General features: G+C 56.9%; 1 protein-coding gene and 3 long non-coding RNA genes across 4 annotated transcripts; 2 read left to right on the top strand and 2 right to left on the bottom strand.

Annotated features, from left to right (window-relative positions):
- Positions 1–7,640: 7,640 nt before the first annotated feature.
- Positions 7,641–14,867, bottom strand: LOC306648619. Its single transcript, XR_013760398.1, has 3 exons — positions 14,633–14,867; positions 8,983–12,794; positions 7,641–7,972 (listed from the first exon to the last, which is right to left on the bottom strand). It is a non-coding gene; the product is annotated as an uncharacterized lncRNA (long non-coding RNA).
- Positions 14,868–15,022: 155 nt separating this feature from the next.
- On the top strand, positions 15,023–23,499 carry LOC306653935. Its single transcript, XR_013761841.1, has 2 exons — positions 15,023–15,081; positions 21,251–23,499. It is a non-coding gene; the product is annotated as an uncharacterized lncRNA (long non-coding RNA).
- Positions 23,500–39,415: 15,916 nt separating this feature from the next.
- Positions 39,416–41,886, bottom strand: LOC306654417. The gene is made up of 3 exons (XR_013761959.1): positions 41,775–41,886; positions 40,068–40,132; positions 39,416–39,593 (listed from the first exon to the last, which is right to left on the bottom strand). It is a non-coding gene; the product is annotated as an uncharacterized lncRNA (long non-coding RNA).
- Positions 41,498–68,243, top strand: PTGIS (prostaglandin I2 synthase). The gene is made up of 10 exons (XM_079127960.1): positions 41,498–41,874; positions 50,825–50,948; positions 52,173–52,351; positions 53,094–53,237; positions 55,945–56,096; positions 59,871–60,052; positions 62,880–63,048; positions 63,943–64,124; positions 65,345–65,496; positions 67,475–68,243. The coding sequence occupies exons 1-10, from the start codon at positions 41,801–41,803 to the stop codon at positions 67,617–67,619; spliced, it is 1,503 nt and encodes a 500-aa protein (XP_078984086.1). The 5' UTR covers positions 41,498–41,800; the 3' UTR covers positions 67,620–68,243.
- Positions 68,244–68,997: the final 754 nt, after the last annotated feature.

Here is a 68,997-nt window from a genome sequence, read left to right as displayed (position 1 = left end):
GTCCAGTGTCACCGATTGTGGGCTCTCTCCCTGGTGACCTCAGAAAGTTACAGGGGCCTCTGAGCCCCAGGTCCCACGGGCCCAGAAGACCTCTATGGGGAGGTGGGCGCCGCCCAGGTGGAGAGGACCCCGCAGGAGGCAGCTCTGGTGGCCAAGATCCTCAGTTGCTGATGGTCCTGCCCTGTCCCCAGGGAGGCCACCAGGCCCCACCAGGCCCACCTTCCCTCTCGAGCCCACGAAGGCCTGGCGGTCCAGGGTGACTGATCCTGAACACAGCACGTTAAAAGAGCTTTAAAGTCCAGGTGCTTCCTGACCAGTCCAAGGCCCGGAACAAGATGGGCCTGGGTCTGAGCCTGGCTCTGCTGCTTCTTGGCTTGGGGACCTTGAGCAAGGACTTGATCCCTCTGGACCTTTGTGTCCTCATCTGTGAAATAGACCCCCTCTCTCCCCCCCTCCCCCCCTCTCTCTCCCCCTCCCCCCCTCCCCCTCCTCCCCCCTCTCCCTCCCTCCCCCTCTCTCCCTCCTCCTCCTCCTCCTCCCCTCCCTCCCCCTCCCCCTCCCCTCCTCAGTTGTTAGGATGAAGTGAGGTAACAACCGCAGCTCCCTGTGGGGACACCTGATGCCAGGTGTCCTAGACGCTGGCCTGCTCTGTCTTGTGAGCAGAGGTCCCCTGGAGGAGCCTCAGTCTTCCAATTCTGTGGGTGGGGCGGGGCCCTGGGGTTCTGCTGGGACAGTCTTGGCCTCTAACACACCCACGGGGCCTGCCCTTTTACCCTCCAGGCTGAACCCAGCGTCAGCAACCAGCCCAGCCCTCCAGCACACAGGTGGGGCCAGACAGCAGGTGCACTGCAGGCCAGAAAGGGCTGGGCGCTTGCCTGAGGCCACACAGCAAAGGGAGGACCGCGCTGGCAGCAGCTTGTCCCTCAGGTTCCTGTGGGCAGTCAGCGGGTGGCAGTGACCCACACTGCCTGGGGAGCCAAGGGGCAGGTGCACTTGGCAAGTGCTGGGCGTTGCCAGGGGACAGGCCCTGGGGTGGCTTCCGCCACTGGAGGTCAGCTCTGGGCCCAACCTGGTGACTCAGCAGAGCCTGCTGGCCGGGCCTGGTCATGACCCCTGCTTCCCGGAGAGGAGGGGTCCTTCCTCCGCCCGAACCCAGCATTCCCAGAGGTCAGGGAGCAGGGCCTGGCCCAGGCTCTGCAGGGTGCCCTGCCGTCAGCCTGAGGAGTGGCCCTCGCTTTCTCAGCCTCATGCAGGCCCAGAGCCAGCTTGTGCTAAGCTGGGTCACAGCCCCTCCTGGCTCCTGGCTCTGTAGAGTCCTGTCAGGCCTGCGCCGTCCCTGGCCTGTCCCCTGAGGCTGCCCCCCCTGAGGCTGCCCTCCGGAGCTCTGGAAGCTTCTGTGATCACAGTGCCCGACCCCGGGCTTCGTGCTTCTCGGCCATGGCCCTGCGTCCAGCTGTCATTGTCCCCACTTCCTGAGGGGGAAACTGAGGCACGGGAAAGGGCAGCCGCACCTGCCCCAGGCAGAAAGCAGGAGGCCGTGGTCTGCCTGACCCCGAAACCTCAGCCGCGCTCCCCTCCGGGCTTCATGCTTAGCACCATGTAGCCAACACTGCAGATGGCCACCCAGAAGGCCACCAGAGCTGACCACGGGGAAGTCCGTCTATTTTCCTGTTGCTTTAGCAGGAGGGGTATGCGTGGCCCAGGTCACTCAGCCAGCAGGAGGTGGGGCTGGACACAGAAGCAGGGTCACACGGCCCGTAGGGCGCACCAGGCTCTGCCCTGGCACGGAAGGTTCCGCAGTGGGCGACCCAGACCACTCTCTGCCCCCTGGAGGTCACTCTAGGTACGGGGAAAACAAGGCTCAGAGACGCAGCGACTGGGGAGGCCCACAGAGCGGGGACGCCCTCCTCTCTGTGCCTGCACTTCACTCTTGGTGTTCTGCTCCCTTGAATGGCCACGGGGCAGTCATCTGGCGCCAGTGATCCCTGCTGGTGGCTCCTTGGGTGTGAGCCCCACTTGCCCACCCCTGGGAGCCCCAGCCAAGGGGCTGAGCAGGCACAGGACAGTAGCTCTGGAGCTGAGGTCCCCTCCCGACCGACTTGGCAATGTCTGCAACCTGAACAACTGTGTGTGTGCGTGCAGTGCCGCATGGGACCCGGCTCTCTCCGTGTTCAGACGGGGTCTCTGAGTTGCCCAGGCTGGTCTTGGAGGTGGATCTCCCGACCCCGGCCTCAGAGCAGCTGGGATCACGGTCCTGGGCCCGGCTCTGGCAGTGTCCGTGTTCTGACGGTTCTGCCTGTCACCTGGGGCAGGAGGGGTGCCTCAGACATGGAGCAGCCAAGGCCAAGGATGGAGGCCCTGCCTCCAGGACGGTGGGTCTCAGCCCAGCCAGTGGCAGAGGCCTGGGAGCCGGGCTGGGGGCTGGTCCTCAACGCTGTGGCCTGGCGCCACCTGGTGGCTGCACAGATATTGCCGCCGCGGGATCAGGCACTGTCCCTCCCGCGACCCTGGGCTGTTAACCCCCCGTCATCGCGATAACACGTGGTCGCCACTGGTCCCTGTGCAGTCGACCCTGGGGGTTTGATCTGGAGACTCCAGACCCCACGTCCACGCCACAGGTGTCTCAGAGCAGGCGCGTCTGAAGCCCAGCTCAGATCTCCCCAGAGCCCCTCCAGGGAGCTGCCTAGTCCCTCTGTCGCCCATGGCCCATCCACCTTCAGGACAGAGCCGGACTGTGACTCGGTTTCCCCCAGCCGCCACCACCTGGGCCGCCACCTTCACCTTCTCCCTGGGGCCCCAGCGTCCACACTTGTCCCCGACGGTCTGGCCCGCAGGGTACCAGAGGGATCCTGTGAGAGCCCAAGTCAGGCAAGGGCCTCCCGGGCTCAGAACCTTCCTTGTCCCCAAGACGCAGGAGGCTGGCTCCATCTAAAGCGGGAACGCGCCCAGCCGCGTTACCCTCCCTCTTCGTTGTTTCTATAGCCGCAAGAAGCACCGGCGCTGTGGACTTCATGTCCCTGTCCATCTCCAGGTGGCCCGCTCCTGGGTCTGTCTGGTCACAGCTGTGTCCTCAGCGGTCGCCCAGCGTGGTCCAGTATTCAGAGGCGTCGGGCAGAGGGGTCTGCACAGGAGCAGCGCTGGTGCCAGCAGGCGAGTCCCAGAGGCGGGTCGTGGCTCAGTGGACGAGCGCGTGCCTGTCAGGGTGAGGCACTGGGTTCCGTCCTCAGCACCACATAAAAACAAACAAATATGATAAAGATTAAATCTAAAAATATCCCTGCCTCAAGCTACGGCTTTGTGGGTTCTAGTCCCACCTCCACTTCCTATAAACTGTGCAACCTTGGACAGGGTAGTTAACCTCTCTGGGCCTCAGCTTCCTAACAGGAGTAAAAATAGTACCCATCTTGTGTTTTGACAGCATCAAATGCACCAGTCCACACAAACTTCCAGCTAAATCTGGGCTTGGGCATACAGTGGGAGCTCAGTAAATGAACGCAGTTGAACAAGTATTATGGCCATGGTTCTGGCGGCTGTGGAGGCAAGCAGTAGGCGCTCAAAAGAGAGCGTCTTCAGTCACATTCCCTCCTCCCACCCTCTAAGCCCCGAAGGGATGGGCTCATGTCCCAGCCATTGCACCCAGTAGGTGCTCACTAAGTGCTGGTGTTGAGGAAAGGACACTGGCCATGCATCCTGGGAGGCAGCCTCTGTTACCCCATCTTATGTGAAGAAATCAGAGGGGCACAGGTGGCACAGGGCCTGGGAGCTGGCGAGGTGCCCTTCTGGCCGCCTCTGGGGGAGCAGAGGGAAGGGCTGTCATTGCGGGGAGCGACCAGCAGGGGGAGCGCAGAGTCCGACACTCGCCGGTGGCTCCTGGACCAGGGCTGCAGGAGAACCGGAGAACCAGCGGGGAGCTGGGAGAAGGCCCAGCCTCGGGGGCCAGGGTCTGACGGTTGGAGGCAGGAGGAACCGGAGGTGCAAGTCCCAGGGTGCTGCAGGAAGCCCGCTGCAGACTCTGGCTCCAGAGGCGTGGAGGACGGGGGCAGGGGACCAGCAGAGGCAGCAGGTGCCACTCCTGTCACCACCAGCAGCAGGCACAGAACACACAGGGTGCTGCTGTGCCCAGGGGGTGGCCTTCCACCTCCTGCAGCACCTCAAGGGCTATCCATGATCCCCCGGGACTTTGATTGGCACAGGGGAGACCAGCCCTGCCAGAGTGACCGTGGGCTTCGGACTTGCACCTGCTCTGGGCGGGTCCACATTTTGCTGCTTTTCAAGAAAGCCCGACAGCTGTGCACAGTGTCACACACCTATGGTCCCAGAGGCTGGGGAGGCTGAAGCAGGAGGACTGCAAGTTCAAGGCCAGCCTGTGCAACTCAGAGAGACCCTGACTCCAAATAGAAATAATAAGGGCCAAGGACGTAACTCAAGGGTAGAGCACTTCCTTGCATGCATGAGGCCCTGGGTTCTGTTCTCAGCACAGAAAGGAAGGAGGGAAGGGAGGGACATTTGCGTGGGTTCTGACTGGATGAGAGAGGTCATGGGGTCCTTCACGTGCTGGCGCGGGGTTTCCCCAGCACCTACTGAATCCTCAGAGGACCACCGGAGGAGGAGCAGCATTTGCCTTTCTTTTACAGAGAACAAAGGCTCAGAGAGCCAGTGACTCACCCAGGATCACACGGGCCACATGCACCAGGGCCGGAGTCCCAGCCCAGCCCCTTTGATCTGTAGTCCACACCTCCAAACTCCGGTCAGCTCTGAGACTGTGCCGTCTCTGTTCTGCTTCCCCTAATACATATTTTAAGTAGACTCCCCACCCATCTTTTTAAAAAGGCGGCTAGATTATTTCTGTACAAAGGACACTTTACATCATTAGCAAATGTGGAAAACTTGTATAAAAGCAAAGGTAACAGGAGCCGAAGGACATCACCACGTTCTGCCAGCCGCTGGCTCTGGCCCATCTGACGTTGGAGATCGGCTAGGGCTTTGTTAGGAGAGACAGGACAGCTGGCCAGTCAAGACCTGAGCTGCAAGGGCCCTTTTTCCTTGAGATGCTCAGAGCAGCTGCAGAGAGCCCGGCAGGAGGCTGCCCTCCAGGAAGGGACGCCTGTGTGACCAGGGCCCCTGCTCTCCTTGGGCACCCTCCACCCCAGGCCACACCCTTCTCCCCAGCTCCCCTGGGCCTTCCCAGCCCTGAATCCAGACCCTTGTCCATGCACAGGGTGGGATGGGGGTCCTCCCTCTGCCCCTCCTGCTAGAGGCCCTGGAGGCAGAGTATACAGCTGGTGCTCAGCCAGGCCTCTAGAGCCCAGCATCCGATCCTTGGTTTTATTTATTTTCATTTTGTTTGCAATAGCACAATGTTCCCTGAGCCACCAACTCTTTCCTGGGCAGGGTTTAGAAAACATTTCCAGATGGGAAATCATTTTAGGAAAGAAAATGACTGAAATTACAGGCCATTCTCTCACCAGCTTCCCCAGGACGAGCTGGCTGCCCCTCGGAACCTTCCTGAAGCGGGAGGGTGGGTCTGAGTGCATTCAGGCCACAGGGCCTCCTGACAGTCTGGACGGCCGCCTCTGGGTCTGCAGGCCCGGGTCCCACTCCTGGCCTGCCTCGGTCCATTCCCACCACCCCTGAGCTGGGGACTGTCCACCATGAAGCATCTGGGTCCAGCGTCCTCTAGCCAGAAGTCCTGCAGGTAGAAGGACAGCATAACCCGGAGCCGGGACCCTGCAGGCCACCACCCAGGTTTGGCAACAGATCATCCGTAAGAGAGCGGGAGGAGGAGTGGAATGGACTCAAGTCACCGAGCTTTCAAAAAGGGACGAGGACACACACAGCCGCCATGAGACGGTCAACACCAGTGGGGGACAACAGAGGATGCAGTTGCTCTTGAGGGAGGGAGCGGGTGGGTGGTTCTGGCAGGGCCGCCATGGGGGTGGGCAGGGCTGTGTTTCTTGGCCTGGGAGTGGGCGTGCGGTGTGTGGCCTTCTCGTAAGTCGTCACTCTTTATAGTGGTGCTGTGTCTGCGATTGATTTTTTTAGAAACAAGGTTTTTAGGGTGGGGTGGTGCCCACCTGTAATCCCAGAGGCTGGAGAGGCCGAGACAGGAGGATTTCAAGTTCGAGGCCAGCCTCAACAACTTGGCGAGGCCCTAAGCAGGTCAACGAGAACCTGTCTCTAAATAAAATACAAAAAAAAAAAAAAAAAGTTTTTTTAAAGACCAGGAAATCCCCCATAGAGAGGAAGAAGGGGAGGCTGGGTGCGGGGTTCTTCCCTGGGCGGGAGTGAGCACTGCAGTCAACCGTGGCTGCTCCTTTTCCATCCAACAAATATTTGCAGCCCACAGAGGGTGGACGAGGCAGCACCCCTCCTGAGCGGGACACCCTCCAGCGGTCAGGACACCTTGGACTGGGGATCAACTCCAAGAGCAGAGCAGCCTTGGAAATGGAGAGCTCAGGAGGGAAGGGAGATGCCCAGGCTGGCAAGGAATCTGGCGGGGTGCTGCGGAGACGTTTGGATACTTTGTTTCTTCCTCAGAGACATTTGGATACTTTGTTTCTTCCTCCCCTTCCTTCCTTCCTTCAGCAGCTCTCCTCAGGACCACCCGGCTGGGCTCCACCACGCCTGGCGCCAGGGTTGTGCCCCCTGCTCTGGGGGAGGAGCCAAGAGGGCACAGCAGGGCTGAGCGGTAACAGGTCTGCTGTGTACTCACCGCACCCACAGGGAGCCCGGATCTGCTGCATTCCAGGGCCTACACAGGCCCCTCCTGCCAGGAGAGAAATGGAGGAATCCAGAGACCCTCGGGGTCCCCTGTGCTCAGAGAAGGGGAATGTGGGCCCCTGGCTGACAGGCAGAGAGTACTGACTGGGACAGATGCGGCTGCACCAGAGGGACTTTCAGAAGCAGGTTGATTTAGCTGCAGTGCTTCAGAGCGGCTGCTGTCTAAGCCATCTCTGGACCCCGAGTCTGGAAACTCTGAACGTCACACTTAGTGAGGGGGCTACGTGTCCTTGGGTGGTCACTCTGTCCCCTATTCTTAGGCTGGACAGGGTTTTCACCTGTTTTGTCTGCAAACCTGGCACTTCCAAGAAAGAGGAAGCTCCAGCCCACGCTGAGCTCTCGGCAAAGCTCCTGAGATCCTGGGGACACTGTCAAAACCTTTCTGACAAGAAGAGAAGCTGAATTGGGGCAAGGGGCTCTGGGCGGGGGACGTCAGGAGGGAGCACAGCCCAGCGGGGAGGGCTTGGGGAAAGGTGGAGTGGAGTGGAGGGCAGGGAGCAGGCTGCAGAGGCCCAGGGCGCTGGGGATGTGGGGAGCGGCGAGGAGGAGGAGGCTGAGGTTTGGACCAGGCCTGGGGCTTTCGGCCTGTCCAGGACACAGAGGTTTCTCAAAGGCCAGTGAGGGAGCCATTGGAGGCTTCATCGAGGGTGGGCTCCCAGCCTTGAGGGTAAGAAGGCCTGGCAGTGAGGGTCGGGCAAGGGCAAGGGGCTCTCCTAACAGTGGGGCCTGGCAGCCTTCGCCCGCCCCATCTCTGCTGCCTTAGCACTGGCTGCAGGGCAGTGGGGCCTGGACTTCAGCCCTCTTCCTGGCTTGGTACAGAAGGGACTGTGGGGAGGGGAAGAAGGCAGCAGCAGGGGGCCAGAGGAGGCGGGTGGGGACCCTGGGGTGTCAGGACCTCCTTTTCACTCAATGGCACACCTGCCCTCTGTCTCACACTGCTGTGTGGCCTTGGGCAAGTTACTTAATCTCTCTGTGCCTTCTTCCTTTCCTCGCCTGTGAAGTCGGGATGGCGACGCCTATCTAGAGGGTGTTTGTGAGATCCAGTGAGCTCATGTGTAAAGCACGTGGTTTCTGGTGAGAGCTGCAGTGTGGGCCACTGTTATTATAATTTTAATTATTATTATTATCACCTCCCTCCAAACGTCACAGCAGTGAACATAGTTTCCAGAACAACACAAGACCTGGGGTTTAACTTTTGAAACTATTCCATCCATTGCTCTTACTCTGACCTCAAGGGTCCCAGCACCTAATACCTGAGGCCCTTGCACCTGCTCCTGGTGCCCAGGACCCCAATCTGCCTGTCTGGGCCCCGCTCCTGCCCACATCAACCCGGTGCGGACCTGGACGGGCCTCCTGGAGAGGCTTCCTCCTGCTGCCCCCTGGTCTTTGTCCTGTCAGTTCACCTGGGACACACTGCCCTGAAACAGGCTGCTTTTGTCTCGGTGGCCACCGCCCTGCCGGCTCCACCCTCACAGGACAGCCCCCTGCTCCTTGCGGCTTAGGAAGAAAAAGGCTTTGTGTTTGATTTCAAGCCAAACGACAGTTCCAACAGGGCAGGGGCCGGCGGGCAGCTGGGAGGCCTCTGAAGTCTGGGAGCTGCGAGTGGCGTGGGTCGGGAGAGCTGAGGGACCGTGGCTTTCGATCGGAGTTCATCCCTTGGGTTTTGTGATAAGTAAGCGTTGCTTTCCCAGCTAAAAAATGTCCATAAAACATAGATGAGACTCGTGTGCAGGAGGACGTGGGCGCGGGCGAGGCCTGGGTGGGGTCCTCGGCGGCTCAGCCATGAATAACGACGAAGTGAAAGACGGAAGCGGCAAGACACGGGGGCCGTGGGGCTGCGTCTGTCTCCAGCCTGCCAGGTCTCAGTTCACCCTCCCAAGGCAGGCGTGGTGGTTCGTGTGGGTTCTGCACCCAGAGTCCCCTCGGCGCAGGCCCACGCCACGCCACCCTCCGTCACACAGAGGCAGGGCGCACCCGGCGGCTCACGCTCGCTTTTTCCCACCGAGCTTGTCTGCTCTTTGGGTGCCGGGGACTGAACCCAGGGCGCTCCGCCACCCAGCTAAAACCAGCCCTTTGTATTTTTTATTTTGAGACAGGGTCTCGCGACATGGCCCAGGCCGGTCTGGCACTTGTGGCCTTCCTGCTCAGCCTCCTGAGTCAGGGGTTGCAGGCGGGGCCTCCACCTGGTGCCCTACTGAACACGTCTGTGACCTTCCTGATTCATCCCCTGCACAGCCCGGGCGGCCGTCCCCGCGGTGCATGTCGGGCCCTCGCTGGCTTCCTTGGTTCCCGTAGGCATGGACCTCGAGGGTGTTTCCTGCTTTTTTTTATTTTTTGCAATTATAGAACAAGACTGTGGTGACTCTATGTAATATCTTTGTGCATCTGTATATCTGTTGGAGAAATTGCTGGAAGTCAGATATCATGGCAGGTTTGTGCATCCACGCTGTGCTCCGGATGGCTGGCCTGCGCCATAGAGGTTGCCTACCAAGGGCTGGCGTGCCGGCTTCCCCACCACTTGGGCGACACTGTGTATCAAGAGCTTTGGGGTTTTTGTTACTCTAGTAGAGGAAAGCAGGCGTGTCGGTGGTAAAACTGCAGTCAGTAAGAACTGCTTTTTTTAAACCAAGAGTGAAGCAGGGTCCTTGTGTTTGTTGAGTTAACACAGTGCCATTGACGCGTCTGGAAGCTCTGACTTTCTGTTTGCTGTATTTTGCTGTAGTTTCTCCCTTGTCCTCGACACCTGGGCCCATGGCACTTGCCCCTGGCGGCATGCACGCCCTTCTGAAGCAGTGTCATCCCATGTGTGGGACGCTCCCTCAGGGTCCCTCCTCGTGAGGGGCCTTCTGTGCAGAGTCTCTGCTGCTACTCTGCGTGCCTTCACCCTCCCCGCCTGTGACACACTCATTTCTCCTTCCTGTGCTCATGTTCTTTGGGGTGGAACATTTTTCAGGCATGAGGAAACCTGGGCCCAGGCCTGTCTGCTCCTGAAGACACGCAGGACTGGGCGGGAGTGGGGCTCAGCTGCCTGGTGTCCAACCCTCCCCTCGGGCAGACAGGTCAGCTGTGACCGTGGCTGGCACGGCCAGAGCAGCTGTCCATGTTCTGCCTGGCTGGGCCGTGGGACGCTCAGGAAGGGAGGGTGCTTGGAGCCTGCTCGGGGCCGGGATGACCCCTCAAAGCTCACAGCCACAGGCCCTCTCTCCTGCTGGAGGCCAGGGCCTGCTGGAGGCCCGGGGGGCGGGCTCCTTCAAGGAACGCTGGGAGCTGAGTCGGGGGATTGGGGCCCCCAGGCCAACCCTTCTTTGTGGGCTCAGCATGATGATGTGGGGCAGGGGCAGGAGGCGGAGCAGGCCAGGGGCTGAGGCACAGGTCGCCCCCGGGCATGTGGGGTCTCTCTGAGCCACTGTGTCCACATCAGGAAGACGAGAGGATCGCTGGCACCTGAGTCCCCTTTCCTGCCTCCCTTCCTCCAGCCACCACACTCTTCTCACCAACCATGCAACCGTCTGGCACATCCACCAAGCCGCCCACCAAGCCCGCCACCGGGCATGAAGCAGCCAGCCACAGGCCCTGCCGGAGCTGAAGTGGAGGTGTGTGTGAGAGAGGATCGTGCCCCTGCCCCAGAGGCCCTAGCCCCAGCGCCTGGGACCGTGACAGGTCACAGGGACAGGGCACATACGGCTGCTGGTGAAGTGTTTGCTAAGCAACTGTCAAGTGTGGAGATGGGCCCGGGCCCTCCAGTGTCCCAGTGTCACCACACAGGTCCTCACAGTACAGGAGGAAGCAGACACTCGGTACCTACCGTCAGGGTAGCTGGCACCAACATCCCCAGAGACCCAGCTCTGAGTTCAAGCCACGGCTGATGACAGACGGGCCTGCCAGGCCGCCCCTCTGCCGGGCACAGCAGCGGCAGGGAAACTTCCTAATACAGTCACGAGCGGCGGACTAGTTAAAAGCAACCCTCTGGCCCTGTGACCACTAGGTGATGTCTTCGCTGTGGTTTTGGTACTTACAGGCTCTTTGGGGTGGGCCTATGGGAAGGTCATGCTGGGTGGGCAGGTACTGATTTTCAAAATGGAGTGACTTTGGCCTTCAGACCTGAGTCCGGCCTTCTGTCTTATAATGATAAGGGACGTGGTTCCTTGTGGCTGCTTCCAGCTGAACTGGGAGAGGCAGAGAAGGCTTTAGGCCGGAACTTCAGGGGGGGCTGGACTGGCTCATGAAGCGCTGGCTCACAGTCTGATTAGTAACCGCCTTTACTCAATCTTGTAAAAAAAATTTCAGGCAATTGACCAGACAAGGCCCTAACTAGAGCAGTGTGTAAGGAGAGGGCCCATCGACGGGAGCAGCAAGGGGAGAGTCTGGCCCAGAAGGTTCCCGGGGGCGTTTCCCCATGTCCTCCTGGAGTGCGGCTATCTTTCCTTGGACTAGTGCAGACTTGCTGGCGCCGAGACAGTGTCCTCTCCTCAGAAGACAGGTGGCTCCCTTCTCTGCGTCAGTAGCCCGTGGCTCTCCTACTTTGGGGAACTGCATTGCTGAGGAGGCGCCTTGGATTCGAAGAGACTGGGGAATCTGCCACGCACTCCAAGTCCTCATTCAGGCCTTGGGAGAGTTCACCGTAGAGACGGTGGCCGTGCCTATCCCTGCTGCCCGCTCTGCCAATACGCCCGACCAAGGAGCACTGGGGCAATGGTCGCTTTTTTGTCTGGGACATTGAAGTGGAGTCCAGAGGGGAGGACGGAGCCAATTCGACCTCCCCCTCAGAAGTTGTGAGGAGGACAGGGAGGCAGAAGGTGGGACGAGGGGTGTCAGGCAGTGAAGAATGGAGCTTGCCCAGAGGAAGAAGGTGCCGGGTTGGCTCTGGAGCGGCAGGGTGACGCTGCAGGCTGTGTGGCATGGGGAACCGTTAGGTAGCACCGCGGGTTAGGGACAGGGTGGGGGGTGCAGCAAAGCAGTGTGTGGAGTGGAGAGGTCCCGAGGAGGTACGGGAGGAAGGGGCGAGGAGAGGTTGGACTGGCCGTCCGTGGAGGGATGGGCTTTGCCACCAAGGAGCCGTGGGCAGGAGCCACGCAGGCCACAAGTACAGGGTGGCTTCAAATTGCGGAGGAGTGGCAAGGTTGTGCCGGGAGACGTGAGCAGAGGGTCTGGGTGTGGGCGTGCCAGTGTCTGTGACGGTTTAGCTGCGGTGTGGATGGGCTTGTCACCCGGCTGGACGCAGGCCTTAGCAAGTTTGATTATTCCTGCTGGATCTCCACCCCGCCCACCTCTCCGGACCCCAGCCTTAACGGTGGAGGCCCAAAGCGGGTTCCGAGGGTCAGGGGTGGTATACTGCACAGGGGTGCACTACTCTTACAGTTGGGAGGGGGACGGAGTTTGGGCAAGTGACTCCCTGGGGTGGCTGTGTGAACGTGTTGGAAGCACGTGCTCTTGCGTTGGAGCTTATTCTCTCCCCGTCGAGGGAGGCGCACCCTGTGGGGGAATCCGTGGCACGGTGATCGTGCAGGCCTCAGGCTGGAGAAGGGCAGGCGCCCTGGGAGCACCACAGGCAGAGGTAAGGAGAGCCCATGTGCCCCGGCTTCTGGGGACCTGGAATTGCCCACAGCCAGACACTTTGGAGTGCCGGGGACAGAAAAAGAGAACAGAAGTAAGGAAGAGAAACGAGAGATCTCTCTAGAGAGAAGTCAGTGGGGTGCCTGGCCAGTAGAGGGATGGGGTCCATGCCTGACGTCGGGGTGGGACTGCAGAGGAGATGTCCTCGTACTGCAGGAGAAGACTGGGTGACAGGGAGAGAAGAGAGAGCCGTAGCGAGTGCCCGGCCGAGGAAATGTCTCGAAATCCCTGGGGAGGACTGTCCAGGTGAGCTGTTGGGAGTGATGAGCATCCAGGTCATTCGCGTAGGGGCAGATTCCTTGTGAGTCGGAATGTGCAGGATGGAGAAGAAGGCATCTCGCCATCTGTTATGGTGGCTTTTAGCCCTCCGCTGGGTCCGGGAGGTTGGGTATGAGGCTGACCTGGGAAAGAGGAGGGGTCCTTCAGGGACATGCAGATGGCGCATGGTGAGATGCAGTAGCCGGATGGGTCAGATCCCGAACTTGGCGGGGGGTGGGGGGCACGTGTGGAGGCAGAGGGTGAAGGAGGCGGGTCACTCGGGTCAGAGGAAGGAGCAAGGTGGCGTGTGTGCAGGGAACACGGGGCTGGCGGGAAGAGGCGGGAGCGAGGTGGGTGGCTGCCTGGGCTGTTCATGTCGGGGCCTGCGGAAGGAAACCAGGGGAGGGAGGCTGGACATTCTGAGCGGAGGCCTCTCGCGTTAAGGGTGTGGGGTGGCGAGGAAGGGGCAGAAGGAGACCCCTCGATGCTGCAGTGGAGGCCTGTTACGCGTGGCCGACCTCAGCATGGCGCTGAGGAGCCTCTGAGGGACGGGAGAGAACCTGGACTGGACCGTCACCTGCAGGTGCCCGGTGGCCCCAGTCCTTCTCTCCTCGGGAAGAAGGCGGAAGAGAGACTGGTGCGGATACCCTGCTGCGTCAGGGGAGGGCTGGGAAAGGGACTGGCACTCCTCAGTATGGAATCGGGATCAGCACGGTGGGAATCGGGATCAGCACATGGGGACCTAGACGTTTCTGAGTCGGGGAAGGTTGTGGATGAGCTGGCACGTGAAGGGCATGGTGCCCTCGGCTCCAACTGCCTCCCGCAGTGGCAGGAGGGCTGCTGGGGCCACGCGTGGGGCCCAGGAGAGCGGGAGTGAGGAGGAGGAGGAGGCGGGAGTGGGGACGTGGATGAGGTCGAGGGAAGGAGGGGCGAGGGCCGGGAACCACGGGGAGGATGGCCCCTGATGAGGGACGTGTGTCCCCGTGAGGGGACGAAGCTGTGGCTGGGCAAGCAGACGAAGGGGCCTGGGTGGAGGTCGAGGGAGTGCAGAGTGACCGTGGTCAGCAGAGGTCAAGTCTAGGACTGGGAGGCGAGAGGTCAAGGGAGAGCAGCGAGGGGGACCTGCGCAGGGGAGCAGGGTTGGCGCAGGGGGCGGGCGAGGAGGAGAGGAGTCTCTGCCCACGTCCCGCCGCGGTGACAGAAGCTGGGTGGTGGGGTTCAAAGTCCCATTCTCCAGCCAGGTGCAGGCGTTAGCCAACTTACACTGGGGCAAGCTCTGAGCTCTGGAGTCAAATGGAGAGGCCCAAGGGGTCTGAGGAGACAGCCAAGGGCGTGGGGCTCGCTGAGTTTGAGATCGGCCGAGCCCATGGCTAAGAGTCCTCGGGAGCCTGGAGCAGGGACACAGGAGAGGAGGGGCGTCCCCGCAACCTCTCTGGTTTCCCACGTAAGAGCAGACCGTCAGTGAGGGTCGTCACCGTCCCCGACAGGCCCGCAGCCAAAACCAAGGGGGATCCTGACCCAGTACTGGGATCTTCATAGACAGAGAGCGAGAGGGCGCGCGCACTCAGGGCCACCATAGGAGAGCTCCGAGGACTCACCACCAGGAGAGGGAAGGCTGTCAAGAGCCGGGTTCCGTGGTGGGCAAGGGGGTCGCAATGGCAAGAGGCAGAAACACCCTAAGGTGGCTACGGGCCAGGGAGGAGGGGGCACAGTCAAGGCGGCTTGGATCCCCGCGAGGGGAGATCCAGCAGGCAATGACCATGGAGCCCCTCCCGGGTTTCGGCACCAGAACGTTAGGGTGACCGGTGCAAATATCCAGGAGAGACACAGCTCCGAGTTCCAGCAAAGGTTGACTGACAGTCTTTAGGCTGCCCCTCTGCGAGGGGCAGCCTAAAGGAAAAGCTTCCTAACTATGCAGTCACGTACAGCGGAGTAGCTAAAAAGTAACCCTCTGGCCTGGGACACAGGACAGCAGACTTACCTCTGCTACCTCTGAAGATGGGAAGGAGCCATGCGCTGAGGGTCTAAAGAAGCTGGAAAATGCAAGAGATGGATCTGCCCAGAGTCCAGAATGGAGCCAGCCTGCCCACGCCTGGATTTCAGCCTAGCGACACCCCTGTTTGACTTCTGATCTCCAGGAGTGTGAGATTATAAGTCTGCGTTATTTTCAGCTACACAGTTGGTGGCAGTTTGTTGTGACAGCAACAGGAACCAAAGACACAAGCAGACAAGTACAGACCACGCCAGTCACCTGATAAGAAGGGCTGGGGGGATAAAGCCAGCCGGAGCAGAGGGAATGCTGGGGGTGGTCTGAAATTCTAACGGGTGAACAGGCTGGGAGGTCTTCACTAGGAAGATGACAATTAAACAGAGGCCTAAGAGAGGTGAGGGTCTAAGCCACATGCTTCATGATGGAAGCCAAGCCAGGTGGTAAGTGCAAAGGCCCTGAGGTGGGAGTGTCTGGTGTATTCAGTCCGTGGCAGGGCAGCCCCGCACAGCTGGGCAGAGTGAGTGGGGACAGGAGGTGGCCAGGGAGGTGCTGGGGGCTTCAGGTGGCGAAATGGGCCTGGCAACAGGAGTTGATCAACGAATGCATTTCAAGGTCCTAAGAGTCGCTCTGGGCCAGAGGGCCCAGCAGGGCATCAGACTGTTTCTCCAGAAGCAGGACTTTAAATTCCCTCTGCCCAGGCCTGCTAAAGTGGTTTCCAAGCCCCTGGTGCAGGGAGTGTCCCTCCCCCGCCCTCCCCTCCTAGGCCAGCAGGATGTCAGAGCCTGGTACTGCCTGCTCCGGGCAGGGCAGGGAGGCCTCCGTGCTCCGGGAGGGACGCCCTGCCCCCCACACCTGGAGCTGCCAGGCCTGGAGAAGGCTGTGCTGCCTCCTGGGGTTTGAGCCCAGGCAGTAGCTAGAGGAAGGCCACCCTTTCCCTTCCCATTTCGGGGCTTTGTCTACCGGGAGTGGTGGCTCCCGCTCTCCGGGCCTTAGTCTCCCCATCCGGGCCACCAGAGGTCAGCCTAATCGGGGGTCTCAAGCAGCCTGCAGCCACATCCTGCCCACAGATGCGCTTGAACGTTTTAAAATTAGTTACCAACACTTAAGGATTGAGAAACTTCTTGTAAAACTCAAGATCTCTGGTTTCGCTTGAGAAATCCGAATTGGCAGTGTGAGTGACCAGGGCTGAGTGGCCAGTGGCTGCCACGGTCCCCACCCAGCGTTCGCGATGGTTTCTGGTCCCGCCTGTTCTGGGGGCTGGTCTGCAGCCCTGGTCTCCAGAGACCCGCCCATGGCTGCTTTCATTCCTTCGCAGGACTGAATGTCATGCTTCGTACCTGGAGGACTAAGTGACACTGAGCTTGGTGGCGCCCGGAAAAGAGGTGGCCGGGGAGACTTGGAGAGGGCGTGACTTCTAGGCACACAGGAGGGGTGGGGGCCGCACCTGAGCCTCCGCGATCGCTGACAGGGGTCTGTGGCCCCAGCACCTCCCTGTGCAGCCATAGCCTTCCCGACACAAGGCCCGGGTCACCCAGGAGCCAGGCAGTCTGCTCTCTACGGGGCTGGCTAGACCTGCGCAGAGGGGACAGAGCCACCGGGAGGAGTGACACGTGAGGCCTGGGCCAGTGTGGCTCCTTCCTCCTCCTGAGAACCCTGTGGTCACTTGGGTGAAGGACAGAGGGTGGGGGTCCCACTCCTGGTGGCTGATTTCCCACTAAACGGGTGGTGACATGTGGCTCTGGAGCCAGATGGCCTCCAGGGTGCCTGCAGCTCACCCTCCATGTGACCTTGGATTAAGGAGCCTGATCTCTGGGACCTCAATTGCCAAATCTGTAAAACAGGGACATTGTGAGTGTCCACTACACAGGGGTGTGGGCGGCAGGGTGGGGTGGGTCACGAATCCTAGTGAGCAAGTCACCGGGACGGAGCTGTGGTCAGTGGGCTTGGGACTGCAGCGGCCTCCGCTGGGGAAGTGGAAGAGGCTGCAGCCCACCCAGGCCCTGGAGGACGGGGCAGCAGGGACGGATGGGAGCCTGGGGCGCCTGCATCAGCCAGCGAGGTGTGTGCTGCGTGGCGGGGTCCTGGCACCTCTGCCGACTGCAGGAACTGCCCACCGCGGCAAGGGGCCCGAGTCCACCCTGGGGCACACAGGAGGCTTCGATGGGTGCGTGGCCTCTGTCCCCTGGTGTGCCCAGCCCACCAGTGGGTACAGGCTGGGGCAGTGTTGGAGGAGGATGGAGGAGGGAGACGGTGCCTGAGGCCCTGGAACCCAGTGTCCCCTGGCAGAGGAGCCAGGTTCTTGGCTCATCCCCTGGAAACCGCCGCATTTCCCGACAGACCACAGGCTGGCTGCCCCCGCTCTCCGAGGGCCTGACGGGACACACAGGCTGGCCCTCCAGCTCATGCCCCTCCATCCCCCTCAGAAATGTCTGCACCTCAACCCCTTCCAGGGCTCCAGGCCCCAACCCCAGCCCCAGGGCCTGGCTTCAGTCCCAGAGGGAATCGGGTGGTGGGTTTTCACTTTCTCCACCAGCAGGGCTGTGGCTTGGCAGAGGCCCTCACTGAGGCCCCAGCCCGCCCCGCCCCGCCACCCCTGGAGCTGCCCCAGGCCCTGGGTCTCCCAGGAGAGCGGTCCTGCCGGCCGGGGACAGGGCGAAGCAGGAATGCGGGAGGGTGGGGCTGGCAGTGTCCTGTCTGGTCCCCGCTGTCCCTCACCCACAGAGTGCTGGCAGGGAGTAGGCCTTCGCTCAATGTGCTGGATGGACAGATGGCGGGCGGGAGGGAGGGAGCAGCATGTCTGTGGATGGAGGGGTTGGCGGAGGGGGCGGTGGCTGCTGGATGGAGGATGAGTGACAACAGAGGAGTGTGTGGGTGGGTGGGAGGCAAGTGGAGGTGGGTGGACAGTGGAGGGGTGGCGAGGGCTTCATCCTAAAAAGCTGATCTTGGAGAAAAACCACTGGGTCATCGTGACCCTGACTTCAGGGTCACCTGGGCCAGCTCCACTCCCTTCCCTGTGTCCCTCAGGTCAGAACTGCAGTGGAGAGGCGCGTCCCCAGCGCAGGATAGGAGGGCAGGCACAGCGGGCAGATGGATCCAGGCCCGCTGGGTGCGGCCTGTGGGGCGGCGGAGGCGATCAGCCATGGCGGCCTCTGGCTCCCCAGCCCGCGCCAGGCTGCCCGGGCTCAGACCCCACTCGCTGCTCCTGGGGAGCTCCCCGCCAAGCCCTTGGCCTCTGCCTCTGCCTGCCCCTGGGCCGGGGTGCTGAGGACACCGATCAGGGAAAGCCCGGGAGGGCTCAAGCCGCCAAGCGCGGCCACAGTTCCTCGAGGTGCCACTGTTCACCTGCTTCCCACAAACGAGCCCCGCGACTCTGGACTGTGAGGCGTGGACTGTTTCCCCATTTTACGGACAAGGCCGGGAGGGCCTCGGAGGCTCAGCGGAAGGAAAGCCCCCCAGGTCAGGTGCCTCAGCAGGCGGGGGAGGCCTGGCCACCGCAGGCCCGTTGCGTCCTCTCTTGGAGCTTTGGAGTCGCTTCTGGGTCCCAGGGGACCAGGAAGGGAAGGCGGGCCTCCGTCGGAACCGGTCTGTCTCCAACGCCTCCTGACACCTGCCAGTCGCCTTTCTAAGGAGGAGGGCAGCCGGGCTCAGAATCTCCATCTGCAATAGTATCTGGCGAGGATGTGATGAGGTCACCTTTGGAATTTATGTGCACAGTTTCCCTGCTGTTTATAGCAAGTAAGTGCCGGGCGCCGTGGCGCATGCCTGGAATCCCAGCTGCTTGGGAGGCTGGAGCAGGAGGATCACAAGTTCAAGGCCGCCGAGCCACTCAGCAAGACCCTGTCTCTAAGTAAAATTTTTAAAGGGCTGGTGATGTGGATCACGGGCTAAGTGCCCTGGGTTCTTTTCCTGGTACCCAAAACAAACAGTATTCCTTTAAGTAAGTTTCTTTAAATTAAAATATGCGGTTTAAAGAAAAATGGCAAGAGAATGGCTGTGATCACAGCGGTCCCCAGTCCAGCGATAGGTCGCTTTCCCCTCAGCTCCGCTGAGTTGGGCCCTTACCTCTTGTCACAAAAACAAGGCCACCTCAGAGAGCTTTCCGGTGCAGACATTCCCTGAATCCTCGCTGGCACAAACCCTGCCGGTGGAGCCGCCCTGTCCGGGAGAGCAGGCAGAGCCCAGCAGAGACCAGGTGGCAGGAACAGCAAGAGCGGAGGTCCAGAGGCAGCGTGGGGCATGTCAGGCTCTCCTCTGACGGTGACCTCAAGGTGAGCGCGGCCCTGCGCAGACCTAGTGTTCCCACCAAGACCCAGGCGGTTGGATATTAGAGATTGCTTTAAAATCACCAGAGACAGTTTTATCCTATGAGGGCGAGGGCACTGCCCTGCTGTTTCTCTTTTCTCATCTCTCTCCAGCATCTCCCAACACTTCGTAGGCAGGTGGCAGGACCAAGAAGGCGAAGAAATCGCGCGCCCGGGAGCGTGCGTACAGGGGAGCATGCGCACACGGGGAGCATGGGCTCGCTCCGCCCCCCCCCCCCCCACACTGAGAGCGCATGCGCACACCAGGAGCAGGTGCCCCCACCCCCAGCCGCTAGCATGCGCACACGGGAAGCATGTGCTCGCCCAGTACTGAGAGCGCATGCGCACTCCGCTGTCCTTCGCAATCTAAGGAATGACCTATGATTTTTCACCCCCTTTTAAGGAACGCCATTTCCTGCAGAAAGCACGCACAAGGCTCCTCGCTGTCCTCCCACAAAGATTTGCAGGCTCTGGGGTCATCCTGGCCTGGGGGTGAACTGTGACAGGAAATGGCCCTGGGCAGTGACATGGTCCGGCAGCCCCGGGGCCCTCCTTGCTGGGCCCGGGAGGAGCGCCCTGGAGGGAGCCGGTCGGGTCTGATGGAGAGCGGAGCCCACCCCGACCCACCTGTGAGGATCTGGCCCTCCATCGCAACCCCCCCAGGCTGCCCGCATCATAAATCCACCTTCTCCAGGGCTCCTGGGGCCTCCTCCAGCCAACATCTGTGTAAACAAAGTGTTCTGGGCCCCAGAAAAATATGACTTCTCCGGTCAAGATTTTTGACTTGATTGTTCCCTCAGCTCCAACTCCCTTGTTCAAAGATGAAGACGGGGCCAAAGAAACATGTAATTTTCTGAATGTCTTAGAAAACAAAACCACATTGTAGATTCCAGACCTCCCTGAGGACCTGACTGTGGTGGCAGAGGGTCCCGCTCTCAAGGCCGCGATGCCAACCCAGGGGGAGGGACAGTTATTCCCAGAGTCTCACTGCTTCCTTAGGATCTTTGACACTTGGCCCTTGGCCTTTCCCGGGGTTCTGTCCCCCAGATTTCTTGTACCTATTGCTAATCCTCCATCTGCAGACAGGAAGGAGTTAGCAGCATAAATATTTAGCCTGAAGTTCCTGGAGGGTCTGGGAGGCTCCTGGCAGTGGCGTCCAGGCCCAGCTGACTTGGAAGCTTCTCCTGGCAGCGCCATCTTGATCCCTCCTGCCTGTGCCTAGGGCCACAGGTGAATCTGGTTCCCCCATAATCTCCATCGCCACTCCCAAGCCACCCCAATAAGCACACAGTCTGAGTCAATGCAGGGGTCTCCAGGCCACTCCCACAGGACCCTGGTGCCACTGCCTAGATGCCCCTTCTTCACAGTGGAGGTCAACATCGGGGCTCTGGGTCAGGCCTGGGGCTGGAGCTCTCCTGGCCGGATGACCGTGGCCTAGGAGGCATGGCCCCCCGGCCCTCCGGTGCCTCCCCTGAACAGTGTGGACAAAGCTGGGCTCTTAACTAGGGGCGACCTTGCCCCCAGGAAGCTCGTGGCCGTGTCTGGACATGCCTCAGCTTGTTTCCACTGGGAGGGGGCTTGCTGTTGGCCCCAGCGGGAGGGGTCCAGCCGACAGTCACCACTGGCCCCGACGGGGACTTGGCCAGGGCAATTCAACAGTGTTGAGGTTGAGGCACCCAGAGTGCAGGATGCCCCTGGAGGGCAGCTGACCCAGCCTGGCACCAGCCAAGCACAGATCTGGGACAGCAGATCCCGACTCTGCCCGCCGCCTGCCCTGACCAGGGCCAGGGAGCATCTTCGGCCGTGTGGCCACGGAGGGCGCCACCTGGCTTTGCATAGAGCCTGACCCATCCGTGGGTCACATAGAGTGACCCGTGGCTTTGCATAGAGCCATTTCCATGTCCCAGCCACAGGCCTCCACCCTGGAATCCTGCACTGGTCTCCCCACTGGCCTCCCTGCCTCCATGCTGGCTCTCCTCCTTCCTTCCTCCCTCCTGCTGCCAAGGGATTTCGCTGAGAACCAGCGTGTTCTGCGGGAGGAAGGTCTTCCGAGCTATGCTCAGTGCTTCGTGTACATTATCTTTCCTAATCCTTAGAGTAACCCCAGGAGGCAAATGCTAAGATTGTCTCCATTTTAGAGGAGGGGAAAATGAGGCTCAGAGAAGTGCGGTAAGTGGCCTCGAGTCACACAGCCGTGGCAGAGCTGGGGCTTGAAACCAGGTTTGTCTGAGACCAGATGGTCTCTGCACTCACTAAAAGGCTTCCGAATCCCCTGGGCACTGACCGTCTTCCCCCGTCCCCACTGTAGGCGTTCTGACACTGCTGGTCATAAACCACACTCAGATCCCGTTGTTCATCTGCCTCAAATCACCAATGGCTCCTTTCCCCTCAGAATGAGTCCAAGGTCCTGGGCGCACAGACCCTTTCTCCTCGTCCGGCTTTGGCATGTCTGGTCTCCCTCACCCTGGGCCTAGCATGCCTGGTACCCGCCCCAACGCCTGTACTGCCGGCCTGGGAGCGAGGACTCCTGGGTGGTAGCCTCTTCAGACGGGGTCTGTCTGCACAAACTTGGACACGGCCTTCACTCTCAGGGCCTCAGTTTCTCCACCGAGGATGGGACTGGACGCCTGTGAACAGGCAGGAGGAGCAGGCACCAGCTGCCGCGGCAGGGGGTCTGGGCCGCCCACGTGCTTGCAGGTCAGCACCCTGTGTTCCTGGGAGGTGCTGAGCGCTAACTCATCCTGCTGAGAAGTTCCAGGGAATCCAGCCCTGGCGCCCGGGCTGCAGTTGCTCCGGCCAAATCCATGTTTCCCCACCTTATCTCTAACCGGCTCACTCATAATATTTAGACACTTGGCCTCAAGTTGAGTGACTCACAGAGAGAGCAGCTGCGACTGAATCCTGACCCCTGGCCTCGACACCCCCACGCCCTTCCAGACGGAGGAACGACTTTCTGTACCAGAAGCTCCAGGGAGGCAGAAGGAAACTGAGGACCCGGGAGGAGAAAGAACTTGTGCAACACCGCATGGCCACACAGCGGTACGCACGCACTCAACGTTTACTGAACACCTACTCTGTGCAAGTACCTTCGGCAGGCGCTCCCAAGGCCAACGAAGAGACAGGACAAAGAAAGGATCTGTGGCCATGGACTTTATCCCAGCCAAGACTCTTGAGCGTAGTAAAGGCCACCACTTACAAAGCTCTTGCATGTGTTGAAACCCTCCCAAGCGCCCTTGTGATTTATTTAATCTTCATAACAACCCAATGAGGTGGCTACTGTTGTTTTACAAATAAGGAAACCGAGTCTCAGTGAGTTAAGACACTTGCCTAAGGTCACACAGCTGCACAGTGGGCCTCTAACATATTGGTCCTAATTCTGTGGCCTGTGAAGGTCTCCTTACATAGTCAAGTCTGGAGATTTGATCGAATGAAGGATTTTGAAATGAGATTCTCCTGGGTTGCCCAGCTGGACTTTAAATGGCATCAGATGTATGGTAAGGGGAAGACGAGAAGGAGCAGAGAGACACACCGAAGAGGAGGCGGCAAGGCAGAGGCCAAGGCAGGGACCATAGTGACTCGGCTCTCAGCAAAGGAATGCTGGTCACCTCCAGGAGCTGGAAGGGGCAAGGAGTAATTCTCCCCTGGAGCCTTCTGAGAGAGTGTGACCTGTTGGCATCTGGATTTTGGCCTATTCAAACTGATAGCAACATGGAATGCTTGCTTTTTGGTGTGTGTGTGTGTGTGTGAGAGAGAGAGAGAGAGAGAGAGAGAGAGAGAGAGAGAGCATGCTTTGTTTCACTGGCCGGGGAGGTAGGTTTGAAGGCAGGAGCTGGAGCAACCACCTTGTACCTGGAGGTCAAGCCTGCATGTTGGACAGAGCTAAGTTGCCTTACCAACTCTGCATTAGTGCTCTCTAGATTGTAACACTAGAAACAAAACAAACGTCTATGTTATTTAAAAAAAAAAAAAAAAAAAAAAAGGTGGAAAGACCAAAAAAAGAAAAGACCTCGTAATTTGAGTGCCTCCCAGAAATGCCTGTGACTTCATAGGCTGCCTCCCACTTTGTGGACAGTGAAATGAGCAGCATCTGTTTTGACATTTTTTTCTATTAGTTGCACATGAATATCCCTCACAGTCATTGTCCTTGGAGCCAACGCCAGGAAAACATTTATGCCTCCAAACAGACTGACATATATCTGTATATCCTCTTTTCCATTTTCTTTTTCTTCTTTTCTTTTCTTTCTTTCTTTTCTTCATCTAAATAGGCTGATACAACCAACACATTTCCCTTTTCACCTTAGCTGCCAGGAGGCTGAAGTTGTTATTCAAACATAATGATTGGTTCATCTCAGGCACATGGTAACATTGGTGTTTATGCTCCATTGACTTGAGATTGACCACTTAATATTTTTAGTTGTTCTGAGATACTTTGTAGAACAGACAAAAGATCTAAATTCATTTCTGTCATCTGCACCAACTGAGGAAACTCTTGTGCTTGTTTCCCTGTTTGCAAAATGGGGATGATAATCATACAGCAATAAATTCTTGAGATTTCTCGTTCCCTCTTGTCACCTCTTGTTTCAGTCCTGCTATCTGCCAGCTATTGCTGCTGAAATTTGTAATAATTTCCCCAAAACTCGATGATTTAAAATTGTATGAATTTATTATTGCTCACAAGTCAGTGGATCTGCTGGGCAGCACTGATCCCTGCTGGTCTCATGCAGCATGGCCAGCGGTGGTCAGGTAAGCAGGTCTGCTGACGTTGATGGCTCATTCACGTATCCGGAGGTCAGACGGCTGCCAACTGGTCTGGGGTGGCTTTTGCCGGAGGATGGGGCCCTCTTTCATGTAGTTTACCCGTCTGAAGCAAATTAGTGCGGGTTGTTTCTCATGGAAGCTATCCAGAGTCCTCAGAGAAGGAGGAGAGACTGCAAGGACTGTTGAGGACCAGGCTAGGGACAGGCACAGCCCCACTTCCCTTGTATTCACTCACCAGAGCAAGTCTCTCGCATGTGAGGTTCAGAGCATGTGAAAATGCACTCAGATCCCAAAGGGTCTGGGTGCAGGGACAGCGCTGGTGGGGCTCAGCGCACCAGCATGAGCCTGGCCGCCACCTCCAGCTCCCGACATGGGCAGGAGACCTGGCCTGGTCAACAGGAGCCTCTCATGGCCACAGGAATTAGTAGAGGGATTTGCATTTGACCTCAAGAAGACCAACCTGAGCAGCCCTGGGCTTCCATTAAGACCAGGGATAAAGAGGGTTGTCCTGCTGAGCTGGAGAGCATAGGGCAGCTAAGGGCATCTGGACACAACTCGGGAGAGGCAGCACTGCTGAGAGCTGGAGAGAAATGACCCCTGGGTCCAGCCACACCTGAAGCTGTTTTCACTCCAGTTCCCGGAAGCCGAGAACCACCACCACCCCCCCACCCCCCCCACCCCCCCGCCGCATAAGCCAATAAATCACTATTTTTTTTTTGATTAAAAAATCTGGTAGTTTTTCTTGTAGGGACCAAGTGACATGGGTCAACTGGAGCACAGAATCCGAATGCTGTCCCATTTTCAGGATTGGGAACACAGTGAACAGGAGCAGAGATGGCGAGGCTTGGAGTCCCCCATCCTGGAGCTGCCCGGGGCCTCCATGGCTCCCAAGCGCCACAGCACGGGTTAAGCGCTTCGGGACGCTTCCTGCCGTCAGGGTAGCTGACACACATCCACCAGACACAGCTGAGTTCAAGACCGAGTCTGCCAGGCAGCCCCTCTGCGAGGCGCAGCGGCCTGCAGGGAAAACCTACTAACTGTACCATCACGTGCAGCGGGGTGGTTGGAAAATGACCCATGTGTCCTGTGAGTGTCAGCTGACGTCTGGTCATGGTCTCGGTAGTTAGGGACTCTGGGGGCAGGCCTAAGGGGAAGGTCGCATCTGGGCGGGCTGACTTTCAAAACGGAGCACCCAGGGCGTTGCGAGGTTCCAAGTTCTCCTGCACCTCTGCGCTGGCTGAAGAGGGAGTTCACTGAAGGACGCTTCCTGACTGCTGCCTCTCCCCTTGGGGCTGTTTCCTGGTGACCACGATGGGGTCCAGGCAGATGCCATCTGGGAGAGGGGCAGAGGATGGAGGGAAACTGAATAGCTGAGCTTGTCCCTAAAACACCAAAAGCCTGTTTTATGGGAATAGCTTAAATTATTGGTCTGGCTTCAGATTTTGTGTTTCTTCCCATGGGCTCAGGGGCTCAAGACCAAGATGAGACCAGGGACAGAGAACAGTAATGGCATTTTTGCTGGTATTTATACTATGCCAAACATCGGTTTGCCTGCATTCTTCTGCAAAGGAAACTGAGGCCCAGAGGGGTTAGTGACCTGCCTAAGGCCACACAGTATGAGACATGAGATTTGAACCCAGACCCTCTGGCTTCAGAATATCTTGTGTGGCTAAAGACAGCATTACACAGCTTCTGTGGAAAACGTAGAAAGCTGTTTTTCTTTCTTTCTTTTTCTTTTTGAGACTTAAATCCAAGGGTACTATGCCTCTGAGTTACATCCTAGTCCTTTTTAAATTTTGAGACAGTGTCTCTAAATTGTAGAGGCTGACCTCAACCTTGTGATCCTCCACCTCAGCCTCTGGAGCTGCTAGGATTACAGGTGGCGACTAGAAAGCTTTTTGTTGTTGCAGATCTAAGTTCAGAGTGAATCTGCAACTCCAGCATGTAACAGTGATCCACTTTATGCCTTGAATATTGGCAACTTATTTTTTAAATGGACAAGCTTCTTTCTCTTCCTCTCTCCCTGCCCCCACCACCCTTATCTCTCCCCCTCCCTAATCTCAGGGGAAACAGGATCACCTTTCCTCCCGATCCTGGGCAGAGTCACCTGTCCCTGAGCACACACCCATCATAGGAACGAAGTAATTCAGACTTTGGGGATGGCACGGGAGATCTCAGAAATGACTATCTCCCAAATTAACAAGTGAATCACAACAGAGAACGCATGGAATGTAGCCTCTGAATCACCTCTTTAAATGCCCCCTGTTCCTGCCGGTGGGCAGAATCACAGCCTCCGGGAAAGGAATCCCTGACCTTCTCCTTTGCTAGCAAAGCAATAGAATTTCTTTGACCTTTTTTGTAAAACCATGTCCTCATGATTGGATTGGCATCCGGGACAAGGCGGAGCTTTCGGGGACAAGCACAGCAGCTATCTATGTAGATAGGGCCTTCATTTTTGTGAACATTCCAGGACTTACAGGCGAGTCCTGGGCCGTCTCCAGGCCTGGACGTATTCTCTTCGGTCCACACTGTGTTTTACGCCCCGGGAACACGCGCGCTGGAAAACGAGCACCCCCTCCCGCTCCCACCCCTCTGGCCCGTTTCTCTCACCACCCCGGGGCTGGGGCTGGGGCAGAGGAGGGGCGCCCCTGGCCGCAGCTGGTCTGGGCAGTTTCCTGCGCCCCAGAGGCAGCCAGGCTCATTCCTGCGGGGCACAGTGGCCTCCTGTCCCCTCCGGTTCCCGCCAGCCTGCTGTCCCGGGGCGAGGGGAGGCGGCCCGGGCTCCGCTGTCCCAGGCTGCACTGTCCCCGGCTCCGGGCTCGCCTGTGCTCCTCTCTGGGGGCAGCACGTGGCCCCGCTTCCCGCCGCGCTTCCCGCCCTCACTGGGACTCGGCTGTCCATCCGGATCAGTGGGCGGGCACATGCCCAAATCAGCCAATCAGGTCCTCAGTACCGTGAGGGGAGCCAATGATAAGAGGAGAAGCGCGGAGCCTGGAAGTCCGCGCCGGGCGCCTCCCGCTCCCCGGGACCCGGGAGCCCGCTGTCCCGCGCTTTCCAGGGCCCGCCCCGCACCACGCGAGTTCTCTGCTGACGCCAGGGCGACAATCTCTGCTCCTGAAGTTGATGAGAGGGTCGCATGCTGTGGGCTGGAGCATAAGGCAGGACTCTAAAAAAGTGCCACCCCAGCAGGAATGGCCCGGGCACTGGCACATGTGCCTGCTCTGGGCCGAGGCTGGGACCCGGCGCCACTCCTTTCCTGCCATCTGACCTTGGGTTCTTTGATTCCCCTGGTTTGACCGGTTTCCTCACCGGGATAATGGAGCTAATACCAGTATCAGGACCAGCTATATAATTTTTGGGGCCTGTTGCAGAATGAAATTTTGAGCCTCCTTGTTCAAAATTATTAGGAATTTCGCCTCACATCTGTTAGGATAGCTGTTGTCAAAAAGACAAGCGATGACAGGTGTTGGGGTTGTGGAGGAAAGGAACCCTGCACCCTGCTGGTGGGAATGTGGATGGGTGCAGCCATGCTGGAAAGCAGAATGCAAGTTCCCAAAGAAATTAAAAATAGAACTGCCACATGACCTAGAAATCCCTCTTCTGGGTGTGTGGCCAAAGGAAAGAAATCCCTGCTCTGGAAAGATACTGCACTCCCATGTTCAACGCAGTGTTATTCACAGTAGCCAGATGTGGAAACCCAACTCAGTGTCCATCAATGAGTGAACTGCCAAAGAAACTGTGGCATGTATGTTGACAATGGAATATTACTCAGCCTTGAAAAGGAAGGTCTGTTTGTCACAACATGGGTCAGCCTGGAAGCTGTTATGCTAAATGAAATAAATTGCACACAGAAAGACAAGTATTGCACGATTTTTAGTAAATGAATATAGATTATAGCCACTCTTGCCACAGCAGGGGGGAAAGACAGTTATGAAGTTATGTGAGAAGACAGTTATGTAAATTTGTTCCACTGTAGTAAATAAATAAATATATATGTGTGTGTATGTGATATGTATGTATATACACATGTTGTCTATCTGAAATATACACAACAAAACTATTATTATTATCGACAGGGTCTTGCTATGCTGCCCAAGTTAGCCCTGAACTTTTGGTCTCAAGCAATCCTCCTGCCTCTGCCTCCTGAATAGCTGGGACTACAGGCATGCATCACCATGCCTGGCTTTTAAAATTTATTTTTAAAAAATATTAAGAATTTCAAGATGACGAGAGCAGAGCATTAGGCCACACACGGGACCACTGAGCACAGGGCTCTGGGTGGGGGCCAGGTTGGGGCCTTGAGGCTGCCTCTAATACGCAGCTTCCGTGGAGGAGCATGTACCCAGGCTGGCGAGGGAGTGGAAGAGGGCACCGTCGCTCTGACGGGTATCTGAGCCGGTGCAGCCTGGCTCTGTGGCTGAGCCTTCGCGCCATGGCCTGTGTGGAAACGTGGAACCTGTGGACATTGGGGCTTTGTGGTGGCCCACAAGTCAGGTTTGGGGGCTGCAGACCACAAGCATGGTTCAGTGGCCCCAGGAGGTTTTCTAATTTTTAAAAAAGCAGTGGAATGTTTGTTTGCGATGAGAGCTTTGTGAACACAGAGCAGACCCAGGAGCTGGCACCTGGGAGGCAGGGTCGCCGACTTGGCACCCAGCTGGTCTGGCTCCCCGTCCTCTCCCTCCCCCACGACCCCAGAGGGTCCAGAGCACAGCCACCCGGATGGTGAGGACAAGACCTCATCGTTTCTAAGGGCTTTGTTCTGATTAGACATCTTCTCCAAAGGCTCTGGAAAGAAAGTCAAATCCTGACTTTCTTTGTGTGGAAACAGAATAATTGCAGTGTCCTCGCTTCACCCAGAGACGACACTGGAAACGGAGACGGTCTTTTCTTCCAGACTCACGTCCATGTTTTAATGATTACTTCAAAATGAACCAAAATATTATGTAAAAGTATAATGCAATAATAAAAAAATCAACAAGCTTTGCTTTCAATAAAATAAGAAATGAAATCATAAAGTTTGAAGATTCATCCACAAATTATATATAATTTTAGCCAAGAAATTTTTCAATTATAAGAGAAAAATGAGTACTTTTCATTATCTGACATTCATGTATATTGTAAATCTCTGTTATAATAATCACCAAGGAATCACAATATAAATTAAATCAATATATAAATCCATGTTTGTAAAAATGATACACTTAATCTCAGCCTGGAAGTGAATCCGTGTGGACATGAGCACACAAAACTATTGTATTGTGTCTCTATTTCTATTTATTGTATCTATTTCTTGTTGAGAAAGTGGGTTCATGTCCTATCCGACATACTGTGTGGAGCCTCTTCCTTTCTTTCCGTATTGCACACAGTGCGGTGTTTAATTTCCTGTCTGCAGCCTCCTTCCTAAAGGCCATGTTCTATTCTATTGTATGATAATGTGGACGCCAAAGGAAATACATTTCCCTCTATGGGCAGTGAGCAAATTTACACATCCAGTAAAAGTGTAAGGGCTACCACTCATTTCCCCGTGGTACACCAACAAGGCCTGTTACGAGATACTTGTCCTGATGGGTAAACGTTTTCATCGGAGTTTTTTGGATCGCTTTGAGGTGAGGTCCTGCTAGGTTGCTGAGGCTGGCCTTAAACTCGAGGCACCTGCCTCCGCCTCCTGAGTACCTGGGCTCACAGGCCTGTGGCACTGTCTGTCCAGCTGAGAGTGGAGCTTGTGTTTGGGCCTCATTTACTCCGACTAGTGTTGAGCGTCTACTGAAATGCTCAAGATCCATTTGCATCCCGCTTTCTGTGAGCTGCTCATCTTCCTGTTACATTCCTGCCCCACTTCCCTACAGAACAGCCGGTGGGCTGACTCAACTCAGAGATGCCCCCCAAACAAATCCACCCCTCCCTGAATGTGCATGGCTGGCCTTTCGTGAAGTCAGTCATGGTGCTGGGTGTTCATTAAGTGGAAGAAAGAGGTTCCACATAGTGTGTCTGAGAGGACACGAACCCACTTTCTCAAAGACAAATAGATCTGCCCTGTGCCCAGGTTGACACAGATGCACTTCCAGATCTGTTGCTTAGACACAGTATAGAAGAGAAGTCCAGGTGGGGCTAGTGTCCCCCTCCCCTTGAATCAGGCCTGCCCTGTGACCCCTCTGACCAATGCAGTGTGGAGGAAGTGACATTCTGAGAATTCCACACTCAGGGCTGACAGCTTTGTCCAGCTTAGATCTCTGAGATACTGTGAAAGAAATCCAAGGCTTCCTGTCTTGGAAGGAAGTCATGTGGAGAGGTCCTGGGGAGTGAGAGACCATCAGGAGGACACCCCGCCGAGGTGCAAACCTGCTGTCCTTCCACTGCAACTGCTTGGGAGACCCACACGGGATCACAGGAGCCACGACCAGCCCACAGACTGTGAGATATGATGAAGTGGTTGCTTTTTAAAGCTACTCAAGTTTCAGGTGTTTGTCATTCATCAGTGCATTGCCAAAATAATCGGTCTTTTCTCATTGACTTCTAGATTTTTATGTGTGATAGGGCGTTGACTTTGTTGTCTACAGTGAATATTTTTCCTAGTTTCCTGTTTATCCTTCATATATATTTTTGGCCACACACATTTTAAGATTTTTGTGCAAATTTATCAATCTTTTGCAGCCAGAGAGGCATTTCCCATTCTAAGCTTGCTCTCGTGTTTTACCCTAGTATTTTATGTTATTTTAAAAAATACTTTTAGTTGTAGATGGACCTAATACCTTTGTTTAATTTATTTATATGTGGTGCTGAGGATTGAACCCAGTGCCTCACACATGCTAGGCAAGCGTTCTGCCACTGAGCTACAACCCCAGCCTTACCCTAGTGTTCTAAATGTTTACATTTACTCGTATTTTATGTTATCATAGGTATGGAGTATGCATCTTACACTCATTTTAGACAATTACCCAGTTGCCTCAATACTGTTAATAGAATAACATATCTTTTCACCACTGATTTGAAAAGATGTTAATTGTTTCAGTTATTGATGCATAAAACTGCCCTCAAAGTCAATATTTTAAAACAAAAAATAATCATTTCACGAATGGCTCTGTGATTCGACAGGGGTTGGTAGAGAAGACCTCTTCTGCTCAGCTTCCTGAGGCTGCAGGATCTACCGCCACATGACTCACAAATGTGGCTGGCAAGTTGGTGCTGGCTGTGGCTGAGGTTGGGCTCTGGGGCCCTTGAGTCATCTCCACGTACCACGTTCCCTACAGCAGGGTGGATGGGTTTCCAGGGCAAGCGACCCGTTGGCAGAGAAAGCCGGGGGTGAGCTGTATTTATTGCCCGGTATTGCCCGTCTGACCTAGCCTTGTGGCTATTTTTATAAAATGTGACCTACCACATTAACTTTGTTACATAGTAAGTTTCTGAATGGATGCGGATTTACTTCTGGGCTTTCTATTTTGTTCCATTAGACTATCTACAGATAAACAAGTACCACAAATTTGAATGATCAAGAGTTCATAATATGGTTGAATCCCAATAGAGCTAGTTCCTGTCTCATTGCTACTCTCTTCCAGAGACATTCCTGTGACATTTTGCTCATTTGATATTCCATATTATCCATTTTTAAATTAGAGGCAAAAAGCTGTTGGTGCTTCGACTGTGATAGCATTGGACTTATAAATCAGCCCAGGCACAGCAGGCGTGGTGAGAACAGGGGCCCTCCCTGTCTGCCTTACGCTGCTCCAATTCTTTGTGTGTGTGTCCTTCGGTAGCAAGTTCAAGTTTCCTTCATCTAGGACTTGCACATCTCTTGTTAAGTTTATTCCTAGATATTTCATCTCAATATCCATACTGCAAATGAGAAATTTTATTATGTCTTCTAGTTGATGGTTTTTAGGAAAGTCCACTATCTAATGCATGTTAATTTCTTAGATTTTCCAGATATCAGGTCATTTCATATGCATGATGCTGTTCATTTCACCTTTATCGGTTCTGGTTTGTTTTTTTTTAATATTTTTAGATGGACACAACACCTTTATTTTATTTATTTATCAGGTACTGGGCTGAGGATCAAACCCAGGACCCCCCACATGTGAGACAAGCACTCTACCCCTGAGCTACAGCCCATCAGTTCTGTTTTGATGTCTCTATTTTTCAAATGGTCACCTGAATGAATTGACTGGGAATTGCAGGACTGTTTTATTTATTTTTTTTATTTATCGAAGGACCTTTATTTAATTTATTTATTTATATGTGGTGCTAAGAATTGAACCCGCATGCCAGGCATGTGGGTTCTACCACTGAGCCACGACCCCAGCCCCTCCAGGACTGTTTTAAATGTCCAGTTCTACATTACATCGCAATGGTGACGGGGAGCTATCAGTTTCTCTTTCAGTGAGTATCCCTATATATTTACGTACTGAATGCACATGTGTGTGACTTTCATCAAGAATGGGTGAACTTTCTCAAAGTCCGTTCAGTTTATGACTTTTCTCCCTGTATCTGTTAATAAGATAAGTTACATTGCTAAAATTCTCAGTATTGAACTATCTTTGCATTCCTGGAATAAAGCCAGTTGATCATGAAGTATCACTTTTCTTGCGGTGCTGGGGACAAACCCAGGGCCTTGCACATGCTGGGCAAGCGCTCCACCTCTGAGCCACGCCCCCAACCCTGTGGTATTCTTTTCTTGCTTCTGGTTTTTGTTTATTTTACTTGGAATTTTTGAATTGCTGTTACAGGTGCGACTTGTTGGTTTCCTTGTGAGGTCCTCGTAGGCTTCAATATCAAAATCGATATCATACTTACTTCCTAAACATAATTTAAAAGCTTTCTTTCTTTGCTAATGCTCTGAAATAACTCGAACCCTTTAGAATTATCTCCTGTTTAAAAGTTTCCGTCAATTTCCTTGTGAAGCTGTTTGGTGTTCTTTATTAATATTACTCTTGCTCCTGGGGATTGAACCCAGGTCTCCCTACCACAGACAGGGTCTCCCCAAGTTGCCCTTGAGCTTGCCATCCTCCTGCCTCAGCCTCTCCACGTTGGTTCGTTTTGTTCTCATTTTTGTTGAGGAGACCTCCACGATCTTCGTCCTTCTATGGCCTCGACGCTGAAAGTGTCATTTAGAGGCCAGCAGCAGAACCACCACCCCACCATCTGGGAGCGTCTTCAGAAATCCAAGGTCTGGACCAAATCTCTGAACCAGAAGCTGAACTTCCAACGAGGCCTGTAGGTGACGTGTACACTACACTGAAATTTGAGCAGCAGTTCCGAGCGGAAAGATCTGTTCTGAGTACACCAGGGCAAGTCACGTTTTCCTGAAAAATCATCCTTTCCTCTAGATTTTCAATTGTCTATATAGAGGGGAAAAAAACAGACCTTAGCAATTCTTTTAATTTTCTCTTTTTCTGTGGATAATTTTCCCTCCTGTCTTTCCTTACTTGGCATCCTGTCCTGCCTCTGTGTTCTCTGGATGTGTTCACTAGGTTATCTGTTTTCTTCTGGTTGCTCCCCTGATATCATGAAAGAACCCGTTTGGGGATTTATTTAAGGTCAGCTATTTTCCTGTAGCATACTCATCAGCTCCTGCTGATTACATTGATCACTTTTGTTTTCCTTCTGCTTGTTTTCTACACGAGTGCCTTTCACATAAACCTTTCATTTATGTATTTATTTTATCGTACTTTTTATTTGTAATAAAAACTTTTAAACTGAATGCTTAATTTCCTTTTCTTTTTCTCCTTTTAGTGCTTATTTAAGGCCCATATGGATATTTATTACTTTGTGGAAACTTCCAGGCTCTGATATGTAGGATTGATGTTATTATTGTGTTTTAAATATTGATTTTGTTTCCTCTTTGACTAAAGAATTGAGAGATGTGCCTTTAAAAAAAAATTCCAAGCGAATGAACCCTTTAAAATCATTTTATTATTGGCTTCTAACCTAACTGCACTGTGATCCGAGACTAGTGTTTGTACTTTTATTTTGCTTTTTTAAAAAAAAATTCTGAAGCCAGGCTCAGCGGCCCACGCCTGTAATCCCAGTGGTTCAGGAGGCTAAGGCAGGAGGATCTCGAGCTCAAAGCCAGCCTCCACAAAAGCTAGGTGCTAAGCAACTCACTGAGGATAAATAAAATACAAACTAGGACTGGGTACGTGGCTCAGCGGTTAAGCACCCCTGAGTTCAATCCCTGGCACCCAAACAAAAACAAAAACAGAGGAACGATGGAGGTGCTGTCTGGAGACTGCAGATGATCCGTGCTTGTAGACGCTCACGATGTCCTGTGACCTTGGTGTCCTTAGCTTATGTTCCCTTGGCCTTTCAAGGGCTGAGGTGAGTCAGGTCTCTGTCCTGTAAGGACTCGTTGCTGGGGTGTGTGGCGCGGGGATGCTCACCCCTTCTCTGGCGCCGGTGCGCCCTCAGCGCGGTAAAGAGCTCTTCTTGCTCTAGTTCAAGGCGCCTTCCTCCAACTCCAACTGCCCAGGACTGCAGTGCGCCCCCATTCCGTGTGCACTTGCCTGCTGCATTTCTGCTCCCCGCCTCTCCCCTTTCCTGTTTGTTTGGTTTTTTTTGAGGGGTACCAGGGATTGAGCTCAGGAACACTCGACCCCTGAGCCACATCCCCAGCCCTATTTTGTATTTTATGTAGAGATCGGGTCCATCTCACTGAGTTGCTTAGCACCTCGCTGTTGCTGAGGCTGGCTTTGAACTCTCCATCCTCCTGCTTCAGCCTCCTGAGCTGCTGGGATTACAGGTGTGCATCATCATGCCGGGACCCTTTCCTGTTTAATCTTTCTCAGTTACTTTTGCTTGTTTTTTTTTTTTTCTTTCTTTCTTTCTTTCTTTTTTTTTTTTTTTTTTTTTTTTTGTTGTTCAACTGGGGGTTGAACGCAGGGCCTTGTGCCAGGGGCACTGTACCACTGAGCCACATCTCCAGTCCTTTTTATTTTCGATTTTCAGATAGGGTCTCACTGAGTTGCTTAGGTCCTCACTAAGTAGCTAAGGGTGGCCTTGAACTTGCGGTCCTCCTGCCTAAGCCTGAGTCACTGGGATCACAGGTGTGCTTCTCTGCACTTCATTTCTTTTCTTTTTCAAAGATATTTTTTTTAGTTGTAGATGGACACAATATCTTTATTTTATTTATTTATTTTTATGTGGTACTGAGAATTGAACCCAGGGCCTCACATGTGCTAGGCAAGTGCTCTACCACTGAGCCACAACCCAGCCCCGACTGTATTTCTTTTGTTGAGGGCTCCGGTTATGTATGTGTTGGCTCATCTTTGCCTGTGTCCTTATCTTTCTCTGTCTGTCTGGTCTTTCTAGTGCTTTCTTGCTTCTGTCTCTCATTTCTGGAACGATGCCCTGCGCTGTATTTCCTCGGGGCCTGTTTCCTTCATGTTTCTCCCACTGTTGTCTTGATTGCTGTGACTTCCTCCCTTCTCCCTTTTTCTCCTGTTCAACCACCTCTCACTTACTCGCACCCTTTGCCTGCCAATTTCCTTCCGAGTTCTTCAATTTCTGCTTCCTCATCTTCCTTCATACAGGGTACTGCTATCTTAGTTTTTCTCTTTCGAGATTCATGCCAATATGATTTGGACACACTTTTCATCCACTTTGTGTGAACATTTTCTCCTCAGTCCGTAGATTTTTCTGCATATTTTATGAAAACATCTTATCATTTGGGCTTTTACACTTATTCTTTCAATCCTGTCACTGGGAGGGTTTGGGTGTCTGGGTCAGTTTCTGGTTTGCCTGGTTTTGCCTGTGGGTGAGAAGACGTAGAGCAGTTTCCTGGGTTTCTTAGCGGGAAGTCTCTCTCCTGCCACAGAGACAGATTGCTTCCTGCCAACATGTCTTCTCTGAAGTTCCTAGTCGCTCTTTCTCAGTTCCTCTGGACCCGGCCGACTCTGGGAGAACTTCTTGCAGCCCCCATTTCTTCCCAGGTCCCCACACTCATTTTCTAAATGAGGACTGCCGCTGCCACCTGGGGCAAGTCACTGTCCCTGTGAGTGTAGGTTTGCAGATACCCTCTGAGATTTGTTGCCACTGAGCCTACTCACCCCTCCTGCTCTCTCTTAGCTGCTTCTAGAAAGCTTCACAACATACCAAGTCGATGGATTCCATCTCTCTGCTGCTCTTGCTAAAAGTGGATCTTATAGTTTTATGTTTTTTGTTCTTCCATTCTCCTTGATGCTTTGATGGAAATTCTAGAAGGGAGAAATCTTGCGGAGGCAGCCATTTCCTTATCCATCCTCATACTGAGTCCTCTTCAGCAACTCTGGGAATGAGCAAAGGCACTGTGATGGTTGCTTCCATTTTCTATACGCGCAAACAGAGGGTCTGTGGCTCTCCAGGTCTGTCTGGGTAGGGGATCAATGTGGGTTTCTTCTTTTCTGGTCCTCCATGGGAGGCTGACTCCCAGATGGGACAGCAGGAAGCTGAGGGGGTTGAGGACTGGCTGCATCATTTTTTCCAATGCAAGGTGCCCAGGCAGCTGCTTGGGGCCACGGGCTGCCTATGCACTGGCCCTGGGGAAGCCAAAGGAGGCGAGGCCAGTTGGAGCCCCTCTCCTCTAGCGCCTGCCCCTCCTGGCATCTAGCCTGGAAGAGGGCTGGCCACCAGCCCCAGATGAAACCTGAGTGGCATCATCCTGGGAAAGCTGAACAAAAGGCTGTCTGCCCAGCCCTGTGTGCATCTGCCCCAGCCTCTGGGCTCTCTGCCCAACACATTCCCTACGTAATCCCTGCTCTCCTGGGGGGAGGATGCTGGAGGACAGCATCATGGTAGCTGACGTCCTTCGGCTCTCTCGACACACAGACATGCCCCATCCACAGAGGCCAGTGGCAGCAAGGCCTGGAGGTCAGAAAAGGGTCACTTCCTCCACCCGCTACCTCATGAAGAAGATGGGGTGAGACTGGTCTTTCCTTTCTACTGTAAAGTTCCTGACGAGGGGCTGCTGAAAACTTGGCATGTTCACCTTTAATTAAGTGCTTGTGCCATGCCCTGGACATGTGGCCCTCCTGGGTCCTTCCAAGCTCTGTGGGAGGGGAGCCCTGTCATTACCCTCGAGCAGATTGGAAAAGCAGGGCTCCGAGGGAAGAAAACAGCCTGTTCCGTACAAAGCGATACAAAGACCATCTGAACACAAAGGACCCCGAGGCTCCATTCTAAAGAGTGGTTTGGTTCGACCTGCCAGCTGCAGATGAACCCTGTATACCCGTGTGGATTCAGCTTGACGCGACAGTAGCCATCTTGAGTCATAATCCCCTTCCATCCCCCTGGTTGGTTTACCCTGACTAGTTTTCCAGCACAAAACCATGAGAGTGGTATGTGGACACCTGTAATCGTGCCCTGGTGCCAAGAATGCGCCTGACTCCCCTATCAGCTTAAGACATCCAGCTACACTCTGGTTTGAATGAAGTCACTTTGTCCGAACCAATACATACATCCCTCCTTTGGACTTGAATTGTGCACCTCCCCTCGGTCTCACCGCCACCCCTCAGTAAGTCTCCAAGAGCTGGCACTCTGCAGTTTGAGATCTGCCTGCCTCTCTTTCTTGGGCCTTGTGGCACCTTGGCACAGCTAGAGTTCAGGGCGATGATCAGACGTGTGGAGTTGGCCTATACAGTGTTTTTAAATCATTTGGGACATGATTTCTTGCTTCCCTTGAACCTGGAGTCTCGCTGGGCTGGGCGTGCATGTCTGTGTGCACACAGTTGACTGGAACTCGGTGTCGCTGCCTCCTTTTGGATGGAACAGCATGCTCCGGTTTTCCACGGTCCTCACCCCTCCCTATTGCCTCCCCATGCCACCGGCTTGCTTCGTGCTTGGGAATACCTGCTGGGAGCACAGACATTAACTTGGGATGAGCCAGACACACTCCGGCCTGGACGGGGGCTCTTCCCTTGGTGACTCCATTGGGTTTGTCACCCCCTCTTCAACTGCACAGCACAAGAAGCTTTTGTCCCCATGTCCTCTTCACCTCTCGCCCTCCAGCAGGAGGAAGCAGTCGCAGGGATCGGCTCTGGTTTCGGAGGTCACCGCACTTCCCAGCAGTGGCAGCCCCGGCAAGGCCTCCCTCAGGCTCCGCGTGGAAGCCTGCCTGACAGCTGGACCCTGGGCGCCATCCCGGTGGGGTTGGGCAGAGGCCGTGCTTCCAGGGTTTGCTCCTGGCTGCCAGGCAGGGAGGCGACGCGGAGCCAGGTCTCAGAACTGCCCTGCCGCCCCTTCCCGCTCCCTTCTTCCTTTCCATTTTTTCCATCTCTCTCTCCCACTTCCCCTGGCCCCCTCCTCATTTCCCCCCCACAATGTCACATCTCGTCCTGTCTTGGTGACTCAGAAGACCTGGGCTAAGAGCCCTCCCCATAACAGACTTGAAAGAACCAAGATGGACGGGCAGAGAGGCCTCCAGAGAGACAACCGGGAGACCCAGGAGTTCACAGCACCAGGGGTCAGTGAACTGTCCTAAGAGGACATCACAGTCCCATGCCCTGGCTGATCAGAGGAAGTACTCTGTGACCCCGGATAAGCTACTGACCCTCTCTGGACCTCTGTTTCTCCATCTGCAGATTGGGAATAATGATATCAGATCGCTGTGGGGAGTGAATGAAGTTTTATGAAAAAGAGTTTCAAATTACTTAACTACTGTTTTAGTTGGGTTTTGTGCATTGTGGCCAAAAGACCTGAGAAGAACAACGTAGAGGGGAAAAAATTTATTTATTTGGCATTCATGGTTTCAGAAGTCTCAGTCCATAGATGGCCGGCTCTTGGCCCAGCAGGGAAAAGCTGTTCCCCTTACGGCAGCAAAGAAGGAGGGAGAGAGAGAGAGAGAGAGAGAGAGAGAGAGAGAGAGAGAGAGAGAGAGAGAGAGAGAGAGAGAGATAGATAGATGGTGGGTGCGCAAAGGGGGAAGGCCACAGGGAAATGCACCCTTCCAGGGCACGCCCCAGGGACCCACGTCCTCCAGTCACATCCCACCTGCTGACAGGTACCACCCAGTGGGTTCATTCATACTTGGATGGACTGATCAGGTTACTAGTCTCATAATCGAATCACTTCACCCCCATATTCCTGCACTAACAGGAATTTTGGGGGACACCTCCTATCCAAATCCTAACAATTACCTTCTAAAGTTACAATTAATAAAATACTAAAAAAGCCTGAGCCCCCCCCCCCCCCCCATGGGGCTGGTTTCAGCCTTGAAGAAGGCAATACACCTAATATCTTCCTTTCTGGATTCGATCTGTTCCTAGTCTTTAGGATGCAGGCAGACCTGGACCCTAGGAGACAGAAAGCGGGGGTGTAGGGCACACTCTGTGTTCTGAAGGTGGGGTCCTGACACTATCCTGACCCTGTGGCAGCCACATAAGTCAGCAGAGGCTGGGTGGGAGGGGACGCTTGCCCTCTTTAGAGGCCTGTTTCTGTGGGAGCAGACATCTGGACACGCCGCAACTCCTCCAGCAGAATGTCCGCGGCATGGCACAGGCAGAGGAGTTTGCTGAGAGTCCCTAGCCTGTGGGCTTTGCTTCCCAGGTGCAGCCTTAGATGCCAAGGTTGGCCTCCCTGAGATCACCAGCAATGTGCCTGTGGCACAGATACAGAGTCGAGGCTCAGAGAGGTGAAGTGACGTGCCCAGGATCATGTGTGAAGTGAGCAATGACAATGGGATTTGAACTTGGCTCCTCCATGGTGGGCGAGCGGGGTCACTCCTCTGCCCTGGCTTCAGCAGGGTCTTCAAGGCCACAGGAGCCAGGGGAGTTTGGAACTTCTGCGCTTTTCAGGGCCCACCTGTTCTTGCAAGATGCCACAGCCAGATTCGAATGCTTCCAGCTTTGAATTCTTCCCAGGGGCAAGTACCGTCCAGGTGCTTTGGATGATTATCTCAGTCCTGCCTGCAGCCAACGCTGAAGGTCATCCTAGGAACGCGAGAGAGACTCTGATTCGAGATCAAGAGACATTTGAATATCTCATGAACAAGTCTGGAGGGGGGCTTCCCGGGTGGTGGCTTTGCAACCTCGCTGGCCTTCCCCGCCCCCACCTTATCCTCGCACAATGGCCCCAAAGCCCAGAGGAGGCACATAGGGAAGGAAACCCACAGCAGATATCCAGAGGGTGACCACCTCTGGACAATCACTGGCACAGGGTTTTCTTGGACTGACTCAGTCCAGCTGAGGTTCATTCTCTGGGAGAGAGCCAGGGCCCCTTCCTGAACACTTGCTCTGAACAAATTTCTGAACAAAGCAGGTTCCATGGGTGAGGGAGAAGCAAGAGGCACCAGCCAACATGGCCTTCGGTTCCTTCCCAGGGGAGTTTGCTCCTGGTTGGAGGTGGGAAGACAGGAGACGGTGGTCTGGACTGAAGCCAGGGATGGCGGAGAAGAGCTGACCTACCTACTGTGCGCCTGGCCTGTGCCGGGTGATTCATTCTCGCATCATTTAACTCCCTCCTCACAACCCTGTGAAGAAGGAACGGTCCTTCTATCGTTCAGATGTGAGAACTGAGATGGAACCCTGGCCAGAAATATAACCCTGGCTCTTGGACAGGTATGTCACCTGGATGAGGTCATTGCTCCACCTTGACCCCATGAGGTTCTCTTCCCCATCGCAGCTCAGAGAGATGGACAGGGTCCCATGGCTGGGTGTGGGCTGAGTGGCCGTGAACCCCACTGCCAGAGGACAGCCCCAGGAGCCCTGGGATTTGGAGAAACCCTCCGGGCCCGAGGGCAGCCCTTGCAGAATTGTTGGCTTCACCACCAAACAAGCAGGATAAGTAAGAGGTTCAGGAGACTCATTTTGTCTCTTGTTCTTCTGAATCTGCTGAGGTCACATGAAGCAGCCGAAATTAGGCTGGCAAGTAAAGGAATCTCCAATAGGATGCAGGATACACAGGTGTCACCCCAGCCTGATCCTCCAGGTTAAAGCAGTGGGGTGATGGCGGCTGCTTTAAACCGTGGTCATGAGCAGACAGGTGCGTGCAGGACATGAAGAGCTCGCTGCGCAGGTCTCCTGGGGACAAGCATTCCGGGCAGAGGGAATGGCAAGTACAAAGGCAGCTGGCACCTCTGGGAGGGACAGGGAGACCCATGAGACTGCAGCAGAGGTGGGGAGGGCGAGCAGGGTGGGAGCTGGGCAGGTGCAGGTGGGCTGGACAGATGGTGGAGGCCTGGTAAAGGTTGTGGCTGTGCTCTGGGTGAGGAGGGCGATGGCAGCAGGTTCGGGGAGGGTGGCAATAAGTGTCTGGTGGGACTTCTGTGGGGAGATTGGACAGTAGGGAGAGGAGGCTGGTGCTGGAGACTAGGAGAGACTCTCCTCCAGGGCACCATTGAGAAGATGATAGGAAACTCGAGAGAACCTTGCCTGAGCCAGCAGGGAGACACGACCCAAGCCAGTCCTCCCAGGTCCCGGGTCGCTGTCTGCCTCATCTTTCCATGAAACTGACCTGCACCTACCACTGGACGGTGGGCACGTCCTTCTTACTGACAAGCTGGGCAGTTCCTCACAACCTGAGCAGAGTCCCTCCGCCTGCAGCTTCCTGGGGAGGGGCTGCGCTGGGCCAAGCTACCCGCTCAAGACTTCCCAGGGTGGAAATGGGGACGGCGGACAGCGGGAGCTTCTGGGGAGCGAGCGGGAGGTCCCTGGGGAGGTCGCCTGCCGAGCCGCAGGCACGGGGCTGGCATCCTGCGGCCCCGATGCGCTGCTCTGCACTGACGTCCAGCCCGCACAGGGCTGGGGACGGGTCTCGGTGGCTTTCCTCGTTTCTGACTGCGGCTCTTGAGGACCCTGCGCCATGCGCCGCGGTCCAGCCCACTCGCCGCCCGGCCCGGCGCGAGGGACGCTGGAGCCTCCACGGCGCCCGGGACGGGGCGGAGGCCGGGCGCGGCGGGCTGGGCCGGGGAGGTGGGCGCGCCGGCGACCCCGGCCGGCCCGCGCCGCTCGCCCCTCCCAGGGCCCCCTCCCCTCGGGCCGGCTCCTCCCCGCCCCTCCGCAGCCACGTGTCCCCCGGGGCGGGGGCGGGGGCCGGTCCGGCGGGGCCGCGGGGTCCGGGGCGGGGCGGCGGCGGGGTCTTGGGACCGCGGCGGCCGCCGTGCGCTGCGCTACCTGGAGGGACCGCGCTCGCTGCTGCCATGTCCTGGGCCGCGCTCCTCGGCCTCCTGGCCGCGCTGCTGCTGCTGCTGCTGCTGACCCGCCGGCGCACGCGGTGAGTGGCCCGAGCCCCCGCCCCGTCCCCGGCGGCGACCCCCTCGGACGCGCCGGTCCCCCACCCAGGGAGGGCGCCGCGCCCCTGCCGGGAGGCTCGCGGGCAGCGCGGGGGCCGGAGCGGGGGCCGGGGGCCGATCCCGCCGCGGGAAGTCGCGGTCTGTGAGCGAGACGGAGGGACCTGGGGTGGGGGGGGCTTCGGTGAGCCCCGGGCGACCATGCAGAGGTGTGGGGACAGCTGGGGACCCGGGTGGGAGAGGCCCCTCGGCCCCCGCCTCGGCCCGGGCCCAGCGCCTACCCACCGCATCCCCTGCCCAGAGGCGGGAGTCGAGGCCCAGGGCGGAGGCCGGGGGGACCTGCTCCTCGCGCCTGGGGCCGCGTCCTGCCGGATCCCGCCCCCGGGGGGCAGGGGTCCCTAGGCCAGCGGAGCAGCCGAGGCCCGGAGAGGCCCCCTCCCCCGAATAGGGTGGAACCAGGGCCACTTGGCTCAGCCTCCGTCCCAGAGGTTTTTCTGTTTCCTGGAGAATCTAATGTAGGAGAAAAAGTAAAACTTTGACACAAGTTCAGGGAGCCAGCAGCAGGTCTTCGTATAAAGTATGGAAAAAATTAGTTTGATTTGCACAAGGGACACAAGACTGAAGACCCCGGCACCGCCCCAGGAGTCTAGTCCTTTCCTCTTGCCCAGACCTCTGCTGTTGCTCAGTTTGGGTGGAACCTTCCAGATATTTTAAAAATATACTTTTTATTTCTGACTAGTCTGAGATTTAGAAAAAGATTGCCAAGATAGTACAAAGACCTGCCAGAATTTCCCTCACTTATTTTCCTCCCGTTAGCGTATTATGTTATCCTGCACGTTGGTGGCAACTAAAAAAAGCAACGCTGTTAACCAAACTTCAGACCTTAGCGGGATTTCTTTGGGTTTTCCATTAAAGTCCCGGATGCAATTCAGACCTTCACGATCCTAACTCTTCCGTGTCTCCAGATGTTTTAATAGTTACTCTTTTACACATAGACTTGAGCTTGTAACAATACAGGAGAGTGTGTGTGTGTTTACCTTAGAGCGGCAGAAAGTTCCAGAAACATTGGGAACTTTAGTTTTTAAACAATATGTTAGTTGAATTTTCAAACAATAAGCTCCTTGTGTTTTTCCTTCGACCACATACTTTTCCAGGTAAAATTTAAAACTGCGCGTTCAATCATTTGCCTAAGAAAAATGAAGGGAAAAGATGAGGAATGTTTCCCTGCTGAGGAATGAATTATTCCCCCTAATTCGGCAGGCTCTCCCACCCTCTGTGCAGAGGTGTTTTTTTCCACTCTGGATTTGGGGTTCAGTAGCCCTTCATTTGCTTCACAGAGCTATCAGCTGTTCTGATCTTCTGAGTGTTCTGAAATTTGAATAAGTTGCAGGTTCCTTTTTCCCTGTTTATTCATGTCCCTGTTAATGGTGTTTCTGGTGTTTTTGATGTTTTGGGTCATGTGCTGATCATCCTGATCTGCACTTTGCTTGGGGCTGGGTGGGTATAGCTGGAAGGTCGGGGCGGAGGGTTCTGGGGCACAGGGTGCCTGGACACATAGAAGTGTCCAGACTCTGGATTGTGTGGATGATTGTGGAACTGCTCTCCACCTTACTTTTCCAGAAATACTTTTGTGGTACTGTGCCTCGGACCCAGGGTCTCCCGTGCTCCAGTGCTTTACCACAGAGCTGCGTCTAGCCCTGTTTCAATTTTATTTGAGTCAAAGTCTGGCTACGTTGCCCAGGCTGGCCTTGAACTTGTGATCCTCCTGCCTTAGCCTCCTGAGTAACTGGATTCCAGACATGCACCACGTGTCTCGGTGTGTCAGGGGATGGTGGTGGTGACAGCAGGGTGAGTGGGGCCTCTCTGAGGAGGAATGTGGGCTGAGCTTTACTGGGCTTCATCCTGCGGACGAGCAGTCCGGAGAGCTGAGATTTATACCTCTGGACACCTGGGAGGGCAGCACGTGGGTATTGGGAGCGGTATGGGAACAGGAGTCACGAGCAGGCGGGGGACAGTAGTGTGAACCCTGGAGAGGCCCCCTGGGATCCCAATCTGTTTCCCAGTCTCATATTTCCTTTTTTTTTTTTTTTTTTTTTTCCTGGTGCTGGAAATTGAACCCAGGGGTGCTCTACCACTGACCCCCAGCCTCCTCCCCTTTTTTAAAAAAAACTTTGAGACAGGCTCTTGACAAATTGCTGAGGCTGGCCTTGAACTTGCCATCCTCCTACCTCAGCCTCCTGAGTTGCTGCGGTTACAGATGCGTACCACCTTGCCCAGCTTTTCCTCTTAACTTGCCTAGAGAGGCACTTTGGTTACTCTGATTTTACAGAGGAGGAAACTGAGGCTCGGAGAGGCCAAGTCACTCCCTCAAGTTCTGCCTTGATTAAAATTCTGATCTGCAAAAACTTTTAATTATCAGGAAAAATGAACCCTTATTCTTCCCTCTCATCACATGGGTGGATCTGAACACTCACAATTTGTAGAAGTATGTGACCTTAAGGCAGCTACAGCAGAAGATTCTTTTTTTAAAATATTTTTTTAGTTGTAGATGGACACAATACCCTTTATTTTATTTACTTTTGCGGTGCTCAGGATCGAGCCCAGTACCTCACTCGTGCTAGGCAAGCGCTCCACCGCGGAGCCACAGCCCCAGCTCATGCAGCAGAAGATACTTTTTATTTATTTATCTTTTTCAAAAGATTCTTAAGGAAGGACGAATTCCCAAATGTGGGGAAAAGCGGTGGGTCACGTCCATGCTGTGCCCTCGCTGGTGACCCAGTCTGGATGGAAGAAGGAGGGCACTGCCTGTCCTTGCTCCTTTCTCCTGACCAGGGCATGAGATCATTCCATCACCTCTGCCATGCAGCTCGGGCTTGAGAATGTTAACTTTCCCAGGGTCACAGAAATCATACTCCACAGGTAGCCAGCTCTCAAACTCACGCTTCTCCCAGTGAAATACGCTCCTCTGGTCAGTTAGCAACTGTCTTTACTCCCAGCATTAAAAAAACTCAAGCTGGGTGCGATCGTTCATGCCTGTAATCCCAGCTGTTTGGGAGGCTGAGGCAGGAGGATTGCAAGTTCAAAGCCAGCCTCAGTAATTTAGTGAGGCCGTAAGCAACTTAGCAAAACCCTGTCTCTAAATAAAAAATAAAAAGGGCTGCAATGTGACTCAGTGGTTACGTGCCCCTGGGTTCAATCCTCAATAGCAAAACAAATTATAAGCCTTTTAATTATGAAAAAGTTCAACTATGCAGAAAAAAATAGCGTCAGAATCTCCATGTCCTCCTACCTTGATTTTACAGTCACTAATATTGTTTAAAAATTACAGCTATCATATTTCAACCCTGAATTATCAGAAGAGAATGATAATCCTGATTTCATTACCCTGTCTGAGAATGTAAGAAATAATTTATAATGTCATCTAGGTCACAGTTCAAGTTCAAATTCTGCAATCATGGCAAGATTGGTGGGCTGGGAGGCAGGAGTCTTTCTTCTGGGCCCGTTGAGGCTATGATCTGCATTCTGGGCCTCAGTTTCCCCATCAGTACTCCGAGGTGGCTCACGGAGGCGCTCTCTCAGTCCCCACCTGATTCACCAAGCCCAGTGCATCCCTCTTCCTCTGAGATACGTGCAGCTGCTGCAAGGAGTGTTCTGAGAGGGCTCCTGGTTGGGCAGTCCCTTGTTGGGGGATCAGAGGCTACAGTGGCATCAGGTAAGGGTTCCTGTGTCTCCAGGGCTGATCTGGACCCCTGCAGGGTGCAGAGCTCCTAGGAAGAAGAAAATCTGTCTCATTGCAACATGCAGTAACCAGAGGCTACCAAAGGCCCATCTGTAGCTGTATTCAGCCCTGAAAGCTCTGGTTAAAACCATGTAGCATAGGGGAGAAAATTTGGGGATTCCATATACAAAATCCAAGTCTCCAGCATCTTGTGAAAAGCCGGAAGATCCGGCACAGTAGTAGAACCCTCTCTAAACCTTGCCACAGTCCCCACCTTTCCCTGTTGCCTCTCCTGCCTTCGGCTCTTCTGGCGTTGACAAATACCAGGAAACCAAAACCAGAGCAAGAAGGCCACGTGCTTTCTCTGCACAGTGGGAGGCAGTGGGGTGGGGAAGAGCCAGAGAGGACCATAAGAGAGACCCTCTGTTAATGGGACGCAGAGACTGCTAGAGACCCGGGGAGAGCCCTGGGTAAGAGCAGGCTGAGTGGAAGCTCAGATTGCTCCGATCCCCTTCGCTCCCCATCAGATCCTCCTGGAGCCAGAGACCCCCCTGCATGGAGACGAGACTGTTAGAGGGGCTGGTGTCCCCCAGCGGCGCAGCCCTGTGGGCCACCTCGGCTCTGGACATCCAGAGCACGCTCTGTGCTGGCCTGTCACCTGTCTTGGCTCCCTCTTGGGAGGCAGGCCTGCTCACTGAGCACCAACTGTGTACATGATTCCTTCATCTGACACACATTCTGCCGGGCAGGTTTCTGAGTGCTGGAGTGAACACCAAGTCCCTGGTCTGGTGGAAAGCCGTCCAGCCAGGACGCCATGCCTCAGGGGACCCAGTGGTGGGGACAGGGCACCCTGCACTCCCTCCCCTGGTCCTAGGTGGGGAGCCGGTGTGAGTGAGGAACCGGCAGTTTCTAGAGTCTTCTTGTGGGAATTAAAACTCCAGGAGAGGACCCGAGGGGATGTCTGGGATCTGAACCAGAGGAGTGGACGGTGGCGTGTGGGCAGTAACAGGTCGGGAGAGTCAGCCTTGCGCCCTTGCCTTCCCTCCAGGCCTGGCAGTTCCTCAAAACAGTGAGAGTGTCAATGGGCAAGGCAGAGACCACAGGCCTTGAAATAGAGCCTGCCGCGCCCCCGCTGGCCGCAGGCTGAGTCACCTGGCACTCCGCCCGGGCCTGGCTGGCTTGGGGCTGGGGCTGGGGAGCCAACATCAGGGGTCAGGAGGCATCAGGGGTCAGGCGCCCGGGCTCCGGGCTTCCTGCCTTTGTCTGCCTCCCTGCGATGTTTCTGGGGAAAGCGGGAAGCTGCCAGAAATAACACCTGGCCGTCTGGGGAGTGCTGGCAGCTGCCAGGATGCAGGCGGCCAGAGGACACCCCCGCCCTGAAACGTCCCCGGGGAAGATCTTGGCCTGGCACGGGCAGGTCACAGGAGACCCTCTGCGCCTCAGTTTCCTAATCTGCAGGGTGGGAATGTAAATGCCAACTTGGGGTGACCAGGGCCCGGCAGCGTCAAGAACAGGGGCTCTGCAGGCAGGCAGACCTGCCCGGGCGGGGACCAGCTCCTCCGCGGGGTCCCCAGCCAGCCTGGCTCCTCCTCTGGGAGGCGGCCTGGCAGGAGCAGCCTCTTCCTCAGCGATAGGGGAGATTCTCCGAGTTCACAGGGCACAGGGCCAGCTTGGGCCGCCCTCGGACAGGGCTTCTCACGTGGGCCACTACTGCCAAGCAGGGAGCGTTCAGAAAAGGCCAGGCGCGGCAGCTGGTGGCCCCCGAGTCATCTCAGGCCTGCTGCCCAGCTGCCCCTGGCTCCCGGGTGCCAGGACCTCTCCTTGCTCCTCTGTAACCCCTTCGTCCCCTGGCACAGTCTGTGGTGGTGCTTCCATTTTACAGATCTGGAAACTGAGGCACAGAGAAGTCAGTTGAGCATACAACCGGCAGGAGGCATGGCTGGGGTCTGGAGCCAGGGACTGTGGTGGGAAGTTACATCTCGTGACCCCCGCCCTCCTGCCTCTTAGGCCCTCTCTGCTCTGGACCGTCTCCCCGGATTCCGTCCTGGCGGGCAGGGCTGGTGCGTGCAGGCCAACAGGCTGGTCCCTGCTGCCCGCTCGGCCAGCATGGCACGTGGAGGCTCCAAGGAGCGGTCTGAACCCAGGGGCTGCGGGAGAGGGAGGGGGCCGGGCACTCTGCCGGCCTCCTGGACTGGGAGGCTGGGGAGGACCTGCGTCTGCCTCCTTCCAGGGCTGCTCGCTGTCCCTTCTCTCCTGCCCCCGCTTTGCATCGCGGTGGGGCCAGCCAGACGGAGGAGCAGGGCGCACCGGGCGCGGCGCGGGGCGGGGAGGGAGGTTGGAGTGCTGCCTGCTTTAGAAGTTGGGGCGGGTCCGGCCACGCCTGCCCTCCTGGAGGGTGGCACAGGAGGCTCCTGACATCTGACCCCTTCCTCTTGCCCCTCTCTGTCGCCACCCTATAAAAATACAGGCATGTCACTTCCTGACTCCCACTTCCAGCCCTCCGCTGGTCCCCACCACATGTGGCCCTGAAGCCACACTCTCTCCTTGGCCTTCAGGCCCTCGTGGCCCTCGAGGACATTCTCAGCACCCGTGTCTCCCCTGCACATTCTCCACTCCAACCGCACCAGCTCCTGCTGTCTTGGATCCCCAGTGTTCCCCACCCTAGGGCCTTTGCACTTGCTTCTCGCCACCTATAGGGCTCCTCGCACACCCTTCCAGAGTGTTCCTTCCCGTCCTAGTCTCTGCTCACACGGCACCTCCCTGCGGAGGCTGTCCTTGACCGCCACTGTCTCAATCACCCCGCTTTCTTTTTTTCTTTGATAAAGTATAATTCACATACCATAAAATTCTCCCTTTTAAAGTGTGATTTTACAAGTGTGCAGTTCACTAGTGTTTGTACAGTCCCAGGGTTGGACAGCCATCCCCACCGTCTAGCTCCAGGATATTTTCAGCATCCCCCAAAGAATCGCCACCCACTCGCAGCCATTCCCCGGCCCCCTCCACTCCTCTCCCTCCTGTCTGTGGAGCCCCCTGTTCTGGACATTCTGTGTCCGTGTGGTCACGCGGCAGTGGCCCTTGGGTCTGGCTCTCTCGCATGGCGTGCTGTGTCTGAGGCTCACCCAGGCGGTGGCGTGAATCAGCCCGTCACTCCTTTGTAGGACTGAGTCACGTCCCTTGGCCTGGATGTACCGCGCTGAGTGACTGTTACCAGTGATGCTGCCGCAGACAATGTGCTCGAGTTAGCGGACGCACGTTTCCCGAGCTCAGGGTCCGTTGCTGGGCTGTGGAGTGGCTGTGTTTCACTTTGAGGACCTGCCAGGCTGGTCTGCAAAGAAGCTCCACCCTTTCACGTTCCAGCCAGGGCTCTGGTTTCTCTCGTCTTTATGAATGCTAATTTTCTTTTAAAATTTTTCAGAACTGTCTAAGGGCCATCCTGGTGGGTGTAAATAGCACTTCATTGTGATTTCGTTTCCTTTTTCTTTCTTTTTTTGGGGGGTGGTGTTTGGGGATGGAATCCAGGGATGCTTTGCCACTAAATTCCACCCCAGCTCTTTTTATCTTTCATTTAGAGACAGGCTCCCACTGAGTTGCCGAGGCTGGCCTTGACCTGCGATCCTCCTGCCTCGCCTCCGAGGCACTGGGACTGAAGCGTGCAGCGCTGCCCGGCCTTGTGATTTGGGTTTGTGTCCTGGTTGATTAAGGATGTCGAGGATCTTGGCATTGGCCATTCGTGGCTCCCTTGGAGAACTGCCTATTGAAATCCTTTTCATTTTAATTTTTGTTCCTCTTTGGCGCTGGAGATGGAACCCAGGGCTTCCTGCTCGCTGGGCCTGGGTTCTGCCCCGGACCCCACTGGTCCCGTCATTGATTTTTAAGCTGGATAGTTTTTCCACGGAGTCGCTGGCCTTATTTTGTCTTCAGGATCCGCGCGCTCTGGGTGACTGTTCGCTCTTGTTTCCGTCTGGCTTCCCGGTGGGCCGCTCCCTGCCGTCTCTCCAGCACCCAGCGGGGCCTGCCTCTGAGTTAATGTCTGGCCAGCCAGGGGGATGGTGGTGGAAGGGGGCGTGACCTCGGCCCCCTCATCCTTTCAGCAGCGGGGAGCTGGGCTTTCTGCACCCTGTTCTGACGATTCTGAGGCAGGGGTCCACTATGAACGCCAACCCTGCGACACTGCGAGGCTCACTACAATGCTGAGTGCAGCTTAGCTCGCAGTCCTGCCGCAGAGGAGGTGTCAAGGGCACGGGATGAGCGGCCGGTCGTGTGCCGAGTGGGCGTGGTCCTTCCCGTTGCCGCCTGGCTCACTGCTGTGGCTCAGCCACTTCACTGGAGCCGCCTCGAGCTTGCAGGTGGCGCTGGAGTCCCGCCAGCGCGGAGACCTGGGCTCTGTGGAGGTGGAAGTTGAGTAGCCGCAGCTGCCATTCCTCGGGAAGTTCAAGGGGAGAGTCCAGCCTTGGGTAGGATGGGGACCTGCTTCCACGCGGCTGTCAGGCAGGGTCCACGCAGCTCTTGGGCCCACTACGTTCCCGCCAGCAACAGACTTGGGTCAGACACATTTGGCCTCCAGTCTCTCTGCCAGGAGGAGCCCCGTCCCTTTTTTACTTTAATATTTTTTAGCTGCATGCGGACACATCGTTTTTATTTATTTACATGCGGTGCCTCACACGCGCTCAGCCAGCGCTCTGCACTGAGCCCTGACCCAGCCCCGAACTCTGTCCTGCGGTCGGGTGTGGAAGCCTCTCCCACCTGCAGGGAGGCGATCCCCTGCTGGAGTCCGTGCTGGGGGCCTGACGCCTCGTGTTCACCCACAGTCCACTCTCTACACAGCAGCTAAACCCAAGCCAGATCGTGTCCCTCCACTGCTCAGAACCCTCCAGGGCTCCCACCTCAGAAAAAACCAAAGTCCCCACGACTGCCAGATGACTGTGGTTCTGCCCCCACTGTCCCTGTGGCCTCAACACCCACTGCTGCCCCTTCAGTCCAGCCACACCAGCCTCCTTGCTGACCTTTGAACACGTGCAGTCCAGCTGCAGGGCCTTTGCACTTGCCGTTCTCACTCCCTGGAGAGCTCTTCTAGTTACCCAAGTGCCTCCCTCCCTCACCACCTCCAGGTCCCTCTCACTGTTGCCTCTGTGAAGCCTCCTGACCTCTCCACTGACCTCCCCCGGCCCACGTTCTTTGTCTCCTCCTTACTTTACTACGTGGTGTGGGTTCTGCAGGCGACCCGGTGAGCCTCCTCTGGACCTGGGCAGCATCCCCTGGTTGGGCCATGCCTTGGAGTTTGGAAGAGACGTGGCCAGCTTCCTCACTAGGATGAAGGAGAAGCACGGTGACATCTTTACTGTAAGTGCCTCTGGGAGGAAGCGGGTGGCCTCCCACCTGGTGACGCGGTTCCGCCCACACACACCCACCCCGTCCAGCGGCGTCTCTCCGTCTGTCTGTCCGGCTGTGCTTCTCTTACCTCCACCCCTCAGTGCCTGCTTGCCTCTTCCCACACCAAGCCGCACAGTCGTTCCATATCTACCGGGACCCCACGTCCAGCCAGCTGCCCGCCGTCCATCCATTTAGCTTCCGTCTGTCCATCATCCACCTGCCCCTCTCTCTCCACCCTCCGCCTTTCCACCCGCATCTTCCCCGTCCACCCATCCTAACACCGCACGTCCATCCCCATCCCTGCCCCAGCCTCTCCCCTGCACTCACCCCCTGGTCATCCATCTGTCCATCTGCCTCCCGACCTCACCCAGCACTCTCCACTCCATGCCCAGTGTCCACCCAGCGTCCATCCTAGCTGCAGTCCCACTAGCTCCATTGTCCCAGCTGCCTGCCGCCCGCCACACTCCCTGCCCCTCAGTCAGCGCCTGACGCTGGTCTCCTCTGTCGCCTGTCCATGTCCGTGCGTCCTCCAGCATCATTCGGGCAGCCACCCTCCCCTCCACAGAGCCTACCCACTCCCTGGACCCCACTCCCCTCCCACCTCTGCGCCCAGGAAGGACCTGGCATCCTGCACTATGTACCCCACACTGAGATTCCACCCATCCTCCAGCTGCCCACGTCCCTCTCAGTCAGCAAGGATTCATCCACCTGCCCTGCCTTCATCCGCCCTCCTGGCCTGTCCACCGTCATTCACCTGATGCCTGCCTCCCTCCTTCATCACCCTCCTGACCTGTCCACCGTCATTCACCTGATGCCTGCCTCCCTCACCCGCCCTCCTGACCTGTCCACCATCATTCACCTGATGCCCGCCTCCCCTCCCTCCTTCCTTCCTGACTACTGAGCACGCATCTTTGGACTCCCCTGCAGGCTGGGCAGTAACCAAGATGGCCGTGCTGGGTGCCCGCCAGCGCCCTGGTTAAGGACATGGCCTCCGAACTTAGAAAGCCCTGCCTTCCGGTCCCGGCCCTCCCTCTGCGTGACATTGGGCACTTGGCACCCCCTCTGGGAACCTCAGGCTTGCACCACGGTGGCTGGGGACGTTCCTCACTCACGGTGGCCGAGGGGACGATAACGGGGTTCGCGGCCGAGGGTGGTGTCTGGGCCTGAGAGCTGTCGCCGGCCCCTGCCCCGCAGGTGCTGGTGGGGGGCAGGTACGTGACGGTGCTGCTGGACCCGCACTCCTACGAGGCGGTGGTGTGGGAGCCGCGCTCGCGGCTGGACTTCCACGCCTACGCCGTCTTCCTCATGGAGAGGATGTTCGACGTGCAGCTGCCACATTACAGCCCCAGCGAGGAGAAGGCCAGGATGAGACCGTGAGTGGCCCGGTGGTGCTGGGCAGTGCTTTTGAGGGAAAAACCAACAAAACTAAGTGGAGCCCGAGGCCCCGCGCGGTTCCTGCCGCCGCCTCCAGGTGCCACTGTTGAGCCGCCTGCCGGCCTGGGCCTCCACCAGGGCAGCGCCTTTCTTGGGTGGGTCCCACCTGGGTCAGCCCAGCGTGACGCCTGCATCCTGGAGGGGTGAGGGGCTCTCGCTGCTGCCCACACTCCCGTCCCCTCCGGCTTGGGGACCCCGGGATCAGGGCACTAGTCCCTTCCCTTTGCTTGATGTCATGCTCGCTGGAGTCCAGTGTTGGCAGTAGCCCATGGTCAGGGGACACCGGAGCTGACCAGATGGGACTCCCTAGCTCCAGGGCGCTGGCTCTCCGTTCCTGCCCTTCCAGAGGCCCTGGGTTCCTGGTCCAAGCTCCCGTGCCCAGCGGGGTGGACACCCTGGTGAAGCGTTCCGGTGCTGGAGTTGGGGACCAGGTTTCAATCCCAGCTGCCACTGGCTGTGTGACCTTGGGCGAGTCACCTTCCTCTCTGTGTGAGGCTGTGTGCTGGGTGCTTAATAGTCGCGGTCTTCGTGTGTATGCAGTGGATGGCCGCTGGCTGACGGCAGCACTGACCCCACCTGGCCGAGGCCAGCCCAGCTGGGCCCTGGGGCCCTGTGGCGTGGGGTGGGGGCGCAGGCCTGGCCCCCGGGAGGTGGGCTCTCACCCTTCCCTGCCCTGCTCAGGACGCTGCTCCACAGAGACCTGCAGGCCCTCACGGAAGCCATGTTCACCAACCTCCACTGCATCCTGCTGGGCGACGCCGCGGAGGGGCCCCGGGGCTGGCGGGAGACCGGCCTCCTCGACCTCTGCTACAGCTCTCTGCTCAGGTGAGCCGCAGAACCCTTGTCCTCCGGGGGCAGCTGCACCCTGGCCCTGTGCCCCCGAGGGCAGTGCCAAGTGAACTGTGAGCTCTGCAGGCAGGAGGTTTGGGATGCCCCCGAGTGAAGGAAGGATACCGAACACCCGAAACGCCAGGTTCACCTGCCCTGGCCGCGAGCCAAAAGCAGGCACTGACTGAGAAAGGGCCCTGTGGTCACCGGAGAGGAAGTAGCCCAGCAAGGCGAGGAAGCCACCGCCTGGGGCCCCAGGTTCTGGGATTTCACAGACTGGAGAGCAGGTGTTTGAGAGACTAGACCTCCTGAGCGTGTAAAGACCACACTGCCGGGCGTCTGTCCTGCGGTGGTCCCAGCCCTTCTGGGCTCTGGCATTGCAGCAGGGAACAAGACGGAACTCAGTGTCAGCCAGGCTGACGAGAAGGGCCTCTCAAGGATGCAGCCTCGAGCTGAGACCTCACTACTGCATGCCCACCACTGTGCCAAGGTCCCAGCTGGGGACGCGGCAAGTGCAAAGGCCCAGGGGCGGGGAGTGAGGGGACCCGTGTGGCTGCAGCAGAACGGCTCCGGGACAGGGTGGAGAGGAGGCCAGGGAAGTCGCAGAGCTGGGTCCGACGGAGCTCAAGGCCAGGAGGGGCTTTGGAGTTTACTCTCAATAAGATGGAGTGACGTCAGGGGTGAGGCAGGGGTGTGAGGGCATCTGGCTTAGGAGTTTACAGCTCCCGGGGCCGTGGGGTTGGAGACTGCGGGGGAGCCAAGGCAGGTGAAGAGCTGGTGCGACTGCTTCTGGGAGGCAGCACACGTCGATCCAAACCCAGTGTGACAGTGTAACAGTGTGGTCTCCTCGACTCTCTGTGAGTTCCCTCCCCTCCTCGGCCTGGGCTCCATCCTGCAGGGCACGCTCCCCACTTGGGGAGTTCTGTTCCTGTGCCTGGGAATGCTGTTCCCCGCGGGTCCGCGTGGCTCCCGCCTCGCTTCCTGCAGTCTCATCTCAGTGCCAGCTGCTCGGCGAGGCCTCTGTTGGTGCCCACGTCATCGACATGAAGGCTCCCGCGGTCCGCCTGGGTCCCGGTTTTTCTTTATGGAACCTGGCGCCACCTAGGGGTCACCTGCGTACTTACACGTGCGCTTGCTGCCTTCAGGGAATGAGTTTGTCACCAGGTGCCACCAAAGGGCCTTCCCTTCCAGCCGGAGGCCTGGTGGTCCCCGGGCCAGTGTGCTTGGTTATTTTTCGTTGGCTGTTTTGGTAGAAATACACGTGCAGGGAACTGGTTCTCTGCTCCAGGGAGGACAGCAGGGCCCGCAAGAGGTCCGTGGCTGTCTGGCAAGCACCTGCCTGTCTGGAAGAAGTGGCTGTGGCCAGCCTCCATTCTCCAGATGACTGGGGAGCGCAGGTTTTGCCCGAGGGCTGAGGTGCAGTGGAGGGAAAGAGGGCAGAGGCCGGAGGAGGCCGGGGGGGCTGGACTGGAGGGCTCATGGGGAGGGCCGGCTTCCCCTGGGCCAGTGGGGTGAGCAGGTGCTGAGGTCCCCGCCCCTGGGGGCATGGAAGCCCAGGCTGGTGGAGGGGAGGGGAGTGTGATCAGTGGAGGGGGAGTGGCCTGGTGGCTCAGGTCCGAATCCTGAAGGCCTGCCATTCTCTTACGGTCAGGGCTCCCAGAGTAGCTGCTGACCCTGTTCATCTGCCCATCTGCCCAACCGCCCACCCCCAGCTTGTGGAGGGCCTCCTCTGCCTGTGCTGTGCCAGTGAGGGACAGTGGGACCAGACAGGCCCCTGGCGGCCCCTGCCCCCCACATTCCTGCTTCCACCCTGTCCCCTCTGGGAGGACTCCTCTCCTGGGAGGTCCAGAGCCTGGGGGAGTGAGGGACAGGGTGGGTTAGACCTCAGTGAGGCTCCTCTGCAAGGCCCGGGCCCTTCTCATGTGGAAAAGGTGAGAACCTGCCGTTTCCCTCCCGGCAATGGGGCCGGGCCCGGGGCCCTGGAAAGGGGTTGAGGCGAAGGCCTGTCCCCTGCGGAGCTTGCGGTGCGTGCCCTCCTGTGGCACACCAGAGCAGGCCAGCTCCCTGCCCGTCCTCTGGTGCATCTGGTGGACCCGACTCTGCTCCAGCAGTGCCTCCTCCCGCCCGCGCTCCCCCCTGCCCTCACGACAGCTGCCTGGCTGCCCCTCAGCCCTCTGCCTGACACCTGCCCGCTACTCCCTTCTCCAGGAAGCCTGCCGGACCCCTCTCCAGGGCTCCCCTCCTGCTCCCCGCCCTGTGTCTGTTCATTTAACTCACGTTGCTCTTTGCTTATTGATTTTTTCCCCTGTGGTAGTGAGTTTGCACCTGGGCACTTCACCACTGAGCTGCACCCCGACCCATTTTATTTTGAGACAAGGTCTGGCCATATTGCCGAGGTTGGCCTTGAACCTGTGAGCCTCCTGCCTCCTCCCACCTCAGCCTCCCAGGCCATGGGGTTGCAGGCACATGGAGCCGGCTCAGCGGCTGCCTTCCTGTTTCTATGTCCCTGCCCTGTGGTGTGAGTCCGCAGGACGGGGACTTCTGGCCGTCCCATTTGAAGTCAGCTCCCTGTGTCAGGAACACTCCCTGGCACACAGTAGGAAGATGAGTGTTCCTCGGGGGAAGGAGTGAGGGAGACTTTGAGGCCACCGGGGGGCTTGGCTGTGTGTGTCCTGGAGACCCTGACCTGCTGCCGTGTCCCCAGAGCCGGCTACCTGACCCTGTACGGAGTAGAGGCCTCACCCCGCACCCTTCAGAGCCAGGCCCGGGACAGCGCCCATTCGGCCGACGTCTACCACACCTTCCGCCAGCTGGACCTGCTGCTCCCCAAGCTGGCCCGAGGCTCCCTGTCCATGGGTAAGCACCGCGGGGTCCCCGTGGGTGGCAGGCAGATGACGATCAGAAGGTCTGAGCACAGGCAGCACAGGCGGAAGGACGCCGTGTCCTCGGGGTGGAGGCCCACGAGGTGGGGCGGAGGCAGGAGCCCAGCCCCGGGAAGGCCGAGCTTGGGCCAGAAGGGGTCCTGGTGGGGTTGTCACACCTGGAGTGGCACCTGGGCATCTTCGTGCGTTCTTTTTCTTGTTCTAATTGTTTTTAAAGATGTACAAGCAGGTCTTGCTTGGTATACAAGTCCAAGCAATGCGGAGTGATTTGGAGGGGACAGGAAGAGTTCCCCCTCTCCCCCGGCCCACCACTCCTCCGCGGGGGGCACTGTCCCTTCCGGAGCACATCCTGTGCAGCTTTCTCTAAGCAGACGCCCCACCCACAGGTGCACACAGGCGCGTGTTACTTTTATCGTTTTCTACTTTTGAGGCCTTTTCTTTCTCTTTCCCGAGGTGTCATTTGCACGCCCGGCTGCCCATGGAACCAGCATTAGCGTGTGTCCCCAGCTTCTTCGCCCGATGTTATCTGTTCGCCCATCTGAAGGGCGGAGGCTGGCAGCTTCTTGTTTCAGTTTGATTTTGGCCACAGCCTTGTCAACCTGCCGTTAGCGGGCTAAATCCTTGCCAATCTGACGTGCAGAGAGGGCCATCCAACTTGTGATTTTTCCCCAACTGCGGTGACATCTTGTAGGTGTCCCGGGTCACTTGTGTTTCCTCTTTGTGAGGTGTCTGTTCACGTCGTCTTCTTAAACCCCATTCATCATCTTATTGGGTCCTCCTGTCGTTGCTGGGAGATTGATATTACAGTGCCCACTTTGCAGAGCAGGAAACTGAGGCTCAGAGAGGTGAGAGCACTTGTCTTAGATGCGGCCAGATAGAGGAAGGCTGCATTTCCCAGTGTGGGCAGCAGGTGGCAGTGCTGGGGGGGGCAGTTTCTCTTGGCTGAAGCCAGAAGTGGGCTTCAGACCTTGTGGGGCCTGGGCAACTGTGCCCCCGTCTCTGGGACTCCATTTAGGCAGGACAGGCCAAAATATTGAATGCACATCCTTTGCTCCTGTACTCCTTCTTCTCAGACAGAAGTGCTTGCACGTGCTTATAGGCACACAAAGGTGACAACACCAGCAAAGGTGGAAACAACTTCAATGACCACCGGTCGGGATTAGTTAAACGAGCCATGTGATCATATAAGAGTCAGGCAACTGTGAAGCAGAGGTGTGGGGGGGTCTGCCATGAGGAGGAGCCAGGTGTGCTGGCCAGGGACACCCCTGTTAGGTTTTTAAAGTGGAGACCTTTGCCGATTTGCTTTTGGGAACGTGGAGCTGGGTGACGAGAAACGTGCTTTTCCCAGGATGCTCGACTTCTCTCCTTATTGTTTGTTATTTTTCACTGTGGACATGTATTAGTCCTACTCTGGTCAAGATATAGACATATTTTAAAGAACATTGAGTCTGGTGCTTCTCACGCCCTGGAAGGTGTGGGTAGAGGACAGGTAAGTAGATCCCAAAGCTAAGGCGAGCTTTTCTTTCGGGAACATTCGTTTTCCTGGAGGGCTTGCAGGGACTGTATTATTTGAACTTTTTTGGGGAAAGTCATTCTTATATCAAAGAATTCTGATGCAAGACTCCATTTAAAAGGCATTTTAAAAGTTAAATGCAGGACTTAGGGCCTGTCACCACTGGGCTCTCTGAACTGTGTCATATGGATCTCCAGGGCCCAGAGGGGTTTCCAAGGAGAAACGGAGAGCAGCAGCCTGGGTCCCCCTTGTATGAGAGGGAGACAGACGCCTGGAGATGGGCACCCCGCCAAGCCCACACAGCCTGGGGCCTGGCCCCTCTGCTCAGCATTGCTTAGGCACAGAGAGGGTGGCAGCGGTGCTGAGTGGCTTTCGTCACCTGAGGCGTGACAAATCACAACCACGTGCAGGATCGCAGCTGTGTGGCTGGACCCCAGGTGCCGGCTGACTCTTTGCCTCCCTTTTTTGCTGTCACATCGGGTGACCCCGTGAGCACCTGCTGAGGTGGTGTCCGCACTTCCTGTGCCCCGAGTGGCCCATTTAAATCCCTGGACGCCCAGGCGCTGCCCTGGTGATTCTGACACCATTCTCTGGGGTGGGGCCTGGGCCCTGGGGCATTCAGGAGCTCTGGGAGATTCTTTAAAGTACCCAAAAAATCGGGAAAGAGGAGAGTATTTCAGATGAGCACGCAGGCCCGTGGCTTCCATCGAGAGGGTGACCGACTCCACCGGAAGCGGCCTCAAGACCTTGAGGAAGAACTGTTCAGTGCCAGGCCTGTTAAGTGCTGTTGTCGCCCAGCGACTGAAAAGCAAGCCTGGCCCGCCTTCCCCACGCTCACAGACTCCCTTCGACAGCGCACCAGGGCCGAACGTGGGTCCTGAGCAGCTCTGTGGGTCAGGACACTCAGTGAGAAGGTTGCTAGCACCGAGAAACACCCCAGCAACCCAGGGGACTCCGCTTTTCCCACAGTGGCTTGGAAGGATCCCGAAGCCGATATTCATGATGTGAGGTCTCGTGTCCCTTAGTGATAGGCCCCTTCTGAGAGGGTCATTGCCAGGAGACGGTAACCGTGCACAGACTCAGAGTGTGAATGACGCAACCCAAGACCCCAGGACGTCACTCCGGGATGTAATTGGACGGGACACTGTCCCGTACACCATCGGTCGCTGACTGCAGCGCTGTACGCCAGCACAGGGTGGCCTGGTAGCCTGCCAGCCACCGAAGGGACGTCACTCCGGGTGGGTCTTCAGGTGCTGTCTTTACTTCCTCCACAGGCTCCCGTGTGGGCCCTTCTTTGCACTGAGAAACTATTTATTTTCACTATTTTGTGGCTTTTCCAGAGCATAAACACACCATTGTTTATTTAATGTCCAATTGCAAGCTGGTGTCCTTGGGACAGAGTTGACCTTCGGAGATGCTTTTGTGGCCTGCACAGTGACTGGACTTTTTACTGAGATGCCGACCTTAGAAAATACTAGAAGGGAGCTGTGGTGTAGCTCAGGGGAAGAACCCTTGCCTGGTATATAGGCTGGGGGTTTGATCCCAGTGCTGCAAAAACAAAACAAACAAAAACTCCCAAACACCAGAAGGTTCCACACAGACACCTGGACTTCCAGCTGCTTTTGAGAAGAGGCCAGAGGTCCATGGTGGAGCTGCAGGGCCTGGCTCTGGCTCCCCAGGGCTTCTTCCCGGCCTCCTCTCTTGCTGACTTCGCCTGCGGGGGGTGGAGTGTGAGACCCCAGGTCAGTGTGTCCCCCTCCCCCAGGCCAGTGCGGCCTTCCGGGTCCTGTTCTGTGTGTTCCTTTGGGAGGCTACCAAGTGTGTGCAGGCTGGCGCTGCTCTGGGGAGGGACCCTGGGCCGGGAGAAGCTGCTGGGTCCCTAGCTGCTCTGGGAGGGCAAGGTGAAGAATCACCTTTCTTTTAGGGCAATTTATTGAGCAACTGCTACAAACAAGGCATTGGGGACACAGGTGAATAGAGCAGGTCCCACCTGCAGCAGGCAGAGCCCTTGCCCCTCTCTGTGGGGGTGAGGCGGACAGTGAGCAGGCCACACTGGACAGGCCTGCCCTCGGCTTCCAGCCAGCAGGGCTCTGCCCGCAGCCTCGCTCCCTGCAGAACTTCCCACCTCCATGGAGCGATGCCCAGAAGACCCACGGCCTTGTGGGAAGCCAGGGTTGGCTGACCCGGGTCAGGGGTGGACCTGTGACCTTTGTCTTCTGTGCTCCTTCCCCACAGGGGATAAGGACCGTGTGAGCAGTGTCAAAGGCCACCTGTGGAAGCTGCTGTCTCCGGTCAGGCTGGCCACCCGGGCCCAGCGGAGCAGCTGGCTGGAGAGCTACCTGCTGCACCTGGAGGAGCTGGGCGTGTCGGAGGAGATGCAGGCGCGCGCGCTGGTGCTGCAGCTCTGGGCCACGCAGGTGGGCACTGCCGCTGGGCCAGGCGCGGCTCGGGCGTGTGGAAGCGCGTGCGCATGCGCTGGGCAGGCGTGGGCGTGGCTGCGGGTCTGCGTGCGGGAGCGTGGGGCTCAGGGCCCGCGCCCGGCTGTCCGCACCCGTCCTGTTCCTCCTGTCACGCCGGCCGCCCGCTCGGGGGCTTCCCCGGTGCTGGGGCCTCCACGGCTGCGGTCGGCACCGGGCAGCTTCACCGCCCCAGCGGGGGAGGCTCGGCTTCCCCACGAGAAGGGCACGAACCCTGAGTGTGCACTCACACCTGCCCAGCCTGCGTCTGCGTCCCCTAGTGGCTGGGCAGTGGCCTGCCTGGGTCACACGCCCGCCTGCAGGGAAGGGTCGGCCCTGACAATCACTGGGACGTGGGGTGAAGCGGAGGAAGGTGGGCGCCGCCACCCGGGGACGAGAGAGCGGCTGCCCGGCAGGTGGGCAGCAGGAGCCCCGGCCCCGCGGGCGGTGCAGCCGGGAGGCAGCGGCCAGGGCATGTGGACCCCTGGGTATGGCGCGGCCCCGAGTGGCCCCTGGAGACAGGGACCCCGTGCTGCCCGCGGAGGCAGAGAGCGTGGCTGTCCTTGGGTTCGGACAGCAGGGACAGGCTGGGTGGGAACGTGGCGCCTCCGGGGAGCCGCGCAGGGTCACACGCACGTGCTGTACGCGCATGCCCGCGCACATCTGCGCCTGGGCGGGACACCCGCTTGCTTTTTCCCACGAGCGCCACGGTTCCCCGCCGGCTGGGAATAAGGAGCGAGGCTGTTTGATCCTCCAGCGAGATCAAAGGGCCGTGGCGCGGAGCTGGCCAGTGCTGACCTATTCACGGCCCACGTTCCCCTGCGGCTGAGCATGGGCAGCGAGTGGCCTTGCAGTCTCTGCCAGACACGTGGAGCTGGAGGGGCCTCACGGGGCCACTATCCCCACTTTCTGTCAACCGCAGGAGGGGCTGGCAGGGCAAAGCCCCCAGCTCCTCCTGTGCCCTGCACAGAGGGTTCACTTGCACAGCCTCAGCAGCCCTGAGGCCACCGGGAGGGGTGCTCTTACTGTCCTCACTGCTGAGCTTGGGTCCCACCCAGGTCAGAGGCTTGCTCAGGGTCCTGACTGAACCCCACCCTCCTGGTCCCCCAGGCGACCTTGGAGCCCTGCTGCATGCTGGGCAGTGGGTCCCGAGGGAGCCCTGACGTGGCAGCTGCTAGATGCACACGTGGAGCAGGGGAGGGGCTCCTTGGTGCTGAGTTCACTGCAGACTGGGGTGGCCCCTTACAGCCCTTCCCTGTGTCCCCTTTGGTGGGCAAGTCCCAACCTGGCGTTCCCCCAGCTTTCTGTTTGTCTCAATATCATGTCACAGCGTTTCTCATGATTCCACAGATGACTGTAAAAACCACCCGCCTGTCTCCTTGACTTGAAGTCATGTATCCCTTAAAGTGTCTCGGTAGCTTGCGAGTGAGTTCCCCCTGTCCTGTCCTGCCAGCTCCTACCCCAGGGGCAACCTCAGGACCAGGTCCCGTGCCTCCTCGAGGTGGCCAGAGCCAGTTCCCGTCCACACGCACCCGGGGCTGCTGCTCACCTCACCAGGTCTGCACAGGTTCTTTTTGACGACCCAGTGTGTCACCCCAGGGCCACTCACTACGCTGTTCCATGGATGGGCGTGGAGTCTATTCCCAGCGATTCACTATCACATTAGCACACAGTAGACGTCCGGGCATGTGTTCTGGCCCATGTGCAACTGTGTCTGCAGGGAGACTAGTTACTGAGGAGATGTGCTTGTGAATCGTGATTTCACAGGATTTGGGCAGGATAGTCATTTATGATAGACAAAATCCTTTCCTCGACTGAGGTCATTCAGATTCCATCCACATCTGGATCACTGATGGGTGCTAAATAGCTGAGACCAAAATGTTCACAGAAGTGTTCAGCCTTGGACCAAGAAATTTCATTGATTTTCCTATTTATCTATTGGGAAGTTTTCAAATAAGTTTTGTCCAAAATTTAGCAGTTTTCAGTCATCAGTGACCATTGCAGTTTTCCTTTATATGAACACAGCAGTCATACATGCCTGTTCCTCAGGAGACTAATATAGAAGTGTAACAGATAAAGCCTATAAGGAAATTTTGTGTCCAGAACTGTTTTAGATGTATCAGCTAGCTGTTGCTGTGTAACAAACATCCCTCGAATCCAGTGGCATGTCCTGATCAGACTTCGTTTAACTAACAGGTCCGAGGGCCAACCTGTTCCAAATGGGGCCCAGCAGGGTAGCTCAGCTTTGTCCCCTGTGTTTCTCATCTCTTCTTGGACTCGTGGGCTTGTGGGTCAGCTAAGTTCTGCTAAGGCCCAGGCTTAGAACTACTGTCCTGTCCATTCTGCCTTGTTCTGTTGGCCAGAGCAAGCCCATGGCCATACCCAGATTCAAGGCCAGGGGGTTATGCTCTGCCTCTTCCTTGGGAACGAGAGTCACATGGTAAGGGGTGTAGATCTAGGGAGTGGTGGAAAACGGGAGCCAGTGACTGGTCATCCCCCGGTGTTAATAGTAGTCCTAACTGACATGCTGCGTTCTTGTCCCATACCCTTGTGACCTCGGGGCAGTGATTTTACTCAAGGTCAGCAATGCCAGGAGTGACCTTGCAGTAGGTGCTGGACTAGGCCAAAGCACCAAGCAAAGTTTGGCTGTGGTGAGGCTGAAGGTGGACCCTGGTCCAGCCCGGAGGCTGGGCAGGGTGGAACTCTGTGCGTTGACTGCAGCTGCCTCCAGGGCCTTGTGCAGCCCGCCTGCCGCTACGGTGGTATAATGGGCTCCTTCTCGTTGCAGGGGAACATGGGCCCTGCTGCCTTCTGGCTCCTTCTCTTCCTCCTCAAGAATCCCGAGGCCCTGGCTGCCGTCCGCGGGGAGCTGGAACGTGTCCTCTGGCGGGCAGAGCAGCCTGTTTCACAGATGACCACCCTCCCACAGAAGGTTTTGGACAACATGCCTGTGCTCGGTGAGATGACCAGACCCTCCAAGGTGGCCCCTAAGACTGTGTCGCCACGGCCCCCCAGAGCATTTTCCAATATGGATGTGAGTCTCCTGCCTTCTGAGTCCTGGCATCCCCATTCTCCAGTCTCACCTGCCAGGCCTCATGGTCCTAGTAGGAGATGTTTGATTGCAAGTGACAGAAAATCTAAGCTAAACTGGCTAAAGTGGAAGAGGGACTTCATTTGGGGCACAGAGCTGAAAAGCCCAGCAATGTCTGGCTTCAGGCACAGGTGGATCCAGGTGTTTGAATAATGTCATCCAGACCAGTCCTCTCACCTCTCAGCCCATCTTCTGCTAGGTTGGCTCCAGCCTCAGGTTGACAAGATGGCTGGCTGCCAGTAGCTTAAGGCTGTCTGCCTTCCGCTCTGTGAGGGTGTCCCTGCCTTTCATCATTCCCAGCTGAAGTCCCAAGAATGTGTCCCACTGGCCCTTCAAGTCGTAGTTCCATCCTTCACCAATCACAGTGCTCTGGTTGCCGATCCAAGTCCATCTCCAGCGGTTAAGAATAGAATCCAAAGCCCGACCCCTGGAGTGGGAGAGGAGTAGTCCCAGAGGAAATCCAGGGGACTCTTCAGAAGGAGATGCAGGGCAGGCAGAAGATACAGATGCCCCCATCTCCTCCCAGCCCTCTGATATCTCCCTGGCTCCCACCTTCCCTCACAGCTCCTCTTGGAGTCAGATGCAGATCCCCTCTCATGGGGGGCCACAGAGATTACATCCAGCCTTTATCACCTTGCTGTGTGACTGTGGGCAAGGCATGCACCCTCTCTGAGCCTCTTTATCTTCCTGTCACATGAGGGTGGGTGGCACTTCAGAGGACAGTTTACTGACCTGACCCTTCCTTGCATTGCCCATGCAGACAGCGTCCTCAATGAGACCCTCAGGCTCACTGCTGCGCCCTTTATCACCCGAGAGGTGGTGGTGGACATGGCTATGCCCATGGCAGATGGGCGGGAATTCTCTCTGCGACGTGGTGACCGCCTCCTCCTCTTCCCCTTCCTGAGTCCCCAGAAAGACCCAGACATCTACTCAGATCCTGAGGTAAATGGCAGGGGTGCTGGTCATACCAGGGGCCGTGGGGGACATCTCGGACTGAGTGGAACCTGGCTGTGGTCTTTGCTTGCTGTGTGAACTTGCCTAGAATGCTTTACCTCCTGTATTTTTTCCTTACCTGTGAAATGGTCCTCATCATAACACCTGCCTGGCAGGTTGTCAGGAAGCTCACTTAAGAAAAGCCCTGCACAGGAGCCAGCACACACTGAGTGCTTCCTAAGTAGTTGCTTGGTATCATATCAGTGTCTCAGCTTTGCCTGCTTCCTGGACTTAGAGATGGAGCAAACTTTCACAGTTGCTAACAGATTAGTTGCTTACCGTATGGCAGGCCTCATGCTGTAGGCTCATCCATCCATCCATCCACCCACCCACCCATCCATCCATCTACTCATCCATCCATCCATTCACCTACCCATCCACTCATCCATCCATCTATCCATCTGTCCATCCATCCACTCCTCCATCCATCCATCCACCCACTCATCCATCCACCTACCCATCTATCTACCCACTCACTCACTCATCCATCCACCTACCCGTCCAGTCATCCACTTATCCATCCATCCACTCAGCATCCATCCATCCATCTAGTCATCCATCCATCCATTCACCTACCCATCCACTCATCCATCTATCCATCCATCAGTCTGTCCACCCACCCACCTGCCATCCAGCTGCCAGGCTTGTTGGCCTCCCCCTTCACCTGGCACTTGCTCCATGGCACTTGCTCCATGCCAGGCCTGGTGCTCAGGTGTAGCCCTTGCCTTGCCACTGTCCAGTGCAGTCCAAGGAGTTGCCGTTCTCTTTTAAAAATAATTTTATTTTTTATTAAACATCCCCAAAGTCACATATCATAATGAAAATATAGAGACACAGATGTAAAAGTTTTTAAAAAAAAGTCTTGTCCTTCCCTTCCCTCTCAGTTCAGAGTTCCCTAGCCACGGTTTAGGGTTCACCCTTGTTTCTGTTCCTTTATGTACGCACCGCAGCCCCCAGTGCTGTCTCCACGGCTGGTCGGGGCAGCTCTTTCCTTCACGTCAGACCCAGGATCCTTCTGCCGTGGCTTTGTCGCCGTCCCCTGTGGGTTGACCTTCCTTCTGCCCAGCTTCCCCTCTTCTAAACCAGAGCATAACGAACACCCGCATCCGTTTTCCTTGGCTCGGGCTTGTTTGGGGGCGGGTTAAAAGTGGACCTTCCTCCATTTGCAGATATTTAAATACAACCGATTCCTGAACGCGGACGGGTCGGAGAAGAAAGACTTCTACAAGGACGGGAAGCGGCTGAAGAGCTACACGGTGCCCTGGGGAGCGGGGCACAACCAGTGCCTGGGCAGGGGCTACGCCACCAGCAGCATCAAGCAGTGAGTGGGGCTCCCTCCTCTCCTGACATGGGCCCGGGGCTCAGGCAGGCGGGCGCAGGGTCGGGCAGACTCCAGGCTGACCCAGCACCATCTCTTGTCTGCAAATCCGTTTATTAGCATTTTTTAAAAATCGGAAGAGCTCACCTAAAAAGCCAGACCTCTGACACCTTTCTTGAAATAACCAGATCTGGCAGTAGGTGCGTCCCTCTCAGAGTTAGGGTCTCAGTGCCGTAGGCTGGGCACTCGGTCCAGCTGTGCATAGCCGTCCATCGCAGCCTCCGTGGCACAATTGGAACCTGGTCCCTCAGCGATTTCAATACCTCCTCAGGGCTGAGAGCCGCATCGGCTCTCCTGCCTGGACCCCAAGAGCCCTAGTTTCCCTGGGGTCACAACTGGACCAGGGCTCGTGATGTCCGCCCGTGTCTGTCTGGCCCTGCGTGGTCACAGCTGGGTGACGTCTGAGCCCGTTTCCTCTGCGGGTTGGAACTGTCCCGGTGTCACTGGTCCCAGCTCTGCCGAATGCTCACTGTCACGTAGTTGTCACTGCTTTTGGGGTGCAGGCTCGTGCTGGGACAGGCTCCGCCCTCGAAGCCCGGGCCGGGGTTTTCTCGATGGTAAATGGAATTCGCTCCTCGCTTGGTTCTGCTCCGACGCTTTGTGCGCTTCACGGGATCTCACGTCACCCAGATGTGAAATCCTGCAGCGCCGTTGCGGGGGTTACGGGATGGAGGCAGCTGGCGCCCAGCACAGAGGCCTCCCCAGCGGCACATGGGGAGAATCCGATGCAGAACGGGAGCAGGTTGGAGAGGCGCAGAGGTCGCATGTGGGGACGTGGCTACCGTGTGTGCACACGCCCGGCCTTCCTCACGGATGAACCGTGACATCTGTGCTGTGCACTGATTCTGCCCTGTGTGTCCATGACGGTGGAACAAATTCACGCGTTCCCAGCGAGGGCCATGGCAGACCAAACAAGAGGTGTGGGTCCTCCAAGCTCAGCACCATGTCTAGCCCCTGGAGGGCCGGAAGCCTGTCAGTCCTCACAGCCAGCCTGCTAGGCAGGGGTCAGTCTGAGGCAGCCCGGATGGTCAGGTCATTGGCCACAGTCGGGCACCTGGTGAGTGGAGGTGCCAGGGTGCAGGTGCAGTTGTGGCCCCGGCGTCACACTCGGGGATCCCACCGCCCCGGCGGAAGGAACTCTTCCTACAGACGGGAACCTGAGACCCCCCTGGGAACCCGCCCTGGCGAGGGCCACCTGCCTCCGTCCTCCCACCTGTTACCCTTCTCAGAGTCCCTGCCCTCTGCTCAGCCCTGCATTAGGTCCCTGAGTCTGGGTGGGGACGTGGTGGGACCCCGTGAGCTGTGAGGGATCAGGCAGGGAGACAGGGAACTGTCATTCGTCACTCCATTGTTGGGGACACTGGTGTCCCAGGCATGGCAGCTTTGCATTACTATCGGGCAGTTTTCTAGAAGACAGCGGCAGAGAGCCCGTCTTGCAAAGCTGGTGAGCTATGTCGGTTTTCTCCCACGTAGCAGTGAATGTCTTGAGAGGGCAGTGCCTGCTTCTGATGTCACCGAGACCCAGTGGGCGAGCAGTGCCCCTGGCTGGGGCAGACAGTAACACCCCAGGAGTGGAGAGGGTGTGGGCAGGAGTGGGCAGGGCCCTGCCGCCCTGCAGAGTGGCCCCCAAGCCCCAGGGCTCAGAGCCACACAGGCGTGGGGCCTGGGGCTCGGCCCTCTGTGCAGAGACCCCGGCCAGCCGGCTTCCCTCTGGGCTGCCACTTTCTCCACAGGAAGCCCGCACAGCCACCAGGCAGCAGGGGAGGGTGGAGAGTCAGGAGCTGGCTCTTAAGTGCCTCGGCGAGGCAGAGACGTCGGCCACTTCCGCTCAAGCCCGTTCACCAGAACCGGTCCACGGGCCTCGCCTTAGCAGGGGCTGGCAGACCAGAAGCACTCACCGCCTGCACCTCCATCTCTGCAGATTTGTGGTCCTGGTGCTGTCGTGCTGTGAGCTGGAGCTGGCCAGCACAGACGTGGAGGTCCCCGAGTTTGACCTCAGCAGGTACGGCTTTGGCCTCATGCAGCCCGAACAAGATGTGCCTGTCCGTTACCGCGTCCGGCTGTGACCTGCCGTGACCTGCGGAGCAGCCTCCTCCCGCCAGCCTCCTCCAGCCAGCCTCCTCCCATCAACCTCTGGCTCTGACTTTCCTCACACTCTCCTGCTGCTCCCAATGGCCGTGGCCAGTGATAGGAAGGACGGTCAGGGAGCTGCAGAGGACGTACAGCAAGAAAAGGCCTCAGAAGCTCTGGGTTGCCGCTGCGGAGTTCAAGCTGCAGCCCAGACTCCTCCTCCTCTGGTTTACCTTGTCCCCCTCACCCTGTGATGTCCCCTGAAGCTAATCCAGACTGGGCAGGGCCAGGAGTCAGCTCCAGGACAACCAGTGTGGTCCAGGGCTTAGCCAGTCAAAGCAGGTGCTGGCTGTGGAAGGTCCCTCTGGACCCAGCAGTGCGTCCATGGCATGATCTCTGTCCTTGGCTAGATCCAGAGGAGTCCCTTGGGACCTCTCTATCCCTGGGCGCCCCCGTCGCTGGACAGGCCCACCCTCCATTCATGTGATACCTAAGCGAACAGAGAAGACTCTTCCGAGGCCCCGGAGCGCTGGGTTCTGGGGAAGAGTCCTCTGTTGTCCAATCGTCGGCACCAGAGGGATGGGCTTTCCCGTCTCAGCCAGGGCCAGGGAAGACAGGCCCCGGGGCTGCCGAAGCCCAGCTGGGAGGGGCTGAGCTCTCTGCGCCACAAAGTCCGCGGCAGGTTTCACTTGGCCTTCACTTTTAAAAAACTGGCTTAGTTTTTATCCCACCACCTGCAGGAAAGGCAACTCAGAAGTTCAGCTGCTCCCGACACTGGGACGCTCTGGCACATGGCCCCACTGCCCAGGGCACCACGGCTAGAGCTGAGGGCAGCCCTCTGCCCTGTTGGGGCCTGTGTTCCGGCTCCCCCGAGTCTGGGCTTGGTCTGCTTCAGGCCGGGAAGGCATCTGAGCTGGAGACCCATCTGGCTCTGAGAAGCCATGTCTGGGAGGTGGTGGGAACCAGCTCGCCGGTCCTTGGGCCGGTTATTCATCCAGCCTGCTTGCTCCAGCCTTGGAACAAACAGCAGTAATGGAACCAGACCTTTGCCTCGGCCTTGAGAGAAAGCCACGTAAAGAGCGAAAGTGCTTGCAGGCCTATATCGTGTCGGCAGTGTGCTTGATATTGGGTGCTGCTGTGGAATGCCCTTCGAATGCTGTGGCAGGCCCAGCGGACGTGTTCCCATTCCTCGCAGCATCTCTGTGAGGAGAGGACGGCAATGCCCACTTTATGCATGAGAAAGCAGGCTCAGAGAGGTGAGGTGGGTTGCCTGGGGTCACACAGCTGGTCAGCTGGTAGAACTGGGACACATACTTCTTGTTCTAGGAGCAAGTGTTAGAGGGGCAGCTCTTTGTTCCTTGGGTCCAGGGCTGC

Source organism: Sciurus vulgaris (genome assembly GCF_902686455.1).
Source record: "Sciurus vulgaris genome assembly, chromosome: 2".
NCBI classification, from domain to species: domain Eukaryota; kingdom Metazoa; phylum Chordata; class Mammalia; order Rodentia; family Sciuridae; genus Sciurus; species Sciurus vulgaris.
This window is presented reverse-complemented; position numbering and strand designations above follow the sequence as displayed.

What these genes read in the sequence shown, in the direction of transcription:
- PTGIS (XM_079127960.1), top strand. Translation starts at nt 41,801, where the DNA reads ATGTCCTGGGCCGCGCTCCTCGGCCTCCTGGCCGCGCTGCTGCTGCTG. An exon ending in TGCAGCTCTGGGCCACGCAG is followed by an intron (nt 60,053 to 62,879) that starts GTGGGCACTGCC and finishes TTCTCGTTGCAG; the next exon opens with GGGAACATGGGCCCTGCTGC. An exon ending in GCCACCAGCAGCATCAAGCA is followed by an intron (nt 65,497 to 67,474) that starts GTGAGTGGGGCT and finishes CCATCTCTGCAG; the next exon opens with ATTTGTGGTCCTGGTGCTGT.